At 37.4% G+C, this 72089-nt stretch overlaps 1 protein-coding gene and 1 pseudogene across 1 annotated transcript; both read right to left on the bottom strand.

The window, feature by feature from the left end:
• Positions 1 to 28727: 28727 nt before the first annotated feature.
• LOC149236877 (putative 2' cyclic ADP-D-ribose synthase BdTIR) lies at positions 28728 to 29649 on the bottom strand. The gene is made up of 2 exons (XM_089369060.1): positions 29003 to 29649; positions 28728 to 28895 (listed from the first exon to the last, which is right to left on the bottom strand). Exons 1-2 carry the CDS (start codon positions 29647 to 29649, stop codon positions 28811 to 28813), a joined length of 732 nt encoding a protein of 243 aa, XP_089225186.1. The 3' UTR covers positions 28728 to 28810.
• An 11202-nt stretch (positions 29650 to 40851) lies between these two features.
• Positions 40852 to 53115, bottom strand: LOC149236876 (uncharacterized; annotated as a pseudogene).
• Between the last annotated feature and the right edge of the window lie 18974 nt (positions 53116 to 72089).

Below are 72089 nucleotides of genomic sequence, written 5' to 3'. Positions count from 1 at the left end.
TCGAAAAGTCTAAATATCGACCTTCTAATTTAAAAATGCAAAACAGTAAAAACCTCACGAAAAAAAAATTTAAATTATAATAAAAAACAAGAAAATGTGAAGAAAACGACCACTTCAAAAATTATCAAATTTACTAAATAATTATTTACATTTTATACATTAAAAAATTTAAAGCCAAAAAACAGGGCTTTTAAAAAAGGAGTGTGATGCAGAATGCTCACTTTTTTAAATCAGCATGAAAATCACTACCATTCTAAAACGTGATGTACATAAAAAAAACTAAAGTGCCAAAAACTATGCTCTAGAAAAAACATGTGCGTTCTGCATCACCCATTTTCAAAATCAGGTCACTTTTTAGCTATCTCTACGAAACGGGTAACAGTATCAGTTCCCGTTTCAAAGTTTACATTGTTAATTATACAAGTAAAATACAAATGAATGGTTGTCTCCATATTCAACTTCTGCGCTATGCTTTTTGTCCTCACTTGCAACAAATCTCCTCTTGCTTCTCACAAAAAAAGTTCCTTTGTGCTCTACCTTCACTTTCAAGGGTTCTTCATTGACTTCTCTCTAGCACTACCCTTGCCATTCTCCACACAACACACTCACTGCTCTTGCTGCACTATCAAACAAAGTCCTCTCAGGTGCTTCAACCTCTCAGTCACTATGTGCTTCACTCACAACTCAATACTCTCTCACATCTACTCAATTCCCCAATAGCTCATTGGAATTTATGAGTTGTGTTCTTGTGCTGCATTGAGCTCATTTTGTCTTTGTCACCATCCACGCTACCCGAGAGTGTACTCCTGGCATGAAACTGCATTATTATATTACATCACTCTTTACAAATTATGTTTCCGCATTAAAACATAAGAATTGGCTTCATTCACTTCATCATCTCACTGTTTGACTCTCCATGCTGATAATTTAATCTTCGTCCACCTGCATACTCCAATGAGACTCCCCATGCCTACTCATGGTGCACAAATCTTCACTGTACTTCCACATGACTTCTCCGTTTTTCCTTTATTTCTATAATATGTGCACAAGATATCATAGATGGTTTTCTTTCAACATCGATACAAGCCCAGGAGTTGTTTTGACAATCGCCATTACTGTTGTGACTAACTCCTCTGTTCCACTTTCAATCCTGCAGTTACTGAATCATATGCCTTTAACTTTTTGTATTACACTACCAGAAGCCAATTACAATAATTCTATATCAAAGCTTCTCCTTATCAAAAATTTATTCTTAAAAGACATTATGAAAATAACGAGTTCTTTTGTCCTTGGCCCTTTTTATTTAGCTCCTTTCTATTTTCCTCCATGGGACTGGGTACGGTGACAGAAGGCTTAACCTTAAGGTGCTAGGGCATTTTTTTCATGCCCAAGGGTCGTCTTTCCTTTATTAAGAGCTTAGCACCCTTGCTTCTATAAATCCTTCTTGACCATGTGCTAGCCCTAATATCAGAGCCCCCTTATCGACACCTTTTCAATTGCAAACTGTTATAAAGTGCTGACATCCTCAACCTCCGATATGATGACCTCTAATAGGACTTCATCACTCCATGTGGCACCTCTTGAGTGGTGACACATGTCACCCAAAATTGCCCTTCTTAGGCCCCTGAAAATTACAAAACTATCTGCCATGTGTCATGGTGTACCACCATGTCACGTTGACATCGGATGCCATTATAGCTTATCAGGACCAATTATATTCCACCACGTGTCTTGCTAGAGGAGAGAGAAAAGGGCTTGCCCACTTTTGGTTTTTCGATGAAATCCTTTGTTAATTATGTTTCTGCATTCTGGGTAACTTTTAACGCTATCGGCACTTCACCCATATCACAACATTTAAAAGGTTCACCACTTCAAAATTTTCAATATTGCAATCGCCAATATGCCTGACTGCGATGTTGCAATGTGTCGTTACCACTGGACCTTCGATATGCTATCGTCAATATTCCAATGTGCTGGTATGCCCAACCTTTTGATGTGTCGACTCCGATATCTGAGGACATCTGATGTTGCAATCCATTGATTTTCCTGACCTATGATATGTGAACACTGATATGCATACTTCACTGAATCTCCGATATGCGATCATCAATATCTCTGGACCTTCGATATTTGATCGCCAATATTCTTTCCTTCCTAAGGCTTTAATCCTTGAAACTTTAGTAGACCATACCTTTCTATCTAGGAGTCCAGTTTTGGACTTCCGCATATTGTTGGGAAGCTTATTTAGAGCAATTTCAAATGGGGAGGGCCTAATTTAGGCTTTTAGTCCTTCTACTACTTGGAAGGTGGCTATAAACTTATTTTTCCATTGACTCTTTGGAGTGTTCAATACCAACTACCATGATGATCATTTTATGGCTTCTTCAAAAAGCTTGCAAATACCATGGAGTTCCATCCAAAAACCCAATCATCATGTAAATGCTTGTTTGGCATCAATGCGAACACTTACAAAATGACCTATACACCATCAAATGTGCAACAATCATAGATATAGAAAATATATACATTTTGTTTTATGAAAAAACCAACTTCAGTTGGTTAGTTGAAATTCCATTGGAGCTAGAATTAGAGAAATTTTGAGATAAAAAATAGGCCTCTAAACAAAAATGTACAATCAAAATCAACTTTATAAGAACCAATAAGATTCAAGATGACGATTTCAACCATTTGAGATGATTCACCATTTTTAGAATAAAATAGTAAATGATTAATATATAAAAGAAATAATAAAAAAAAAACCATTTTTTCAACTTATCTCCCTACTGTTTTACTCTAATTTCAAGAGGGAGCACTCGTTGGATTCATAATTAAACTCCTCATCCAATGATCACTAATGTTGCATACTTTCGATGAACCCCGCTACAAAAAAAATGAGAAATCCATGAAAAAACATTATTGCAATCAAGTTTTTCTTACGTTTCTCATTTTTCATGTAGTGAGTTCATTGAAAGTATACAACGTGGGTAATCCTTGGATGGGGAATTAAATTCCACATCCAAAGAGTGCTCCATCTCAAAATTTTAGTAAAATGGTAGGGAGATAAGTTGAAAATGTATTTTTTCTTTTTTCCCACTAAAATTTGATGATGTAATCTAATATCATTTTATTATTTCCACTATTCTTTTATAATATTCCTTAGGAGGCCCTCAAAATTTATCTAATGTTAGTACTCCTTTGAGAAAGACATCTTGTAGAGAACCTTCTCACATAGTTTCTCTGAAATCTCCACTACCTCCCTCTGAGATAAGATTATTTTAGGTGGGTGTATATATACAGTCTTATTCACTATTTTTGGTCATCCATAGTTTTTAGTGCATATGTTTCATCATCATCCATGTACACCCAAACAATTGTCATGGTGGCATAAAACATTTCGATCGGAAAATTTTATTCAAAGAACTAGGTGTACAGTGACATGGGGATTGTGAATGTGATAATGTGCAAATAGGTAAGAATAATGGAAAATTAATTACCAATGGCATGCAATCTTCTTGAACACAAGTCCATTGAAATTTGTGTATTCAATTAGAATTCAAAAGATTTGGAATTTTTAAATCTACTAGCATCATGTCAATAGTTGTTAAGTGATAGTACTCGGATAACCTTTCTTATATTAGGAAACATCATGCATAATGACATGAACACCTCTTTCTCTTTTTATCTTTGTTTACGCTCTGCTATCAAGTTTTTTGAACACCAAGACACCACAGAGGACCTACCATACCTTCATAGGAGAAGATCGAGGAAAATTTTCTCTTGGAACCACTAACAATATCCGTAATTATGATATTACACTCTACATTTGCAAGATTCTAGTCTTGAACAATGCTGCTAGGCTTTCTATCTTCTTGCAAAACCTAGAAGTGTCATGATATGTAGCTGGAGAAAAAATTTCATCCCTACAAAAGTTCCATAAAGCTCATTCTTCTAGACTAAATGATGGCTCCAAACTAGATTGATATTATGATAATCGTCACTGACAATCTAAATACAAGTCTAAATCCATTTTTATTGTCACACCAAATCTCTCCAACCAAGGAAATCCTATGCTTTCACCTGATTGAGAGAATAGAGCCTCATAAAAATCATCCAACCTACACAAAGGTGAAGAAACAATTAATATATTTATGATCATCTTCATTTATTCCTCTTTAATTGACATCAAAGTCACTCATAAATAGAGGCATCACTGAGATCCCATTGACATAATCCACCAAGAAGGTGTGTTTTTCACCCTCATGATTCTATGACCAAGTAGAAATGGACAACAATAGAAACCAATAGACAAAAGTGATCATTCTTCCACCTTAAGTACCATGATTGTCATGATCTAACAGTGAAGCAACGGTTCTTTCACTTCGACACGGTGCTTCCATCACCATTTAACGACTTAAAATATATTTTTATAGATTGTAACAGGAAATACGACAACCCTAAGTGAAATTGTAGTTGTTGATGAGCTTATATGACAAAGAGTATTTGGCTATCAATTAATCCATTCTATTCATTTATAAAAAAAATAAAATTTCCACAAGGCCACATGTAGAACTTGAAATAGGTATGCCTATTAGCATAATTACAAGGGAAAGTATCCCTATGGTGGGAAGAAGTGTGAAAAGTTCATAACTTGGAGGGAAAAGAACTTAATTGCAAGGAATTCTAATGATTATCTCGATAAACATATTTAACATAATGATACTTTGATGATAGTACAAAGGAGTTTCACAATTTGAAACTAGGACAAATGCCAATGGATGAATTGATAACTAAATTTACACATTTGTTACATTATGTTCCTTACATAAAGGATGATAAAGAAAATTCAACAATTCTTAAGCTATCTTCCTCTCATTCAAGGAGAGGATTGAAGGTGATAACCCCAAGACAATGGATGAGGTTATTCCAAAGGTGAGGATTTTCTATAAACAAGCCAAATAGAATAATTACAGCACAAAATTCTCGCTTAATAAAAATAAAAAATAATCAATCCAAAGTAGTAAAGGGAGACATAATCACAATTTCAATAAGAATAATGGATAGTCCTAGAAATCACAAGTGCAAAGCCAAATTAGTTCCAAGTATATTGAACCCAGTAAAGGACCTAACGGGAAAGACAGGGAACCACTAAAATACTGGGTTTCTGTTCAACCCCATCACTTAGAAAATTGTCCTTACAATACAAAATCATTTTAGCACATCCAAAATGTCTAAGAGGCCTCCACTAGCAATGACACAACCTGGTATATTCCCCGGATTAGCGTAACCTTGTAAGAGTGTTAGACAAACAACAATCAAGTATGGTGGAAGTAGAAGGCTATATTATGTCAGTGCTAAAATGGTATAAAAATGTAAATTAGTTGCTGAAAAATATAAAAATCCCTCGTTGGTTCACCTAGATTCAGGTGCAAAAAGAGAAGTCACTAGATGGATTAAAGCTTCCCCAATTGTATTAGATGGAAAACATAATCTAGTAAATTTAAATATAATACCATTACACTCTTATGGTGTCCTAATAGGCGTGGACTACCTAGAAAGTCATATAGCACCTGTCACACTATCTTGAGAAAACAGTTACATGTATGTATGACATTGGTGAAACTCAAGTTATCAAGCATATTCTGAGACTGATTGCCTGATGTCAAATATTAGCATTACAATTAATGAAAGAAGATAGAAAAGGTAACCAACTCTTTTCAATTAAGATGGAAAATTAGCCTCAGCATAAGATAATAATATTAGAGGAATTGGAAGTAGTGAAATATTTTCAAGATGTATTTCTAGATGAGATCTTGGGATTGCCCCACAAGAGAGAGAGAGATTTCTCCATAGAGCTCATACCTGGAGCTGCATTGATATCCAAATCTCCTTACCGAATGATAGTCCGAGAACTCATGGAATTGAAAATCCAGTTGCAAGAATTGTTGTAAAAAGGGCATATTAGGCTCAGTGTGTGTCCATGGGGTGCACTAGTCCTGTTCATTAAGAAGAAGGATGGAATAGTTCAGCTGTGTATAGACTGACATCAACTTAATAAGTTGACATTCAAAAATAAATACTCTTCACATCATATTGATGATGATTTTGACCAAGTTAAGGGGGTAGTTATATTAACCAAACTAGATCTTAGATTCGGGTATCATCAGATAAGGATTACAGAAGAAGATACACAAAAAACATTGTTCAAAACCTTGCATGGAAACTATGAGTTCATTGTGTTACCCTTCGGGCTCATGAATGCACCAACCACTTTCATGTGCTTAGTGAATGTTATATTCAACACATTTTTATACAAATTTGTATTAGTTTTCAATGATGACAAACTAGTATACTCGAAGACCATGGAAGAAAACAAGAAACATCTAGAGTTAGTTCTGTGAACCCTACCAGAAAACCAGTTATATGAAATTTCAGTAAATGTGAAATATTTCAAGATAAGATACAATATTTGGGCCATGAGATTTCAAAATAAGGGATAGTCATGGATGTCGAGAAGGTGAAGGCCATTCTTCATTAATCGATACCAAAGGAGGTGGTTGATATAATATCCTTTATGGGGATCACTAGTTATTATCGTAGGTTTATAGAGGGATTCTCTAAGTTGGCACATCTTATACACTCCCTATAGGAAAAATGAGTAAATTTTTTATGGACACAATAATGTCAAGGGAGCTTTGAAAAGCTCAAAATAATTGCTTACATTTTCTTCAGTACTCAAAATAACAGATATGGAAAAAGACTTCTAGGTATGCACAAATTCATTCCTATAAGACACAGGGGGCTTTATTACGCAGGAAAGGCATGTTGTCGCCTATGAGTCATGGAAACTGAAAAAACATTTGAAGAAGTATGTAATCTAGGATTTGGAGTTGGCAGGTGTAATTGATGCCATCAAAATGTGGAGGCTTTATGTAATTTGAATAATATTTACTCTAATCACAGACCACATGAGTTTGAAATACCTTTTCATCTAGCCCAATTTAAACACTAGGAAAATTTGGTGGATGGCTTTCTTGTGCGAATATGACTTCAACATTAGTCATATAAAAAGGAAAGGAAATATGGTAGCCGATGCCCTAAGTCGGAGTTTAAAATAAACACATGAAATTTCTATTAGTCAAAGTGAAACAGATTTGTTGGAACAGGTCAAAGAACCATCCGTAACAGATAATAAATATATTCAGATATATAACAATATGCAAACTTAAATTTATCTACAAAAATGGATTGATTATGGTATCAACAATAATGGGTTGTTAATTTACAAAAAAAAAATTGTATATACCTGATCATGAGAAAATTAAATAATTAATTATGAATGAATGATTGTCATAAGAAACCCTTTGCACACCATCTAATATACCAGAATATGGTTACAACCTTAACAAAATATTTTTTTTGGCCTAGACATCATTGTACAATGGTGCCTTGGCTCCTCAAATGACCCAAAAAATCATATTCTTTAGCAGTATGAATTCTGAGTACTAAATCGACATGTTTAGATGAGCTTGAAGTTGTGGTTCTCCATGGGCTTTCTCAACCTGTCAAACAAACAGATCTGTTTCTTTCTCCAGCCTATCGATAAAGTTGGAAATACAATGTACGGATATAAAACAATTGATAAATCTTGACTACCTCAATATTTCTTAGGAAATTCGTTCTCCATTGAATCTCTACGGTTAAATCTGAGTGATTTCACTCTCAGACTAGGGGTTATCGTTGCAACACCAAAGTATGTTATGGCCACTAGGGCTCCAAAGCCCTCAGCTTCCTCTTCAAACTCTCTCCAAGAGTTCTCTCTTCAAACTCACACAATGTCTGAATGCAAGGAGGTGGATTGTCTTTTCATCTTCACTTTACATTTTGTCTTGTCCTCTTCACCTTTCCCTTTTTTCCTTCTTTATTTATTTTTTCCTTTTCCTTTTTATTAAATTGACTTTTATAAATTCACTTTATGACACTTTCACTTTATAAAGTTAAAGTGACATCCAACTTGTCTATGAAATATTTTCCTTTCTCCTTCTTTATTAAAGTCTCCTTAGGAAAATTTAAGTCCCCATATTAATTATTTCATTGCTTTAGCCTACATGAACAACTTTAGGCTAGCAAACTTTGTCATAAGCTTCCTATGGGCATGGGGACATTACATTTTATTACTAGACTTTCCCATACATTGAAACAACATGATTATATAATGGTAGTAGTTGATAAGGTAACAAATGGTAGTAGTTGATAAGGTAACAAAGGGTTCCCATTTCATCCCAATGTATATGTATAAATTTATAAAAGGTTGATATCTTTATGAGGGAAATTTTTAAGTTACATGGAATACCTAAAGTGGTTATATCGGATACAGATCCAAAATTTACTTCAAACTTTTGGGAGTCATTATTTATCGGGTTAGGCACACAACTAAATTTCAGTTATGTATATCACGCACAACTGAATGGGCAAACTGAGAGAGTTAATTAAGATCTAGAGGATATGTTGAAAATGTATGTAATGAACAAACTTGCTAAATGTGCTAAATGTGAGTATTACCTACCCCTGGTAGAATTTTCATACTACAATGGCTATCAGGCATCACTGAAAATGAAACCCTTTGAGGCATTATATGAGAGAAAATTCCAAGTACCCTTAAGTTAGATCAGGTGGTACTTAAGTTAGATCAGGTCAGAGGACAGATTCGTATTGGGACCATACCTATTACAAGAAATGGAGCACACGGTAAGGAAAATTAGGCAAAATTTAAAAGAGTCGCATGATAGGAAAGCTACGCTAATATAAGAACCCTATAAGGTTTCAAGTAGGGGATCATGTCTACTTGAAAATCCGGCCAAAGAAAATCTCACTAAAAGTAGGGAGTTATTTTAATCTCACTAAAATTAGGGAGTTATTTTAAATTGGCTCCTCGATATTGCAGGCCATTTGAGATACTAGCAAGACTTGGTCTAGTAGGATGGTCTACTAGGATGTCAAACTATTAGTTTTACAATCTCATATTAAAATTCATAATATATTTCATGCATCATTGTTCTCATATTAAAATTCACAGTATATTTCATGCATCATTGTTAAAGAAATATATAAGATCTTAATCATATAATTAATTGGAATGGATTAATTGGAATGTTGTACCGGTCGAACTAGAAGGAGAATTCCAGGTGGAATGTGTACATATTTTGGATCGGATGGAAACTACTCTGTGAAATAGAACCATTTCCCAGGTCAAGGTGAAGGTGCAATGGCGGCACTCTAAACAGCCCAGCTGGGAATTGGAAAAATATATGATAGAAGCTACAATATATTTCATGCATCATTGTTAAAGAAATATATAAGATCTTAATCATATAATTAATTGGAATGGATTAATTGGAATGTTGTACCGGTCGAACTAGAAGGAGAATTCCAGGTGGAATGTGTACATATTTTGGATCGGATGGAAACTACTCTGTGAAATAGAACCATTTCCCAGGTCAAGGTGAAGGTGCAATAGCGACACTCTAAACAACCCAGCTGGGAATTGGAAAAATATATGATAGAAGCTTTCCCTATGTTGTTCGAAAGAATAATGGAATCTATAAACACCGAGGATGATGTCTTTTTAGGGAAAATGAGATGTACCACCCCTTGTTAAATGGTTAATACTTTTATGTATTTTAATACTTTTATGTATTTTATTATGACTGGAAAATTGAAATTCTAGGACAACACTATTGAATGTAAATATTCATTATTTTGATGTAAATATTCACATTTTTGTAATATATATTATGACTGGAAAATTGAAATTCCAGGACAACACTATTGAATGTAAATATTCATTATTTTGATGTAAATATTCACATTTTTGTAATATATAAAAAATGAGATGCAATACCCCTTGTTAAATGGCTAATACTTTTATTTCTTTCATTATGACTGGAAAATTGAAATTCTAGGACAACACTGTTGAATGTGAATATTCATTACTTTGAATAATGAATATTCACATTTTTGTAATATATAAAATAAAAGTTATGTTTGTTGTTAACATTCTTGAGAATATATTTATATTTTTCATGTGGAACTTAGCTCGTAACGGTTAAGAAATTAGTTGGAATTAGTTATGCCCAAGAAAGGGGAAAAAATAAAACAAAGAAATTTTCTCCATTTTTGTATTATCCTTGAGAGAATAAGCCAGGGAGATCACCATTTTTGTATTATTCTTGAGAGAACAAATAAAACAAGAAATTTTCTCCATTTTTGTATTATTCTTGAGAGAATAAATAAAACAAGAAATTTTCTCCATTTTTGTATTATTCTTGAGAGAATAAGCCAGGGAGATCAAAAGAAGAAAAAAATCAGAGGTATAGACTCCTGTTACTGCACAATAATATAGCACATTTCCCCACAATAATATAGTACATTTCCCCTGAGTCTAGACATCATAATATGCATATATATGTGAGAATAGAGTTAATATAAAAAAAAATTACCAATGTCAGTTACCTCAGAGAGGGCACCAAGGTCGACATCCTTCCTCTTAATGCGGTAACAGTCCCAAGTTCTTAAATCAACAAGTCACAGAAAGGGGAATCAGGTCCCTTGCAGGTGCCGCCTAGGTCCCCTGGACTATACTTGGATAGTGGTAATCTATATGTTTTTATGAGCGGTATATAAAGGCATACCTGAATCCTAGTATAAATGAATGTTATGGTATATAGAAAATTCTTTGTAGGAGACTCCATAAAGAGAAATAAAGAAAGAATAGATTGTTTTTCCAATAATTTTTTATACATAGACGATAATCATTCTCGTAACATAATTTTTTTTTAGTAAATAGGTAACACTGGAAAGGAATGAAAAGAATAAAAATGAATATGTTGGTTGCCAAAGAGAAACTTAAGTATCGTAAATACCCTGTGCAAAAACATTCTTATGTTTTTGGGAGTACATATTCATAAATCGACAAAGAGAATTCCCAAATGGGGATGAAAGCAATAATTTTATAAAATCAGTCTTGTAATGCTAATGCAATCAAATGGACAAGAAGTAAATAATAATCATGCGTTACAAAGAGGCGATCTTTGTTGAACTCCATCATAAATATATAAGCAAAAACCAAATTATTTATAAGAGTAAACTTATAAAAGACAAGGACTGCATGCAGCGATACTCCCTGCGGGGAAGTTGGATAAAACACCTTCGGAAGTCTGATAAAAAAACTCTCGTGTTTGCATTAGTGTCATCAATTCCACGTTTCTGTAACACACCATTGCAGCCCTGATGTAAAGAAAAACGACAAAACTTTTTACCCTGATGTTAAAAACCAACAAAACTTTTTACTTTTGGTTCTCCATCAGTGGACAAAGGATTTCACAGCTTTCCGCGGAGCGGGCCAATTCAACAAAAACAAAAACAGAGGTTTGGTTCTACATGAGTCGACCAAGGATTTCGCAGCTTTCAGCTTGTTAAATCTGCCAAAGCAGAACATCTAAAATCCCCAGAATGTTTACTTGAAAACATTACAACTGAATTGAGAAAGCCATTTTTAATTACTGTATATGCAAAAAAACTGGATTTCGCAGCTTTCAGCTTGTTAAATCTGCCAAACCAGAACAAGAGATCGCTCTGGATGTGGCAGACGGGCTCAGCTATATTCACAATTACAACTTGTCGCGTTAAGTCCACAAGGACATCAAGGGCAACAATGTTCTCCTCGATGGCAATTTCTGAGCCAAGATAGGCAATTTTGGCATGGCGAAATCTGTAGAAGAGGGCATGAAGGGATACATGGCACCATAATATTGGCTCTGACTCAAAGTAGTAATCCCACAACCACAACTGGCACGCAACTAGCTGCTAGAAGCTATGCAACTCTCTCAACTAGGTCGGTTCGGCTCTTATCTTTCCCGGCTCTAAAATCAATTAGGTCGGTTCGGCTCTTATCTTTCCCGGCTCTAAAATCAATTGCAAAACGAATTGCAACTGGCTGCAGTACAGTAATCCCACAACCACAACTGGCCCGCAACTAGCTGCTGGAAGCTATGCAACTCGCTGCTGGAAGCTATGCAACTGGCCAGTTCGGCTGTTATCTTTCTCGGCTCTGATACGAACTGGCTCAGTTCGGCTGTTATCTTTCCCGACTCTGATACGAATTGCAATTGGCTCAAAGCAGTAATCCCACACCACAACTGGTCCGCAAACCAAACCCACAACCACAACTGGACCGCAACTAGCTGCTGGAAACTATGCAACTGGCTCAACTCGCTCGGTTAGGCTCTTATCTTTCCGTGCTCTGATACCGGCTCTGATACGAATTGCAATTGGCTCAAAGCAGTAATCCCACAGCCACAACTGGTCCGCAATCCCACAACCACAACTGGACCGCAACTAGCTGCCGGAAACTATGGAACTGGCTCAACTTGCTCGGTTAGGATCTTATCTTTCCGTGCTTTGATACGAATTGAACGGACCTCAGCCTACATATTTAAATTTGTTGATAATTCACAGACGACCACCACCTACAGGGCAGGGCCGGAGTAGTTCCCTGATATTATTTAGGGTCTGCTGCATGCAAGCCATAGGTGGACGCCTCGTGAACACCTCTATCGATGTGTCTACCACAGGTGGGCGGCGTTTATCAATGTCTGCATGCAAAAACATACAGGTGGCTTAAAAATAAAACGTAACACACACATCTGGCTTAAAACTAAAACCTAGGAAATTTAGGATATGATCTCTGAAAATGTATATAACTAGCATTTGCACTTTATGTTGCAAAGGAAATGCTGTAAGGCATAGAGTGGTGAAGAATAGCATAGAGTGGGGAAGGATAGGGACATGTGAAAGAACATTGTTGAAAGCAAGGGTGGATGATAATGAGTTACAATTGCAATTGTTAGTTATGTGTATTCTGGGCATAGAGTGGTGAAGAATAGCATAGAGTGGGGAAGGATAGGGACATGCTAATGAACATTGTTGAAAGCAAGGGTGGATGATAATGAGTTACAATTGCAATAGTTAGTTATGTGTATTCTGAAAATGGATATTTTGTAAATAATAATAGTTTGTGAATGGATAGCGACATGTGAATGGACATTGTTGAAAGAAAGGGTGGATGATAATGAGTTAGAGTTGAAATTATTAGTTATGTGTATTTTGAATATGGATATTTTGTAAATAATAGTAGTGTGTGGAAAAATAGCAACATGTGAATGGACGTTGTTGAAAGCTAGGGTGGATGATAATGAGTTATACTTGAAATGATTAGTTATGTGTATTCGAATATGGTTATTTGGTAAGTAATAGTAAAGTGAGGTTATTCATTATCCATGTAGTTGTTTTTGTTTATGTGAACATGGTTTTGTACATTTCAATTTTTTTTTTTTGTTCGAGATGTAATTTTTCCATATGCTACCTATTTATGGTGTTATTAGAAAATACTATTATATTGTAATGGAAGAGGTGAAAGAAACAATACGACATTGTGAACAATATCATGGTCCTCGTTCCATATTTGAAAATGCATGAAAAATTGTTGGAGCCATCATGATAATAATAAAAATTCCAGCATGCTTTTGAAAAAATTTAGCTAAATTTATTGAAAAAGTGGATTATAGTTGTCAAGTTTTAGAATTTTGAGTGCCTTAATTTTGCACAAAAAATGATAGAAATTACAGCGTAATTTTGAAAAAATCCAGCTAATTTTTTTGAAAATGTCAATTACAGCGGTCAAGCTTCAGTATTTTGGGTACCCAAGCATTCATGATGGATGCTAAATCCATTTCTGCCATCCAAAAACAATTTAAACACTCCCACAGTCAAATTTCGGGATTTGCCGTTCAGACAAAATTGTGACCTCTCTTTCGATAAGACTGGAAAAAATGGTCTACCTTTGTGTGGGAAACATGATTGAACATCAAAGTTTCAAATGAATGCGTACATGCATAGAGGATTATTATGGAAGATTCCTTCTTCAGGGAATCATAATATAAGCCATGAGGATATTAAATGTCCTTAAAAACTAAAGCACAGAACTTGGGAGCTTCAAGACCCAGGAATGGAATTTGGTATTTGGTAACATTTTACAAGGGAAACATGATTGAACATCAAAGTTTCAAATGAATGCGTACATGCATAGAGGATTATTATGGAAGATTCTTTCTTCAGGGAATAGTAATATAAGCCATGAGGATATTAAATTTCCTTAAAAACTACAACACAGAACTTGGGAGCTTCAAGACCCAGGAATGGAATTTGGTAACATTTTTAAATGGAGTTTCCAATACAAACTGACAGGAATCACCCACAAGCTTTCAAGTTCATGGCCCCTAAATTTTTGCATTCTTGATAATGTTTTCTCACTGTTTCAATGTCAATTTCATGATGCTTCCAAAAAAAATTACAAAACAATTTTATAAGTTTTAATTTCTATCTATAAAATAGCTACTCCATCATGAAGAACAGAGATTATTGCTACTCCATCATGAAGAATAGAGAACTTGCGAGCTTCGAGACCCAGGAATGGAATTTGGTAACATTTTAAATCGAGTTTCCAATACAAGCTTTCTCAATCTGACAGAATCACCTACAAGCTTTCAAGTTCATGGGCCCTAAATTTTTGCATTCTTGATGATGTTTTCTCACTGTTTCAATGTCAATTTCATGATGCTTCCAAAAAACTATAAAACAGTTTTAAAGTGTTAGTATTTATCTATAAATTAGCTATTTCATCATGGAGAATACACATTTGTTAGGTATTATTTGGCATTTCACATCATGTTGTATTATGAGTCATTGTGTAAGTAAAGCAACATTGTGAATCTAGTGTGAGGAGGACCAAGGTGTATTTAGTAGTCACAATTGATTGAGGGATGAGGCACATTGAAGAGTCATAGATAAGAGAGATGCATTGAAGAGCATTTTGGTAGTACATCATGAGAAATTGTGTGAGGCATTTTGCCACCATTTGGTCATCTCAACATATTTGTTACTTTCTGAAACAAGCATTTGCCAGGTATGCTTGTCCACTAAAGTTTGTTATGTGATTCATTGTAGTGTTGTAAGTTACACTGCATGGTTTCTTAAATTCTGTTGTGGTTTTACTAATTGCCTATATGGTCTGCTAAAGCCAAAATATTATAGCTTATGACATGACGTGTGAAGTTTACTTTCCAGGCCTTAGATATAGAAGAGTTTTGTTACTTGTTAACTATTGAATAGTTGGGTATACTAACATGTGAAGTTTACTTTCCAGGCTTTAGTTATAGAAAATAGTAGCTGAGTTTTGTTACTTGTAACTTGTTGAATAGTTGAGTATACTAACATAGTAAACTCTGATATACTATAGTATATACCATATTGCATTTCCAACAGATAGGAGGCATTTGATTGAAATAAAATTTAAATACTAAAATCTAAAGCATTCCTAGGAGACAAAATAGTTAAGAAATAGCCCACATTTTGATTGAAATAATAAGTAGAGTATACACATTTATAAGAAGCATAACATTCCAATATTGGCATTACATTTCAGTCAGTTTTGAATTTAACCAAATATACATGGATTATATTCATCTATCATGAATGTATCTGAACATTGGTAAGTAATACTTTCAAACAACGGATGAATGTAATCTGAACATTGGTGAGTAATACCTTCAAACAGTGTATGAATGTAATCTGAACATTGGTAAGTAATACCTTCAAACATTTTATAAATTGAAATATGATATATATCAATGCACCACTCACTATAAGATGTATTGTGATTTAGAATATTTTTTCATAATTATTTAATTTATAGTATTGCCACTACCAATCTGACGTTTCTTGTAAATTTGGAAGGAACTTCGCTGTTCTAAACCCTCATATCCACATTCCCAATGTTCCTGCATTCTAGATACTTGTATTCTAGATACTTGTGCAATGTGAAGAAACTTTGATGTTATAAACAATCATATCCACCTTCCCAATGTTCCGACATTCTAGATGCTTGTGCAATGTAGCTATTATTTTATAACAACAATATTTCAAAGTACCATTTGGCACTACCAAGAGTGTCTAAGAGTACAAAAATAAAAAGGCCATCACATTCCCCTTGCAAGAATGTCTAAAGAGTACAAAAATTAAAAAGCTATCGCAGCCCATACAGTGCACAAAATATTAAGCAAACGTATGACAAATTTAGATGAATATATTACTGTAAGTGCTAGTATGTGGTTGGGCACATCATCATTTAGAAAGAAGAAACAAACGACACAGCAAAAAGAGTCAACATCCGTCTTAGTTCCCAAGGTTGAAGTTCAACAAATTAGATGTGTAGCCAGCTCATTGAAATAGGATTTAAGTTTGGAACTCATAATTTTAAGCCAAGTTCCCCAATTTGAAATAAGCAGCCACCTTCAACATGCACATAAATTCTATGGTGGGCTGGGCAAGATTACAAGAAAAATGTGTATGTATTAAGAATAATTGATGATATAGTCGTGGGTTGTTCTCAATGGTGATAGTCAGCAACATTTCATTGTATTATTCCCATACAAGGGGAGGCCACACTTGCTGCCGAGTTAATAAAAAATTTGCTGGTATAATCACCTTACTTACAATGACAATAACCACTCTTACACTAGTAGCACATCAAATCATATCTAAACACCAGTACTGTTGTGGGGAAAAGTGCCTATTCAGGACAACCCTATCCACCTAAGGTGTGACAGTGCCTTAGCAACAAACAGAGAAAACTATTTTGTATTCTTCTTTATGAATTACAAATGAAGAGAAATGAGATGAACCAACCTGTGTCTTGCGCTAGTCCTTTGATCCGGTTTCTCTCCTCTTTGACAGCTTCCAGCTACCTGCTCTCTTACTTGCCCAGCTTCACCAAGTTCTTGCAAGATCACAGAAGAGGAAAACTACACAAAGACATGGATTCATATTCATAAATAGCTTAGGATCAGATTTAAGCTAAACATACTAATGCAACAAACATCAATGATACACAAGCATGTAGGAGAAACTCAAATAGTTTTATTGATATAACAAGAAGATCCAGGAGGAGATACAACCAAGTGAGTCCCGATCCAGCATCAACCTCCCAGCAAAGGAATCCCTTCTTCACCTCCAACAAAGAATAAATCACCCAATACCCTAATCTCAATCCAAAAACCAACAGCAATTCTCTGCAAAGTACAAAATTCCAGCCCCTGGATCTCTGGGATGAGGGATCCATATATAGATGTAGAGAAAGAGGATGAGTCATCCTCTACTGTGACTAGTGTCCTTCTCTCTGTCAGTTCTTGCTTCCACTTGGAGGCTGAGAGCCTCTTACTCATCCTTGGTCGAACTCAGTGAGGCAAGTGTCATGGAGGAAGATTCTGGAAGCTTCCATTGTCTGTCCACCTCGCGGAATGTCATTGCCATTTGTCATTTCCTGCTCAGCGCACCTTGGTAGTGCATTTAGGTGCGTTGCAACGCACCTAGCTAGTGTACTTGGGTGCTATGCAACGCAGGTAGCTAGTGGAGCAGCTGAAATGATCCTGATTTGACTGGTTCTGAGCAGTTTCTGGTGGAGAACTTCCGGGAGAAGCTGTAATTTGTTGACCTTGTTCCTTTAGGGGTAGGAACAACACTTTTAGGGACTTTGGATCCCTTGGTTTATGGACATTTCATGCTTAGAGCTGTAAGGCACAAAAATGTCTATAACAGTTGCCCCCTAAAGTATGAGGCCGTTTATCGGGTGAAATGCTTTATTAGGAGGATCCGAAGTTCTTTCAATGCTGGGAGGAGACCTGTAATAAGATACAATACAATACATTATCTTCATACCGTTTTCATGATCTAGCTGAGGCGGGCATTCCCATGCTCAGCTTTATAAATTCATTTTTATGTACACAGGACAGACAATCGTTTGATGGTAGACTGATGATTTTGATGAAGTCATCATCCTTTTGGTAGGATGATTATCTGTGCTGTAATGTTGTACATGTCAATGTCTTTATTTTTCCTGAATACATATCGCAGCCCGGATGGATGAAAACTAGATCTGGGGTCTTCAATCTCGTCTGATCTTCACTCGAAGTACAAGTCGATCCATGTGAAAAATGTTTTGAAGTCGAACACGGAAAGACATCGCTTGATTACCAGTCAATGATGTAAACTGTTAACAAGCGCGAGAGGAATCACCGATAAGGATGATGACCGTCAAGGTACTGCAGTACAATTCACGAGGTGTGAATAAAGGACTTGGCGTCGAACACCATGCAAAATCTTTCGGTCGAAGGTCATTGATGTATACCTGTCGCCGGAAGTGAGAAACTTGCCATTGAGGCATGCAAGCTTCAAAGTACTGAATTGGGTGTTCCTAGATCAACTTCTTGGATAATGAGCTGATGTCAACAAGAAGCGATCCGTCAAAGGAGGGCCTTGATGAATCCCACATCAATGACACGGAACGGAGCAAATGATTTTGATGGAGGTGAAAACGATTTGATGATATATGGTTCAGGATGGCGGTCATGAAAGAATGAAGTGTAATGTATGGTAGTGGATGGGACACATGTGACTTCTCTGAATGACTTCTCTTGAACATGTCGGCGACACTTATGTGATGGATTGGTAGCATTTACCCCAAATGTGGATGGTATGGCGTGACCATGGTGATGTGACCGGTGAATGAAACAACCCAACCCGACTTAGGCAAGGAGCGGAAGTGTCATGTTCAAGAGCGACTTGCTACCAATAAAGATTCTTTGAGTTTCTTCCCAATTTTTCCCCAGTCATTGCTGACCAGTACCTCTTTATTTTTGTCAAGCTTGAGGAGGATAACATATGCTTGTTCTATAATTTTCCCTTCGGGCAAACCCATCGCTATGTTTTAACGAGCCTAGCGATAGTGAAACTCTTTCTCGTCTAAAGACAAGTTTGTCGCTATTAATCTTTTTAACGAGTTTAACGACAAAGATAACTCGGTCCTTTTCATTTTTAGAGAGTCTGAAAAGGTACGTAAAGGTAACTCCAAAATTCCTTTTTCGTCATCTAATCCCTTAAGCCCGAAAAAGTATAAAACAATACAGAAGGGATGAATTTTCAATAGTTTTAACGAGCTGAACAAAACAAGCGCTCGATCTTTTTGTGCAATAATCCCTCAGGTCCAAAAAGATTAAAATCTAGAGGAGGGATAGCACTTCCGGTCGCTTTAACGAGCCGGAAGGCCAAAACTCGGCAATCTTTTCATATTTTACGAGTCAGTTGAAAAGAGCTTAAAGAAGACTCGTCTTTTGAGGAACGAGTGATAAAATGGGTAGCAGCTAATTCCAGGTAAGGGTTGGAATTTTCCAATCACGGCAGTGTCACAAGGATGGCTAGTGAAATCACTCTTCGCAGCTGTTCCTCAAAATGGGTAAACAATCAAATGGAGGTGAATGATCGGCCAATGAAAAAGTGGAGGTGATGGTGCAAACACTACCAAGGCTTTAATGGTTGAAATGCTTCATTCACGGTGGTTATTTACCGGGGAATAGTTCATTTTTTAACGAGCTTAAACGCGGGTGGAAACACTTGCTCATGTCTTATGTTTATTTTTTAACGAGCTTGAACTATGTGCTAAAACTGCTCGATTAATCCAGTCATATGATAAGAATGTCTCATATAAAAACAACAACTTTTAGATTTTTTCCCCACATCCTTTCTTTATGCAAGTTAGGTGATGACTAATCCTACGAGTTTAAAGGGTTAGCCTACAGGTTTAAAGGGAGGACCTAAAAATTTAAAAAATAAATAGTCGCCCTTTGCTTGCACTCCAAAAGGTTTGCATGCCCCCAGGTATAAAACAGAGTTTCGAGGTCTCCCTCTATTCGAGCTGACAAAACATTCGTTTTGTCAAGAAGGGTCACCCTTTATTCGAGCTGACAAAACATTCGTTTTATCAGAAAGGGTACTACCTCTTACAGGTTACCCAAAGATTGTTCTATTTACGGTGTAAACAAAACACTTCTTCGGCGATGTCTACCGAAATAAACAAAGGCGAGTGACTTAGCTCTGCCAACTCACATAACTTTGACAAAAGAATCTTATTCTAGAATAACCCCTCTTCCAATCACGGACGGGGTACAGACTAGTCATATTCTCCCGCGAAAACCTACCCTATACCCAAAGTTTTCCTGCCGAAGCAGACCAGGACGCATGCCCCCTGGGTTCTAGTCATATCCTTCCGAATCACTCGCGCTCATCGGGAGGAAGGACCGTGGGTTGAGACATTTCTTGCGTGAAGAGACCATTTAGGGATGGTATATGACTATTTGTGATGCGTGATCCGGGAAATGAAAGCTGGTCCATGAGCTTGACCACTCTTCCTTCATGCGGAAAACACATTACTCTAAAGAGTGAGGAGACGATGGCTCCCATGCAATAAATATAGTCTCGTCCAAGGAGTAGGTTATAATCCAAGGGTCCTTGAACTACCATTACGTTCATTTGAACTGTCTTCCCTCTCAATGTTATGGGCACATTGGGAAGGATCCCTAAAGGTCGACTGGTTCCTTTATCAAAGCCTGTTAGATTTCTCATCTCAGGCAGAAGCGATGGCGAACCAAGTGCTTTCCAAGGAATAGAGGAAAGGATACTCACAGAAGCCCCCTCATCTATGATGGTACCAGCCATGACCATTCTATATATTTGGACGATAATTCTGAATGGTATGCTTGCTGGTAAACGGGGTCTGCCTAGTTGATTCTAGTCAAAGGAGACAACTAGGTTGCTTGGAGGTGGGACCGAGTAGACGGCCGGGTATGGCTCTGACGAACTTCCTTCCTGCAGTAAAGGAATGGGTAGATTGCCCCCATGTTCGTCGGAGTCTGTGTTGATGAAGAGAATTTGGATAGTGTCATCCTTGTTCTCTTCAGTGACTGTATCATTCGAAGATAAAACCTCTGAAGGCAAGACCGGGTCAACTGCCGCCTCGACCTTTTGACTTTCATCTGGTATCGATTCAGATGGTTTATCTTCAATGATAGACGCTTCAGCCGACCACTTGAGCGGGCCAGCTGGATTCTCAACTAACGATGGACTCGGCAAGAGTTTTTTATATCCAGGAGGAAGTCGTAACAGTGAAACCGGACGATCATCCCAAACTCTTTTGGCTTCGTCTAAGAAGGGACAACGGTGGATGGCGTGATTGCCTTCGCACAGTTTACAGGGAGATCTAGCTCTTCCTTTTTGTCTTGGGGCTTCACTTTCGCTAGTTGACGGTGTGCTTTCAACATGATTATCAGAGGTTGATGACACTGGATTGTGCAAACGAGGAGACCAGTCCCTTAGTATCCGAGGGATGCAAGGACAATCTCCGTGAAAGTGGTCTCCCTTGCAAATGACACATGGTGATTTAGGCCTGGTCGGTGCAGTGTGTGGATTTTCGCTAGACAACACTCGTTTGCCCCCATTCGCTTTTGGCTCCTTCTTCTTCTTCTCTTTCTTCTTCTTTTCCTTCTTCTCCTTAGGAACTTGACTTTTGGCTTTGCCAGCCCCATCAAGCGAAGAGGAAGGAGGAGAGGAAGAATTAGAGGAAGTAGAAGGTTGGTGGGTAACTCTGGACTGGTCTAACTGCTGATTCGATTGTTCAGGAATAGTGGTGTTCTGAACGACATTGGTTGAGAAGAGCCAGACTGGCAAGCCAATTGTCAATCCTGGAAGCGACAATGTGGCCATATGGGGTGCACCAACATCTCCCCAATAGGAGAAGGGACTAGGATTTCCACCAAGGGGAATTCCTTGGTTGGTAGACTCCATTTTCTCAACCTAAGATCAACGTAGGAAAAGGGTATGAATATTCCGTTTAAAATAAATTTTACGACGCTTGGACACAACTTGTTTTTTCAGTTTTAAAGAGTCGAGAAAAAACAAAAGATGACTCTAGTCTCCTTCGATTTTTAATGAGCCTGAAGTGACAAGTGCTCAGATGGACCTTTTCTGTTAAGGAGTCTGAAAAGGAACGAAAGGGACTGCTCTGGAGATCTAGGTAGAGGGAGTACCAAACCAATCACAAAACTGCAGAATATGTTTTACGGTATGGCAGTCAATCTTCCCGAATGCTGTGTTCGGTGCATTGCGATCAGTAGGGCGGCCGACACGGCTTCCTATGGATAAAAGGTTTTAAGCCTATAGGGGTCTCCCAATATATACTCGACGGTACGTGGGAGAACAAGTCCGTACTGGCACTTATCGTCTCACAGCGGAGGAATCACCCAACCATCAGTGAGGACAATAGTTACCAGGTTTTACGACGCCGGAACACGTCTCTAGCCTAGACCTCTATGTTGTGCGTTAAGTTCCAATGCGTTGTTAGATTCATTCAATTTATTTTAAGTTGATCTTTCTTAGAAGTTTGCCTTTTGGTATCACCACGAGATGTAGATGTAATTCCTAAAATGCAATCTAAAGATGATAAGCAAGCTTTTATCTCTTTTCAGCAATGAAAATCCTAGCTACAAGGGGAAAAGAAAGACACAATCTTTTCTCAAAGAGCAAAGAGCACACTGTAGATGCACTTTTCCTAAATCAAGCCATACAAACTATCAATATGCAAATGCGCATATGCATGTATTTGTTTTCACTTTCTTAATATTGATGCCTAAAAAGAAAGTTAATGTACAAATCTGAATTTGCTTTCAAGTGAAAAACAAAAACAAGCTTCTTTTCGAAATCAAAAAGGCAGAGGAGATTACGACACTTTATGATTTTGAAATAAATACTCATTTCGACACTAGAAAGAGACAAATTCAAACCAAAGGCAAAAGTAAACAGTATAATCAACTGTCAACAACAAACAAACTTTCTCCTAAGATCAAAATCGACACTTATGACAGATCTAAATCTAAGGACGACAGTATGACTATTCTACTTTTCAATGGAAAACTGTAAATGATGTAACAAACACACAAAGAACATCTACAGTATTTTTGTACAAAGGAGGCGGAATTAAGGCAAAGAAAAGGAGTTTTCAGATAGGTACACACACTGATAACAGGCTGCAAAAATCAGAGATAAAACTGGACAAAATGAAGCGAAGAACCTTAGCTGCACAGGGCAAGGCTGATCAGCGCACCTGTTGCACAGAGAAACTGAATTGCAGCGCAGGTAGCCCTCTCGGGACCTGCGTTGAAATGCAAAACCTCTTCACAGAGCCTGCGCTGGGGCAGAAATGAGACTTCTATCCAGGTTCTGGGTCACGGTTTGTAGTTTAATCTATGGTTTTTGGCCAAGTAAAAGCAATCAGTAAGGTATAATCAGAGGGATGATTTAAAGGAGGACTAAGAGCTATCACAAAGGGCAATCAGATCATTTGTGAATCCACTATTCAAATCATAAACAAATCCAGTGAGTGGATTGAAGTAGCAGGTGTCTACTTTGCATTTGATAATGGCAAATGCAGTTCGATTGCTACTTCTGTGTTTATGAAACAAACAACAAGAGAAACACAAATAAACTAACTAGACAATCGTCCCCAGTGTAGTTGCCATTTTGTTGTGGGGAAAAGTGCCTATTCAGGACAACCCTATCCACCTAAGGTGTGACGGTGCCTTAGCAACAAACAAAGAAAACTATTTTGTATTCTTCTTTATGAATTACAAATGAAGAGAAATGAGATGAACCAACCTGTGTCTTGCGCTAGTCCTGTGATCCGGTTTCTCTCCTCTTTGACAGCTTCCAGCTACTTGCTCTCTTACTTGCCCAGCTTCACCAAGTTTTTGCAAGATCACAGAAGAGGAAAACTACACAAAGACATGGATTCATATTCATAAATAGCTTAGGATCAGATTTAAGCTAAACATACTAATGCAACAAACATCAATGATACACAAGCATGTAGGAGAAACTCAAATAGTTTTATTGATATAACAAGAAGATACAGGAGGAGATACAACCAAGTGAGTCCCGATCCAGCATCAACCTCCCAGCAAAGGAATCCCTTCTTCACCTCCAACAAAGCATAAATCACCCAATACCCTAATCTCAATCCAAAAACCAACAGCAATTCTCTGCAAAGTACAAAATTCCAGCCCCTGGATCTCTGGGATGAGGGATCCATATATAGATGTAGAGAAAGAGGATGAGTCATCCTCTGCTGTGACTAGTGTCCTTCTCTCTGTCAGTTCTTGCTTCCACTTGGAGGCTGAGAGCCTCTTACTCATCCTTGGTCGAACTCAGTGAGGCAAGTGTCATGGAGGAAGATTCTGGAAGCTTCCATTGTCTGTCCACCTCCCGGAATGTCACTGCCATTTGTCATTTCCCGCTCAGCGCACCTTGGTAGTGCATTTAGGTGCGTTGCAACGCACCTAGCTAGTGTACTTGGGTGCTATGCAACGTAGGTAGCTAGTGGAGCAGCTGAAATGATCCTGATTTGACTGGTTCTGAGCAGTTTCTGGTGGAGAACTTCCGGGAGAAGCTGTAATTTGTTGACCTTGTTCCTTTAGGGGCAGGAACAACACTTTTAGGGACTTTGGATCCCTTGGTTTATGGACATTTCATGCTTAGAGCTGTAAGGCACAAAAATGTCTATAACAAGTACACAAGAAGTTTATTATATCAGAGTAAATGTAACCCGCATGTCTAATTCAATTAGATGTGTAGCCAGCTCATTGAAATAGGATTTAAGTTTGGAACTCATAATTTTAAGCCAAGTTCCCCAATTTGAAATAAGCAGCCACCTTCAACATGCACATAAATTCTATGGTGGGCTGGGCAAGATTACAAGAAAAATGTGTATGTATTAAGAATAATTGATGATATAGCCATGGGTTGTTCTCAATGGTGATAGTCAGCAACATTTCATTGTATTATTCCCATACAAGGGGAGGCCACACTTGTTGCCGAGTTAATAAAAAATTTGCTGATATAATCACCTTACTTACAATGACAATAACCACTCTTACACTAGTAGCACATCAAATCATATCTAAACACCAGTACACACGAAGTTTATTATATCAGAGTAAATGTAACCCACATGTCTAATTCAATTCCATTACTAGTAGTTCATTCTATCAATTTGTGATGCTTATATGACATATATTGTCTAAAATGACTCAAGCATAAAAGTTCAATGCAGTACTGCAAGCCTCCTAGTCTGGTTGAACTCATTCTGTCAATTTGTGATTCTTATATAACATATAGTCTTTAAGGAAGTAATCAAGAAAACTTTAGTACAGTCCCGTAAGCCTCCTGCTTTAATTGACATTCCATTCATTTACATTCCAAGGAAAATTGTAAAGTTATAACTAAAATTGTAAGTTGGTTTGGATGGCCTAAGACCCGACATATCAAATCAGCGAAGGTAATTACTAAAATTCAGGTTATAAAGTCCCAAAGCCGTTGGCATTGCTCCACTATGAAAATTATTGATCTTAGTGAAACCGCATATTTATGATACAAAGAAAGTGTAGATACAATATGATCTTTGGATGATAAGCCTTCAGCTAAAGGCTAAAGTGTCAACACATCCTTAGCCTCAGATATCTCTAAATAGAATAGACACAATAAGCTTTAGAACATGACATTCACTAAACTCGTACTTTGAAACCAATTTCAAAGTATTCTTAGTTATTAACTTGCATATCTACAACCATACAGTGCAACATGCTAAGTATAAACAGGGCAGGCCACAGTAGAAAAGGTCTGAAGTTGATGCAGCTTCTCCTGGTTATAGAGCCTCTCTTCACTTTTTCTGCTGTATGATAAGTACATCTAGAAAAGCTAGCAAACTGATCAATTGGAAGTCGAATAGTTCTGCTCGCGCATCCTGGCACCCCAAGATGATGCTTGACCCGCATCTCTAACATTAGCTCTCTTCTTTAAATTGTAGAGCTGGTCTTCCCATCTTGATCTCCATTCTTCTTTTGCAAGTTCCTTCCAGAGGACAAGTAAAATAGTCAAAACAAAATAGCAAGCAAATGAGAAGAGTGAGACAGATCGATGTAATCCAAGTTTATTAAGTACCCAAAGGAATCTGGCAGTGACTTTAGATTTGGGCAACTTGTTAACTCCAATCGTTTCAATGACACCAAATGACAAAATTCATCCGACAAAGTTTTAAGATTAATCTTATGGAGGACAATCAGTTCGAGGTGCTTAAGGTGCCCTATTGATTTTGGTAACTTTGAAAGGGGAGAATAAATAACTAACTGTCGCAACGACAAAGGTGCCTGCAAAATGTTCCAGGGTTTTAATCGTAAGAAAGAATTCGACGATTAGCTTCTGCAAAACCATTTAAATTCATTGCAGATCCTACTTTGCGAAATCAATAACGAATAAACACATACTTTAAATCGCCAAAATTTTATTTACCTGATATCCAGATTGCCACAATGATTTCAATTTCTTCCCCCGCACTTCTAAAACCCTAAGGTTCTTCATAGGTATCCAAGAAGGCAGAGAAAACCAGGGGCATTCATTCCAGCGAAGCCATATAAGGTTTGGTAATCGCGAGATAGTCAAACCCTGGAAGTGGATAGGGCTGGCTAAAGGCATGCAAGAAAAAGAGTTCTTGGGACCATTGTGCATCAAGGCCTGTTAATTTATAAATTGATGTGTTTTGAACTCCTGAATCTGTGAGAACAGTTTTGTCTTTAGATGTAATCGAAATTAAGCTATCTGCCCTGAGTACACTTTGAACCGACAAAAATGCATCCAGCTGATTTGCCTGATCTATGTCATCAAAAACTGTGAAAGCATTAGAACATGAGAGATTTCTTTTAAGAATCTATATGCCTTCATAGATTTTGTCTATATGAATATCAAAGTGAGTCAAGCCGTTGAGAAGTTCACTCTGCAAATGATGTAATGAACCTTTATTTGAATTTTCCCTGATATCACATAAAAAGTAAGATTTACTGTAATCTGACCTCTTCCTGTTGAAGAGTTCTTTCACCAGGGTTGTCTTTCCAACCTCGCCCAACCCAACAATCCCCACGACCTAAACCTTTCCACTCTCCTGCTACTGCTGCAACAGGACTCTATTTTCAAAATCCTTCACCTTTTCCTCCAAAGCAGTTCAATATTTGGCGACATTGAATATCGATTTTTTCACCTGTTTCAACACGCATTCAACCACTTGATCTAGAAACTCCCCTTCGTGTCTGGTTATTCACAAGAAAATAAATACAGCTAATGAGAAACATTAACCTATGTATATCTAGATTCTATATATTCAATGTTTGCAACCGGCAATTCAATACTCTCAACTCAGTCAACTGAGTCAACAGTCGAATAGTCACCGGAAAATGTTTCAATTCACTGCAATTCTCGAGTCTCAATTCCTTTAAGATCTTCAAGTGACCAAGTGAAAGTGGTAGACTGTCCAGCGAAGGGCTCCCTATTTCCAGAACTTCTAAATCGCCCAAGTCTCCAATTTCATTTGGAAATTCTTTTATGTTTGTACCCCTAAGATCTAATTTTTTTAGGTACTTTTGATATGCTATTTGCGGAGGTAATATTTCAATGTTCTTACAATAAGAAACATCTAAACATTCAAGTGTGCTGATGTTTCCCAGTGTTTCGCTAGAGATGGTTAAATTATAGCACCAACTCAAATCAAGATATTTAAGACGAATTAAATTACCAAAAGAACCTGGAAGCATCTGCAACTGTAGGGAGTGAGACAGACCTATGTATTTCAGGTTTATTAAATTACCGAAAGACTTTGGAAGCACTTACAAATGAGAAGTGTGAGACAGATCAATGTAATCCAAGTTTATTAAGTGCCCAAAGTAATCTGGAAGTGACTTTAGATTTGGGCAACTTGTTAACTCCAATCATTTCAACGACACCAAATGACAAAATTCATCCAGCAAAGTTTTAAGATTAATCTTATGGAGGACAATCAGTTCGAGGTGCTTAAGGTGCCCTATTGATTTTGGTAACTTTGAAAGGGGAGAATAAATAACTAACTGTCGCAACAACAAAGGTGCCTGCAAAATGTTCCAGGGTTTTAATCGTAAGAAAGAATTCGACGATTAGCTTCTGCAAAACCATTTAAATTCATTGCAGATCCTACTGTGCGAAATCAATAACGAATAAACACATACTTTAAATCACCAAAATTTTATTCACCTGATATCCGAATTGCCACAATGATTTCAATTTCTTCCCCCGCACTTCTAAAACCCTAAGGTTCTTCATAGGTATCCAAGAAGGCAGAGAAAACCAGGGGCATTCATTCCAGCGAAGCCATATAAGGTTTGGTAATCGCGAGATAGTCAAACCCTGGAAGTGGATAGGGCTAGCTAAAGGCATGCAAGCAAAAGAGTTCCTGGGACTGTTGTGCATCAAGGCCTGTTAATTTATAAATTGATGTGTTTTGAACTCCTGAATCTGTGAGAACAGTTTTGTCTCTAGATGTAATCAAAATTAAGCTATCTGCTCTGAGTACACTTTGAACCGACAAAAATGCATCCCGCTGATTTGCCTGATCTATGTCATCAAAAACTGTGAAAGCATTAGAACATGAGAGATTTCTTTTAAGAATCTATATGCCTTCATAGATGCTGTCTATATGAATATCAAAGTGAGTCAAGCCATTGAGAAGTTCACTCTGCAAATGATGTAATGAACCTTTATTTGCATTTTCCCTGATATCACATAAAAAGTAAGATTTACTGTAATTTGACCTCTTCCTGTTGAAGAGTTCTTTCGCCAGGGTTGTCTTTCCAACCCCACCCAACCCAACAATCCCCACGACCTAAACCTTTCCACTCTCCTGCTGCTGCTGCAACAGGACTCTATTTTCAAAATCCTTCACCTTTTCCTCCAAAGCAGTTCAATATTTGGCGACATTGAATATCAATTTTTTCACCTGTTTCAACACGCATTCAACCACTTGATCTAGCAACTCCCCTTCGTCTCTGGTTATTCACAAGAAAATAAATACAGCTAATGAGAAACTTTAACCTATGTATATCTAATCAGCGTGAAGTATTACAATACTGAGAGGGGAGGGTTGAGATCTCACCCATTATATGCGTCCAGATCGAAACCCCTTATTTCTGCAACACGAGAAAGGGCATCTCTCCAGGTTTGAATGCTGGTGGAGTCGTATCGCGGTTTCCCTTCACCCGTTTGCGTGATTTCTAAGTTGCATAGATCTTGAGCATACACTCCATCTTTGCCCTGCGACAAACAAAGATCATCTGGTTTTACACCGTAAAACACCGGAATAATAGGAGCCTTCGACTCCAACATCAGGAAGAGCTCATTCAAACACGAAGTCGATGTTGCATATGTACGAGAGAAAATAGCCACATGGACTGAGGCGGTTCTAATGGCAGCTTCTATTTCCGAAGAAAAATTTCCCCCCTCATACAATTCTGGCCTGTCCAAAAAGACTCGGATTCCGTGTAAACGAAGGCGATGGTAGAGATGTCTAGCCAAGGTTTTCTTAACATCCGACCCTCTATGATTGATAAATACATCACAATAGAAGTTTCGATTGCTGTGGGAATTACATGAGGTGGAGGCTGTCGTTGCAGCCGCGGAGGACCAGGCGTCAATCGCTGAAACTGCAGGACGAAGATTGTGAGAACGAGGCGAACTTTCAATTTCTATCCAGATTTCAGTTTCAAGAGGGTTTTGGGGGCATGAGGATACAGGGGATGCCATTGCCAATGTCGATTTGACTATACAAATAGAAATTGGAGCCCGTAAACTAAAATAGCCATTAACTCCATGAAACCGTATACAGAAATAGCCATAAACTCCACAAACTCTCCCGGAAGCTCGATGCACAGATGTCAAGTGGAAAGTGAACTATCGGCCTAAGTAACTAATAACTAATACGACTAGAAATTGTCCCAAAAGGTACAAAGAGAGGCCGATAGACTGATTGAGAAAATCAAATCATGAAACTCTTGAAGAAACTCCATTTCTAATTTTTCATTTTTCAATTCTGGTAGTGACATGTAGCATATTTCCTTCAGGTTGGCATCTCCTCACATATGACCTTAAGAGGGGATTGAGAGAGTCTGAAGTTCAACAATTGTTTTTGTGGAATTCTGAATTAGGCTCTTAAATATATTAAAGTAATTTTTATAAACCACTGCCATTGTACATAATTGAATTAAATGTAAACTTTATGAACCACATACATGTTATTAGTAAGTAATCTTAAAAGTAACATGTTAAGAGTGATATGGTTCATAGAATGACTTAATGTAATGTAATAACAAATTATTAATGTTTAAAATATTGGTGGATCCATATCAAAATTTAAATCTGACATCTCGCAACTTATACACATACAGACATCAACCGGATTTAGCCCACGTGGTTGGCATAAATGTTGTTAACTTGTTGTCGCCCCCAAATAGGTTCAATCCCTACATGTGATGTATTGAGTTCATAATGAGTATTTCTTGTAATGGCTTTGAGCCTTGATGTCTGAGCACTCCCCCAAGGATTAAGGCACATTGTTATTCAATTGTCTTGTGAGCACGAGTTGGCGACACAAGGCAGTGGAGAACACAAATTTGTGTTTGTGTGTGTGAACTTGTGAGAGGTTCAGCATACAAAGAGAGGCTTGTGCGCAGATTTATAGGAGAATTTCCTTGGGACTTGCGCAAGGAAATAGGGAAGCAGGGATCAAAGTCTTGCAAGGAGTGCTTCAGCTTAGTACAAGAATAGAAAACCAAATTGGTTCCTATTGAAACAAGATTGTTTTTGTAAGATATCTATTGCTCATTCTTCTATCAATAAAATTCTCAATCAAGCAAAGGGTTTTCCCAGTTGGGTTCCCTAGAAAAACAAGTGTTTTTATATTCTGCATCTCGAGTTACAAGTTAGGTTCAGATTTGTTCATTCAAGCAGATCAGAATTTTCGTGGAATTTCTACACATATGACAGTGACTTTTCTCTCATTTTATTTTATTAACCTTATACAAGTGATGTGACACACATTCAATGTCCTCTGCACCCCTGGCTGTAGAGTGCACCTCACTTCTCTCAGGGCAAATGGCAAAAATCAAATATCCCAAACCAATAAGGAAACACATTTTCACAAAAGCAATCCGCTTAATTGATGAGATGAATGGATTCATATCTAGGTGCAACAATCTAAATTTATGTCGACTATCTCAAATAGCTAGTTGCAGAACCTACAATTGTTTGGGCAGAAGAGTCTTCGAATGAAGAAGAGCTCCAATTAAATAAGAATGGAACATGTTCCTACAAAATGGTTCACTACAGAGAAGTTGTGCATGATTTACCATGCGATGTACAAGAAGAGATGTTTTGATCCAAAGACCCACCCCCAAACTTCACCCCACAACACCCGGTACTCTTTCTTCCTGAACATTGAATATTTTTACTCTGGGAGCGATGTCCATTTGCAAAACTATAATTTAGAAATCACTGTCAATGGCCAGGGTTTTATAATAATACAGGAAAGGTCAACTCTAAAATTCTAGAAACAACGAAAAATTGACTTTCCAACATATGTCCTACAATATGGAATTCACTAACTGTTATAATTGTTAGACAATAGCTAAGTACAACAATAGTTACATCTCTAAGGTATCCAGCAAAGACATTTAGTAAAAAGTCTTGACTTCAAGATCCCGAGTTAGCAATTCAAAAAATCTTTAAAACACAAATTTCTTACATATAGGATGGGCATCTTTTCAAAGTCCATTGTCAAAGGTAGAAATAGTGAGTTACCATCAAACCTGTATGCCATATGTTATTATGCAATCCATGACACTACCACATTTATCCTCCTCGTATAGGTTATTTTTAATTCATCCTTGGATATCTCATGTGAATCTTACTTTGCAAAATGCTCTATGCAATGAAATGAATGCACATTTGCTATAACAAACAGGCAAATACAGAAAAAAGAAGAAGTAGAATTAGAGATACAATGCACCACAATTTATGCCCTTGCCTCATGGGCCACCCAATATCAATAGAAACAGAGATGAAAGTTTGCTGCATTCGTTCTTAGCAATCACAAAATATAAACATAAAATCAAGACTTTGTGAACAATCTAAAGTGTCCAAACTTCCCCTGTAGATTATTCATCCCCAACCTGAATATTTTAGTGGTTTGCATTCATAAATACCGCAATTGTTTGCAGGAACAGAGCATCACGTAATTCTTCACTAAATCTCTTCTGCTGTAAACTTCTTTGCAGGTTTTGAGATTGGAAATCTTCATTTGATCCCTCTGCTAAAGCTTGCACAGCCTATTCTCTATGCTTTCCAGATCACGGGAAGCATTCTTTGACATTTATGTTAGGTTTAAATGGGTGGTGTAAGTCTACCCCTGTGGAAACCTGAGGACCAGAGTGTTGTGCAGATTGGAGGTGTCTGCATCAAAACATAAAGGCATACTTTTCTCGTAGAAGAACACTGTTAAAAGTTCCATATGTGAGCATAATGCATACTTCGCACATGCAAAATATGAATATATCTTGCTGTGATATGCTTTGTACACACTAGCTTAAGCACTCTAGTATTGTTCACAGCAAATGAGAAGATCCACTGATCTCCATTGTCTTTCACAAAATACACTACTTATTGAATAACAATGAACTTAAAAATGCTTATGAAGGTTATAAATTTTCAACATAAACACATCAAAATAGTCACTAAATACACCACAATGGCAACCCCAACAACACAGAGATGTTTGAGCCTGGCCAAAAACAACCATCCATACATTGCAATCAAGATAGCTAATACATACAATTACACCAATCAATGTGATGAAGTATATTCCATGAAATCGCAATGTTTGAGACACACATACAATGTCCTCTGCACCCCTGGCTGTAGAGTGCACCTCACTTCTCTCAGGGCAAATGGAAAAAATCAAATATCCCAAACCAATAAGGAAACACATTTTCACAAAAGAAATCCGCTTAATTGATGAGATGAATGGATTCATATCTAGGTGCAACAATCTAAATTTATGTCGACTATCTCAAATAGCTAGTTGCAGAACCTACAATTGTTTGGGCAGAAGAGTCTTCGAATAAAGAAGAGCTACAATTAAATAAGAATGGACCATGTTCCTACAAAATGGTTCACTACAGAGAATATGAGCGTGATTTACCATGCGATGTACAAGAAGAGATGTTTTGATTCGAAGACCGACCCCCAAACTTCACCCCACAACACACCGTACTATTTCTTCCTGAACATTGAATATTTTTACTCTAGGAGCGATGTCCATTTGCAAAACTATAATTTAGAAATCACTGTCAATGGCCAGGGTTTTATAATAATACAGGAAAGGTCAACTCTAAAATTCTAGAAACAACGAAAAATTGACTTTCCAACATATGTCCTACAATATGGAATTCACTAACTGTTATAATTGTTAGACAATAGCTAAGTACAACAATAGTTACATCTCTAAGGTATCCAGCAAAGACATTTAGTAAAAAGTCTTGACTTCAAGATCCCGAGTTAGCAATTCAAAAAATCTTTAAAACAAAAATTTCTTACATATAGGATGGGCATCTTTTCAAAGTCCATTGTCAAAGGTAGAAATAGTGAGTTACGATCAAACCTGTATGCCATATGTTATTATGCAATCCATGACACTACCACATTTATCCTCCTCGTATAGGTTATTTTCAATTCATCCTTGGATATCTTATGTGAATCTTACTTTGCAAAATGCTCTATGCAATGAAATGAATGCACATTTGCTATAACAAACAGGCAAATACAGAAAAAAAGAAGAAGTAGAAGTAGAGATACAATGCACCACAATTTATGCCCTTGCCTCATGGGCCACCCAATATCAGTAGAAACAGAGATGAAAGTTTGCTGCATTCGTTCTTAGCAATCACAACATATAAACATAAAATCAAGACTTTGTGAACAATCTAAAGTGTCCAAACTTCGCCTGTAGATTATTCATCCCCAACCTGAATATTTTAGTGGTTTGCATTCATAAATACCGCAACTGTTTGCAGGAACAGAGCATCACGTAATTCTTCACTAAATCTCTTCTGCTGTAAACTTGTTTGCAGGTTTTCAGATTGGAAATCTTCATTTGATCCCTCTGCTAAAGCTTGCACAACCTATTCTCTACTATAGTTACTAACCCCTTTTCAGATCATGGGAAGCGTTCTTTGACATTTATGTTAGGTTTAAATGGGTGGTGTAAGTCTACCCCTGTGGAAACCTGAGGACCAGAGTGCTGTGCAGATTGGAGGTGTCTGCATCAAAACATAAAGGCATACTTTTCTCGTAGAAAGACACTGTTAAAAATTCCATATGTGAGCATAATGCATACTTCACACATGGAAAATATGAATATATCTTGCTGTGATATGCATTGTACACACTAGCTTGAGCACTCTAGTATTGTTCACAGCAAATGAGAAGATCCATTGATCTCCATTGTCTTTCACAAAATACACTACTTATTGAATAACAGTGAACTTAAAAATGCTTATGAAGGTTATAAATTTTCACCATAAACACATCAAAATAGTCACTAAATACACCACAATGGCAACCCCAACAACACAGAGATGTTTGTGCCTGGCCGAAAACAACTATCCATACATTGCAATCAAGATAGCTAATAAATACAATTATACCAATCGATGTGATGAAGTATATTCCATGAAATCGCAATGTTTGAGACACACATACAATGTCCTCTGCACCCCTGGCTGTAGAGTGCACCTCACTGCTCTCAGGGCAAATGGCAAAAATAAAATATCCCAAACTAATAATGAAACACATTTTCACAAAAGCAATCTGCTTAATTGATGAGATGAATGGATTCATATCTAGGTGCAACAATCTAAATTTATGTCGACTATCTCAAATAGCTAGTTGCAGAACCTACAATTGTTTGGGCAGAAGAGTCTTCGAATGAAGAAGAGCTCCATTTACATAAGAATGGAACATGTTCCTACAAAATGGTTCACTATAGAGAAGTTGAGCATGATTTACCATGCGATGTACAAGAAGAGATGTTTTGATCCGAGGACCCACCCGCAAACTTCACCCCACAACACCCGGTACTCTTTCTTCCTGAACATTGAATATTTTTACTCTAGGAGCGATGTCCATTTGCAAAAATATAATTTAGAAATCACTGTCAATGTCCAGGGTTTTATAATAATACAGGAAAGGTCAACTCTAAAATTCTAGAAACAACGAAAAATTGACTTTCCAACATATGTCCTACAATATGGAATTCACTAACTGTTATAATTGTTAGACAATAGCTAAGTACAACAATAGTTACAGCTCTAAGGTATCCGGCAAAGACATTTAGTAAAAAGTCTTGACTTCAAGATCCCGAGTTAGCAATTCAAAAAATCTTTAAAACATAAATTTCTTACATATAGGATGGGCATCTTTTCAAAGTCCATTGTCAAAGGTAGAAATAGTGAGTTACCATCAAACCTGTATGCCATATGTTATTATGCAATCCATGACACTACCACATTTATCCTCCTCGTATAGGTTATTTTCAATTCATCCTTGGATATCTTATGTGAATCTTACTTAGCAAAATGCTCTATGCAATGAAATGAATGCACATTTGCTATAACAAACAGGCAAATACAGAAAAAAAGAAGAAGTAGAAGTAGAGATACAATGCACCACAATTTATGCCCTTGCCTCATGGGCCACCCAATATCAGTAGAAACAGAGATGAAAGTTTGCTGCTTTCGTTCTTAGCAATCACAACATAATAACATAAAATCAATACTTTGTGAACAATCTAAAGTGTCCAAACTTCCCCTGTAGATTATTCATCCCCAACCTGAATATTTTAGTGGTTTGCATTCATAAATACCGCAATTGTTTGCAGGAACAGCGCATCCTGTAATTCTTCACTAAATCTCTTCTACTGTAAACTTGTTTGCAGGTTTTCAGATTGGAAATCTTCATTTGATCCCTCTGCTAAAGCTTGCACAGCCTATTCTCTACTATAGTTACTAACCCCTTTTCAGATCACGGGAAGCGTTCTTTGACATTTATGTTAGGTTTAAATGGGTGGTGTAAGTCTACCCCTGTGGAAACCTGAGGACCAGAGTGCTGTGCAGATTGGAGGTGTCTGCATCAAAACATAAAGGCATACTTTTCTCGTAGAAAGACATTGTTAAAAATTCCATATGTGAGCATAATGCATACTTCGCACATGCAAAATATGAATATATCTTGCTGTGATATGCATTGTACACACTAGCTTGAGCACTCTAGTATTGTTCACAGCAAATGAGAAGATCCATTGATCTCCATTGTCTTTCACAAAATACACTACTTATTGAATAACAGTGAACTTAAAAATGCTTATGAAGGTTATAAATTTTCACCATAAACACATCAAAATAGTCACTAAATACACCACAATGGCAACCCCAACAACACAGAGATGTTTGAGCCTGGCCGAAAACAACCATCCATACATTGCAATCAAGATAGCTAATAAGTACAATTATACCAATCGATGTGATGAAGTATATTCCATGAAATCGCAATGTTTGAGACACACATACAATGTCCTCTGCACCCCTGGCTGTAGAGTGCATCTCACTTCTCTCAGGGCAAATGGCAAAAATCAAATATCCCAAACCAATAAGGAAACACATTTTCACAAAAGCAATCCGCTTAATTGATGAGATGAATGGATTCATATCTAGGTGCAACAATCTAAATTTATGTCGACTATCTCAAATAGCTAGTTGTAGAACCTACAATTGTTTGGGCAGAAGAGTCTTCGAATGAAGAAGAGCTCCAATTAAATAAGAATGGAACATGTTCCTACAAAATTGTTCACTACAGAGAAGTTGAGCATGATTTACCATGCGATGTACAAGAAGAGATGTTTTGATCCGAAGACCCACCCGCAAACTTCACCCCACAACACCCGGTACTCTTTCTTCCTGAACATTGAATATTTTTATTCTCAGAGCGATGTCCATTTGCAAAACTATAATTTAGAATCACTGTCAATGGCCAGGGTTTTATAAAAATACAGGAAATGTCAACTCTAAAATTCTAGAAACAATGAAAAATTGACTTTCCAACATATGTCCTACAATATGGAATTCACTAACTGTTATAATTGTTAGACAATAGCTAAGTACAACAATAGTTATAGCTCTAAGGTATCCAGCAAAGACATTTAGTAAAAAGTCTTGACTTCAAGATCCCGAGTTAGCAATTCAAAAAATCTTTAAAACACAAATTTCTTACATATAGGATGCGCATCTTTTCAAAGTCCATTGTCAAAGGTAGAAATAGTGAGTTACCATCAAACTTGTATGCCATATGTTATTATGCAATCCATGACACTACCACATGTATCCTCCTCGTATAGGTTATTTTCAATTCATCCTTGGATATCTTATGTGAATCTTACTTTGCAAAATGCTCTATGCAATGAAATGAATGCACGTTTGCTATAACAAACAGGCAAATGCAGAAAAAAGAAGAAGTATAAGTAGAGATAGAATGCACCACAATTTATGCCCTTGCCTCATGGGCCACCCAATATCAGTAGAAGCAGAGATGAAAGTTTGCCGCATTCGTTCTTAGCAATCACAACATATAAACATAAAATCAAGACTTTGTGAACAATATAAAGTGTCCAAACTTCCCCTGTAGATTATTCATCCCCAACCTGAATATTTTAGTGGTTTGCATTCATAAATACCGCAATTGTTTGCAGGATCAGTGCATCCTGTAATTCTTCACTAAATCTCTTCTGCTGTAAACTTGTTTGCAGGTTTTCAGATTGGAAATCTTCATTTGATCCCTCTGCTAAAGCTTGCACAGCCTATTCTCTATTATAGTTACTAACCCCTTTTCAGATCACGGGAAGCGTTCTTTGACATCTATGTTAGGTTTAAATGGGTGGTGTAAGTCTACCCCTGTGGAAACCTGAGGACCAGAGTGCTGTGTAGATTGGAGGTCTCTGCATCAAAACATAAAGGCATACTTTTCTCTTAGAAGAACACTGTTAAAAATTCCATATGTGAGCATAATGCATACTTCACACATGCAAAATATGAATATATGTTGCTATGATATGCTTTATACACACTAGCTTGAGTACTCTAGTATTGTTCACAGCAAATGAGAAGATCCATTGATCTCCATTGTCTTTCACAAAATACACTACTTATTGAATAACAGTGAACTTAAAAATGCTTATGAAGGTTATAAATTTTCAACATGAACACATCAAAATAGTCACTAAATACACCACAATGGCAACTCCAACAACACAGAGATGTTTGAGCCTGGCCGAAAACAACCATCCATACATTGCAATCAAGATAGCTAATAAATACAATTATACCAATCGATGTGATGAAGTATATTCCATGAAATCGCAATGTTTGAGACACATATACAATGTCCTCTGCACCCCTGGCTGTAGAGTGCACCTCACTTCTCTCAGGGCAAATGGCAAAAATCAAATATCCCAAACCAATAAGGAAACACATTTTCACAAAAGCAATCCGCTTAATTGATGAGATGAATGGATTCATATCTAGGTGCAACAATCTAAATTTATGTCGACTATCTCAAATAGCTAGTTGCAGAACCTACAATTGTTTGGGCAGAAGAGTCTTCGAATGAAGAAGAGCTCCAATTAAATAAGAATGGAACATGTTCCTACAAAATGGTTCACTACAGAGAAGTTGAGCATGATTTACCATGCGATGTACAAGAAGAGATGTTTTGATCCGAAGACCCACCCCCAAACTTCACCCCACAACACCCAGTACTCTTTCTTCCTGAACATTGAATATTTTTACTCTGGGAGCGATGTCCATTTGCAAAACTATAATTTAGAAATGACTGTCAATGGCCAGGTTTTTATAATAATACAGGAAAGGTCAACTCTAAAATTCTAGAAACAACGAAAAATTGACTTTCCAACATATGTCCTACAATATGGAATTCACTAACTGTTATAATTGTTAGACAATAGCTAAGTACAACAATAGTTACAGCTCTAAGGTATCCAGCAAAGACATTTAGTAAAAAGTCTTGACTTCAAGATCCCGAGTTAGCAATTCAAAAAATCTTTAAAACACAAATTTCTTACATATAGGATGGACATCTTTTCAAAGTCCATTGTCAAAGGTAGAAATAGTGAGTTACCATCAAACCTGTATGCCATATGTTATTATGCAATCCATGACACTACCACATTTATCCTCCTCGTATAGGTTATTTTTAATTCATCCTTGGATATCTTATGTGAATCTTACTTTGCAAAATGCTCTATGCAATGAAATGAATGCACATTTGCTATAACAAATAGGCAAATACAGAAAAAAAAAAGAAGTTGAAGTAGAGATACAATGCACCACAATTTATGCCCTTGCCTCTTGGGCCACCCAATATCAGTAGAAACAGAGATGAAAGTTTGTTGCATTCGTTCTTAGCAATCACAACATATAAACATAAAATCAAGACTTTGTGAACAATCTAAAGTGTCCAAACTTCCCCTGTAGATTATTCATCCCCAACCTGAATATTTTAGTGGTTTGCATTCATAAATACCGCAATTGTTTGCAGGAACAGAGCATCACGTAATTCTTCACTAAATCTCTTCTGCTGTAAACTTGTTTGCAGGTTTTGAGATTGGAAATATTCATTTGATCCCTCTGCTAAAGCTTGCACAGCCTATTCTCTATTATAGTTACTAACCCCTTTTCAGATCACGGGAAGCGTTCTTTGACATTTATGTTAGGTTTAAATGGGTGGTGTAAGTCTACCCCTGTGGAAACCTGAGGACCAGAGTGCTGTGCAGATTGGAGGTGTCTGCATCAAAACATAAAGGCATACTTTTCTCGTAGAAAGACACTGTTAAAAATTCCATATGTGAGCATAATGCATACTTCACACATGCAAAATATGAATATATCTTGTTGTTATATGCTTTGTACACACTAGCTTGAGCACTCTAGTATTGTTCACAGCAAATGAGAAGATCCATTGATCTCCATTGTCTTTCACAAAATACACTACTTATTGAATAACAGTGAACTTAAAAATGCTTATGAAGGTTATAAATTTTCAACATAAACACATCAAAATAGTCACTAAATACACCACAATGGCAACCCCAACAACACAGAGATGTTTGTGCCTGGCCGAAAACAACCATCCATACATTGCAATCAAGATAGCTAATAAATAGAATTAATACAATTATACCAATCGATGTGATGAAGTATATTCCATGAAATCGCAATGTTTGAGATAACTTCATTTAAGATACAAAAAAAATGCCACAATAATATTTTTGTCCAGATAGAGTACAAACCCTTCACACAATTCTTTCAGGAAAAAGAATGATATTGAAGAATGTAGCTAAATTAAAGGCATATTTGACCATACCATAGGTGAATAACCTAAAATAACCATCCATATACAATTACACCAATTGATATGATGAAGCATATTCCATGAAATTGCAATGTCTGAGATAACTACATTGGAGAAAAAAATTTGTCACAATGACATTATTGTCCAGATAGGGTACAAACCCTTCATACCAGTCTTTCAGGAAAAAGGATGAGAATGAAGAATGTAGCTATTTCTTAGCTGCTATAAAGTAAAGGTGCTTTTACTATACCATGGGCGAATAGTATATTAAGAAATAAGTTAACTTCCAGTTCAAAATTTATGCAGAAAACTACAATTTCTCTCTAATGTTTAGAGATAAAAATAGAATCGAATAAAAATAATTAGGCTATATCCTGCACAGTTCCTCCAAAACATATTCCTATTTTGCACTCTCACAAGATCCGGCAGGGTATTTCAAAGCAATTCCTTTCTGCTCCGCAATCCCTTGTTCAACTAGGCATCAAAAGGAGGTTCTTTCACACCATTCCCACCCTCTGTTAGAAACCTCTCTTGCAGATAAAACAACAGTAATTTCTGCAGAGCAGAGATCTCTCTAACCTTGCCTTCCAACTCACCTACTCTGGTTTCAAGCTCTCCTGCTCTTTCATTCATTCTTGTATCCAACAGCCTTATGAGCTCATCTTGAATCACCTTCTGTATCATCTGGGACCTCTTATACTCATCCACTTCCTGAAGCCACAGATCTGCGAATTGGCAATCTTTCCAGGCCTCGAACCAAGGGCCTCCCATTGTATAATGTATAGCTTTGGGAAGTTCCTTGTCATCAATCTCATTGTGACCAACAAGGAAATTCCAGGTGTAGGGAATGGGTCCAATATCATCGTCATCAAGCCAAGTGAATCTATGCAAAAATGCCCCAGATTGGGAATTCACAATAGAGGGTGTCCAAACTCTGTTCTTAGGGTGCCCGCAATTATACAAAACCATAGATGACTAGTTCTTTCTAGGGTAAGTAGTCTGCACAACCCCATTCATTTTTGTAGCACTCTTGGGCTTGTAATCGTGTTTGACACACATTATAGCATACTTATCATCAATGAGCTCAGCTAATTCCCTAATGTCAACAGTATAGAGAAAATCACAGTCTACAAACATAGCCCAACCATAGAACCCAGTTAGGAAAGGAGTCAAGAACCTGGAAAACGAGAACTGGGTGCTCTCAGTGGGATCCCTTGTGCGCCAGTAAAGCCCAGCCTTGCGGAGATCCGCTTGTTTGATGGGGATTACTTCAACTGGAAATGTGGCATGTTTCAGTATCGAATGCCTGCAGACCTCGTAGGCAAGATCCTCACGGGGATCGTAACCCACAAAGATCTTGAGCTTTGGAAGCACTTTTCCACTCTTGATAATAGCATGTCCTCCCATGATGCCTGCTCGAGGCTGTGGTGAGACTGGATCTCGCGACTTCTGGTCCTCCTGCATCTTCAGCTTCGGTTCTGGAGACTCAGCCAAACTTGGGGGAGATACTGCGAATGCCAGCCCGATGCCCAGTCCCAGTCCCAGTCCCGATACTAGCATGTCTCTAGAATTCCCATATGCATTCGAATGTGAATGCCCATTTCCGCTACTGAAAAATCTCTGCGGAGGAATTGACTGCGAGGGTGAGCGAACCTTGGCACTGATAACCTCTCAACCCGCTCACCGTTAATCAAATTGGTGGTCCAAGCATTAAACGAATCAAATGCCTTGCAAAAGCACAAACAGCTGCAAGCTAATAACGTTTTTTAATGTTTTAAAACATTTTTTATTAAATTAGACGGATTAGACAGCTGATTTTTGTTCAATCGTCTAACAAAAGATCTAACGGCTATGATTAGGACAGAAAAGAATTTGGGGAAGTTTATTTCAGAGGGAAATGCCTTACAGCGTAATAAGTTATATTATGAGTTTAAATATAAATTTATATGACGAGTTTAAATATTTATAATTAAGGATAGGTTCAAACTTTGGATAAAAAGGTGGATGGTTTTTGCAAACTTTCCATAAAACTTCCAACTTTGCATAAAAAGGTGGATGGTTTTTTCAAGCTTTCCATAAAACTTTCCATGGTAATTTCAAAGTTTGGATAAAACATTTTTGTGCCGGAGCAAAACTGGCAGCTAGGCAATAAGACCTCAAAATCATCAAAACATTGGATAAAAGTATTTTAAACGCTATAGTCCCTGCACTGCTGTAGGCAGTGACTAATAATAGTGCGAAAATTGATTTTAAACGATTAAAAACCCCAAGCAAAAATTTTCGGCAAAACTTAGAGTGTTCTTTAATAACAAAAATGTTGTGTTCGCTAGGCATAAACAATTATAAGTAGAGCTTTGGCGTAAATCACATAGAGAAAGACCTTTGTCGACACGTTTCGAACCAACTAGTGTGGTTCATCGTCAAGACAAGTTGAAGAAACAGATCCAGCTTAGCATGTTAAATAGTCTGAGCAGAGTCTCCAACAGTTAAATGGACTAACGGCTAATTTTGACCCTAAGACCCAGGTCAAATTATTATTTATTAATTTAATATTATTATTATTTTAATATTATTTTTCTCTTATTATTTATGGAGATAAGTTAAATTAGGTAAAATTAATAAAATAATTTTAATGGTTGGTTTAAAAAGGAATTTATTAATTTATTTAAATTAATTATTAATATATATATAAATATATATACATATACATACATATATATATATATATATATATATATATATATAATTTAATTAAAGTTATAATATTAGGTTATTAAGATAAAAGTTAGGATTAATAAATAGAATAATTTCAATGGTTAGTTTAAAAAGATATATTTATTTATCTAAATTATTTAATAGTTATTATATATATATATTTTAATCATAATATTAGGTTGTTAAGTGACGAGTATTTTCATTCAATAATAATTTTAATGGTTAGTTTAATATTATTATTTAAGGAATACATATATCTATATATATATATATATATATATATATATATATATATATATATATATATATATAAATGATTTAAATGGATGGTTAAAGAAGTAATTTACTTATTTATTTAAATTGTTTATTGATAAATGATATATATATCTATTTTAATTAAAACCGTAATATTAGGTCGAGAGTTTTCATTTATTAATTTAATAATAATTTGTAAAAAATAAATAAAATTTAATAATTTATTTACTAATAGCCAAATATATATATATATATATATATATATATATATATATATATATAAAAAATAATAAAATGGTTAGTTTAAAAAAGGTAAATTTATTTATTTAATTAAATTATTTATTAAATATTGTTAATAATATATATACACATATATATACTAACTAAAATTATAATATTAGGTGGTTAAGTTAAAAAAATAAATAAATAAAAAGGAAAGAGTCCAGAGAAAGAAGGATAAACCCTAGGGGACAGGAAGGTTCCAAGGGGAACGACGAAAGCGAAAAAGATGAAGGGGGGGGGAACTAAGATGAAAGGGCAGGGATGCAACATCTACTGATCTTCCAGCCGTCATCTCTATTGAGATTGTTAGGCCTTCTTTCGATCCCAATCACTTCCCTAAGTTTACGATGATGGAACTGGGCAACTTTGGCAACAACCTTAGCCTCCTCAATACATACCTGATGCTTGGTCCTATCCACATGTTCCGCTAACGCTGAAGACTTGGTTCTCCCATGTCTTAGGTCAGTTGCATGTTCGCTGATCCTCTGATGGATGGAGCGCCCTGTTTCCTCGATATAGGGGGTCCCACAAGAACAAGGGATCAAGTAGACACCCTTCATGTCCTTAGGGTTAATGGGATCTTTCACCGATCAAAGGGAATTACGAATGGTGTTGAGGGGTCTAAATGAAGAGGGAATATCATACCTCTTAAGGATCCGAGCAATCTTGTCCGTGGTTCCTTGGACATAGGGAAGATGGACACCTAATCGGCACTCCTTAGGTTCTTTCCTAATAACCGCATTTCTAGAGGCTTTAAGGAAAGCCTTCTAACCTAGGCGCCTACTATATCCATTCTCCACAAAGAAATCAAGGAGATGGGATCTCTCTTTATCAAAGCTCTCATTATCAGAAATCCTAAGGGCACGAGTAGCGAGGGTGTTAAGGACACCCATCTTCTGAGCAGGGAAATGATGGGAATCGGCATGAAGATACTGCTCAGTATGCGTTTTCTTCCGGAACACAGAGTGGGAGAGATAGTCGTCCTTATTCCTAGAAATAAGAATATCTAGGAAAGGGAGGCAACCATTGACCTCTTTTTCCATGGTGAACTTAATGGCAGAGGACTGACCGTTGAGGTGATTGAAGAAGTGATCCAGCTCCTCTTGGCCATGGGACCAGATGACATTAGTGTCATCTACATACCTTTTCCAAAGCTTGGGAAGGAGACGAGCCGAGGCTAAAGCTTTGGCTTCGAAATCTTCCATAAAAAGATTCACAACAATCGAGGAAAGGGGGGAGCCCATGGCAACACCACAAGATTGTTCAAAGAACTCACCCTCGAAACAGAAGAAAGTGGAAGTGAGACAAATCTCAACCAGATGCACGGTATCAGGATCCGTTAGGCGATAAATCACTTCCAAGGCCTCCTTTATAGGGATGCAAGTATAAAGAGAGACCACATCAAAGCTGACGAGAATGTCCTCAGGGTCAAGCCTAATATCCTTAAGCTCCTTAATGAAGGAAGTAGAGTCTTTCACGAAGGACTCAGTGCGGCCGACCAAGGGCTTAAGCTTAAGGGCTAGGAACTTAGCAAGAAGGTACGTTGGACCACCAATGGTGTTGACGATAGGCCTCAGAGGGGCCCCTTCCTTGTGGATCTTAGGTAACCCATAGATCCTAGGAGTAGTGGGACTGCTCTCAATGATTTTGTGGCACAGGGAACTCACCGAGCTACTAGACTTGATGGCGAGAGCCACTGTCCTAGAAATCTTCTTCAGAGGGTTCTTGGGCAGTTTTTTATAACTGCCACTAATGTGAAGATGATCTAACATCTTCTTACAGTAATCATCCTTGTTAAGGATGACCGTGGCCCCTCCTTTGTCAGCCTTCAGAATGAAAATATCTTCGTTCTGATTCAAGGATTTTAAGGCAGAGAATTCCTCATTGCTGAGGTTCTTCCGAGGGGCCTTAGCCTTTCTAAGGACGACAACACAATCCTGCCTAATAGTTTTCTTGATATTATCCGGAAAATCTCTAATCCCGTATTCAACGTCGCAAATAATGTCATCCATCGGGATGCTTCTAGGGGCAAGGGCAAAGTTTAAACCCTTACTTAAAAGGCTAAAAATAGAAGGGGAGAAAGAAAAACTAGATAGGTTAACAACCTTATTGTTCCGGGAAGAAGGGGGAGGAATAACCGGGTCCACCTTCAAAACCTCATTGTTATGAAAACCAATATCAAAATCCTTATTATTGTTAAGAAATTCCTTATCATCATGGAATAAAATATTATTATTAGTATCACTTAAACTGTTATCAGAACAAATATTATTCATACTATTATTATTATTCTCATGCATAACATTATAAATATTGTAATTATTACTAATATTATTATTCTAATTGTTATTATTATATGAATAATTAATAATATTATTATTGTTATTCATACTATTACCCTCGTGTATAATATTACAGGTACTATTAATAATATTATTATAATTATTATTGGTATCCATAATATTACAATTATATAACTCATTACTATTATTATATAAACCGTTAATATTATAGTTATCGTTGTTATTATATGACTTATTTATATTAATATCCTTACTACTGTTATTATTAAGATTCTCATTGTTCATATCCGAACAAATATCATCCGTAATATTAGTCTTATTTACGATATTACTATTATATAAATAATTATTATTAATAATATTACTATTATAAACAAGGAGCCACTGTTGTGGCGCTAGTCCCTGCCGGTAAACTGTTCGCCGGTTAACAGAACAGTTTGGTCAGTTATTATTATGAGATTTAATTTGCGTTATCATGAGAGCTGGTTTCCATTAGTAGTGTGTTGTAGGCATGCTTACTTGTATTAAGATTTAATGAATTGGATGGCCAATTGTTGTATGAACTTTTTGACTTTATGCGAAGAGTGAAATATAATGAACTTTGCCTTTGTTAAGTAAGAATTGTCATAAATGTCATTGAACTGATAAATGCTTGTTACAATTTTACTATATCTCAAATTTTTTGTTTCATATTACAAATCTATCCATCTATTTAAAATAATAATTTAATTTGTATCTTAATACATTAACATATATATTTAAAATATCTTTTAAAAGTATAAAGTAAAATTACCTTATCACTTGTCTTATTATTTTCAATTATAAAGTAATTTTTAAAAGACATTGGTCCTATATTTTCTTATTATGATTAAAAATAATTTTCAAAAGACACTTGTCATATATCTTCTTATAATGTTGAGTTTGTATTTCTTAAAATAAGATTAGTTTTAGATATAATTTTCCAATGTCTCATGATTTAAAAAATGCTTAGATTAATAATTAAAATATAATAAAATTTAACAGTGAATCATAGAAAACTTGAGGGAAAAAAACTATAAAAGGTAATAATAATGCATTATAATGTATGAAGAATTAGAGAGTGTTAAAGTAAGTTATGTATTTTAATAAGCACGGGGTATAAAATATGTTGAAATGCATAATAATGAATTATAATGTACGAAGAATTGGAAAGTGTTAAAGTGAGTTATGTATTGTAATAACCATGGTGCACAAAACATATTAAAATAATAGGAAGGTGTTAAAGTAAGTTATGTATTTTAATACCCATGGTGCACAAAACATAGAATTTTCTTATTTTTTTACATTTGAATATTATGGAAAGATTCATAAAATGATAATGACCAAATAAACATTATTATGAATATAAATTTGTTGATTAAATTCGTGGTGGAGAGTGTTCAATATTTACATAGATCATTCTCGAAGGTCAAAGGAGAACTTAAGCATTTAAAAATTATAGTTATGGAGTCTTGAACCCATGATTGAAAGATTACATATCTAGTAACATGTTTGCACATAAATGATACCATTGAGGTTAATCTCAATGATTGAGGAATTATTCCATGGTCAAAAGAACAAAAGATATATTTATTTAAAAATATTGTTTATCATAACTTTAGTGTGAACTTTAAATTTGTCCAATTACTAATTAGCAAAGAAAATAAACCCTGCATCTAATTTCTAATTAGTAATTTGTTGCATTTAATTAATAATTTGTTGTGATGCAAAAGGACATGACTTTTGGCCTTTTTTATAGTTTTGGGTTAGTAAATATAGTATCTAAGTACAATAATAAAATATTTTTGATAAGTTTATTTTATAAATTAAAAATTAAAATAAACAAATTAAAATTAAAAAAACATTTAAACTTTACGAGTTGAAATGTAAATTGATCATGATCTCCAAGAAAAAATCGATTATCTTTTGGTGTTCTATACTCTTGCTTTCTGCCATATCATAGTATTCGAATTAAAAAATATAATTTATAATTTAAACTGATAAGTTAATACATTGTGTAATAATATATTGAATATATATAAAAATATATATTTTTTACACAGAGAACATTGGTTTTGGAGCGTAAGCAGTGGCAGTAGAATCCAAATTCAAAATATAATGCATTTCATGTTTATCAAAATCGTTCTGTCATTTTTGTTGCAAAATAAATTTATGTCAAGTCAAAGAAATGGCACTTTATAGGCTGGATAAAGAAGTATTGTGCCAGTACAATGTCAAATTTTGTGCTGTAACATTTTGTCATTTTCTCAGTACAATGTCATTTTGTCAGCAATGACAACACTTCATTCCAAGTCTCCATGTTTCAAAAATTTCAGTTGAAGGGGATCCCATGGAATTTGCAGAAATTTGTGCTTCTTTATACGAGTTTAGCTGCTGAATTTTAACAACATCATTTCCAGATTTTCCTAGAATGGCTGCAACTGTGCGTTCAGATATTACAACTTCAACTGTAGTTTTTGTGATAAGCTCTCCAGCTGCTCTGAGGGAAATCAAGAACTGCATACAAAATGGGTACACTTGTTTGCTGTGGAGTGCCTGAAATTTCAACCAGTGTTTCAGATGTTCCTGGTGTAACTTCAAGAAGATTAACTTTGGCATGAGAAATCTGACCATACAAAGAAAACATGATCAGTAAATAAAGGGTCTTCATAACAAGGTATGAACAATTGAGCTTGAATCAGTAGCGATTTAACACATTGTTATTTCTTGTGCTAAATTTATGGTTAATCTCATACTGGTGCCATGTTATCTCATTGCGGCGAAATGTGGCAACAGTTTTAAATATACAGAACAGGTCCCGTCAAAAATTGATCCAATACAAATACCACAGCAGAAATAATGTCGAATAGTTGATAACAGTCGTCAAAGACAAAAAACCTTGTTTTAATTAACAGTGGATGAAAATAAATAAGAATGTTTAAACAAAGCTGAGCTTTGATGACCATGGTGCTGGTGAAGACTGCATAGTCGGATAGCTTGATGATGAATGGGATTGATCAATAAAGGATCTTCATAGCAAGGTATCAACAATCGAGCTTCAATCACTAGCCATTTAACACATTGTTATTTGCTCTAGCATTGAAGCCAAATTTATCGGTAATCTGATACTGCTGCAATGTTATTTCATTGGGGCAAAAGAATATTCAAAATAGAAAACTCATAAGGTATACAGGAACTAGTATGTGGCAACAGTTTTAAATATATAGAACAGGTCTTGTCAAAAATTGATCCACTGCAAAATTCTGAAAATGACAGAAACTGTCATTTGCTAAAATTCTGAAATTGAAACATGATACATTGAACCAAGCGATTATAACCTAAGCCGAACCAAAGTTTTGACGAGATCTCTTTTGATTTGCAAAAACAATTTATTAGAAAGTGAGTATTGTATATACCTGAACCAACTGATCAGTTTCGAAAGCAGACCGAGGAAGGTCTTCTCTTTGTAATATTCTAATATTCGCAGCTGTTGTGTGCCTCATATCAGAAGTCATTGCAGCAGCCCTGCCAATTAGACAACACAATTTCAAAATAAGATCAAGCTGCTGAAAGGTACTTTATCATATGCAATCCTATTACTGGTTACAGAACTGTATCTGCCATCAAACTTCAGATTCACGCTAACTAGCTAAACATGACAAAGCAGAAGGAGAGATCAAAACCGTGAGGCTACAAAGTCATAATACTTGTATTGCAGTAAGAGCATAATATGAAGAAACATATTCATATTACTTTTGCATTTGTTCTGGACGTGAAGGCCAGCATGTTCCTGCATTTTGTAATCTGTATAACAAATAGTTAGTTAGAATAAAATGATAACATTGTAAATTGAAGAGAGGACATATTTGAGACAAAACGCTTGTTTAACATTAAAAACAGTATTTGATTGACTAAAGTTGTATAAGAGTAAAACAGATCTCTAACATGGCTTGTTGCAGCTTTCCAATCTTGACGAGATCTCTTTTAATTTGCAAAAACAATTTATTAGAAACTGAGTATTGTATATACCTCAACCAAGTGATCAGTTTCGAAAGCACACTGAGGAAGGTCTTCTCTTGGTAATATTCTAATATTGGCAGCTGTTGTGTGCATCATTTCAGAAGTCACTGCAGCAGCGCTGCTAATTAGATAACAAAATTTCAAAATAAGATGAAGCTGTTCAAAGGTACTTTATCACATGCAATCCTATTACTGGTTACAGAACTGTATGTGTCATCAAACTTCAGATTCACGCTAACTAGCTAAACATGACAATGCACAAGGAGAGATCAAAACCATGAGGCTACAAAGTCATAAACTTCTGAAATAAGGCTTGGAGTGCCTGCTTTTCAACGAGATCTAATACAAACATTGGCTCAAAATATTCCAGAGTGCTCAGGACGGCATGTACTGTGGTGGTCTTATCGGCGGACAACTGTCCCTCCTCGAGATCCTGGAAAGTTACTCGGCTTGGGTTTTACCCTGTTCGCGGCCTTTGGGTTATTATTGTTACTTGGTTGTTTAGCTCTGCAGTCTCTGCGATTTTTCCTTTGTATTTGTTGTATTGTCTGTGGTGAAAACAGAATGCGGTTCCTGCCTGCTCGGTTAACTGTATAGCAAATGTTTGGTTGCGGTTCTGTTGTTCTCCCTCAAGAGTCCATGGTTATTTGAGCATTATAAGTTAATGGCATTCTGGTTAAATACTGAGGGTTTCTCTTACCTGCATGGGTTTTATGGAAATTTCTGTAAATGTCGGTTTCGAGCACCATGTCATTGCCATTGTCTTAGTATACAACAAAGGGGCAAAATGGTGCAAGAAAATGCAAACAGCCAACTAGAAATTCTAGGCACGGGTTTCATAAAAACCTTTAAGTCCCCTTGCCGAAGAACTCCAAAGGTAGTTTCTTGATAGGAGCCTAAATGCGGAAGACGAGGTCTGTTTAATGAATTTGGAGGAAAAGAAAAAAAAGACTTGCTGGTGTGGAAAGAAATACCAACCAACAGTTAGGGAATGTGGAAAGAGAGATCGATCAGGCGATCTGTAACACACAATGCAGCTTCCACGAGTGGGGATATGGAACCGCTTCATTAGGATGTGCCAAGGAGAGCATAGAGGAAAGGGTTCTATACCTCCAGAGCTATAAATCCCCATAGAATACAAGATTAGGAGTTCAGGGTGGGGATAACCTAGTATCCAAAATGACTCTGCTCCACTGACACCTTTGGCCATCATAGGGTTAGAAATTACAGGTCTTCATCTTTCATAAATGAAATTATTGTTATACATATTTCTTAGATGAAATTATTGTTATAAAGGATGACATTTACCCATGTAAATTATATAATGGAGCACTTAAGCATTGAAAGCTTAACCGCAGAAGAGAAAGTAGTAACCATGGAAACAGAAACAACATGAAGGTGACATATATTATATTCTCAACTTATTAAAACTTATTTAAGCAAATGTCTATCGTCTTAATTCAATTTATTTTACTCTGTTTCTCAAAAAAGATTGATGAGTCATAATTTACACAGTAAGCAATGATCAATCATAATTTGAGCAGTAGGTAAATTTGATCAGTAAGCAATGCTCCAATTAGAGACAAGTTAGCAATAGCAATAAACATAAACTCTACCAGGTCATTCACAAAGCATTAGTGCCCGTTTTTATTGCATAGGACTTGGATATCCTGGTGAGCAAGTATGCATTCCAATAGATTTCCATCCGTCCCAGTTGAGAATTTATGTTGTTTAGCCCAAAAATACAAATAAGACTGGAACTGATATCTAATGGTTGAGTGATGCAAAGATTGCACCTTCTCCTGAAATAGAGAGCTACGTATTATGAATCTTAGTAATTTTATGTATAATGTTATGTACAAATTTCTAGTGGGAGACACCCACAACTGCAGAGCCAAACACCGACCTTCGGGTTAAATCTATCTCCCTAATTCATTCATTTTTCTTATAGAAAGAAGAATATTATTCATGATTCCTGTGAAAATTTATATTATTCATTATTTCTGTGTGAAAGATAAAAATAATTGAGATTTCGTGGAAACCTTTCTTTTAGAAGAAAGTTGTTAATGCCATTGCATCATTTTGGAGTTATTAATGCATCAGACTGTATTGACATCGCATTGAAGGATATGGTTGTCTACTATATCATCATCCATAACCTCCCCTGTTTCGTAAGTATTTATGTATAATAATGGCTGAAGTTTCGTAAGTATTTGTGTATAATAATAACTGAGAGAATTTAAGCATTTCTGGGTAACAATCATTGAAAGATAAATGGACCTCTTGAATGGTTGCCCGTGCCTTTTAGATGCATGGATGTTAAAAGCCACAACAAAAGATACAAATCAGTAAAATAAGCATAGGCCTGCTTATCAACTAAAATTTAATATGATGACATAAAAAAAATACTTGCCTCCTTAGGATCTGTAAGCATCCCAACAATTGCTGCATCAATGGCATCTTGATTCTCTGTTCTGGATGCTCTTGCAACCATCAAGACAACAGCATCCTTGTCATATCCTTTCATGAAAACCTATTCATGACAACAATTAGTAATTGATACTTGTTTGAAGGAAGCTAACAGTACTGGATCATCCAATATTACCACGAACCCTAACTAGCCAATTTGGTACAACTGCAGTATCACCAAAAATTATGTATTTATGAAATAAGAGAAAGCACAAAAAAAAGAATCAGAAGTCCAGAATAAATACCAACCTTTTGGAAGTGGCCAACTTGGTTTGTACTATTGACAATATGTGCTAGTTTACCAAAAAAGGTATGGATCCCAGTAACAATGACAACACATTCAAGTTCACCCTGTTTGCAAGTAGAGCCAGAATAAATCCCATTGCTAGGACGCTTTGTTACTGGTAATGACTGACCACTGAGGGCAGACTACACACATTCAAAAATATTGTCATAAAGCGTGGCTCAGGAAAAGTACCAAAATAGTTGAAGTTAATCCCAGAAACGATATAAAAGCATACCGAAAATTCGAGCACTTGTAATCAGAAATAAGAAGTAAAGAAAAGGATTGGATTAAGACCTGATCAATCTTTAAAGGATCTCCTTCAAGAAGACGTGCATCTGCAGGAACAATATCTCTAAGTTTGATGCTGATTATGTCACCAAGAACAAGCATTGCTGCATCTTCTTCATTCCATTGTCCATCTCTGAGAACTTGTTAAGTTCAAAGTCTTAAGTCATTGACCAAGGAATTTAAAACTGCAGCACCCATGATCTTAAGAGGATTCTGAACATCCAATTGCATGCTTCCCCTCAAAAACCAGGATAGAAAACTGAAAATATTGGGGCTGCCACTCATACAAAAGATAGTGAACAGACCTTGCTCTTTGGAGCCAGCCAAGTCATCAGTGCTGCAGCAACATTGCCAGCATTGTTTTCCTCTATGAAACTTATGTTTAGATGAGATTTTCATTCCTTGTACAGGTAACAGAAACATAGGTAAAATAAAACAAAAACTTTCGAGCCCAAAACTTTCATTCAACTTAGGTTATAATGCTATTATAATGAAAAATCATGTCGGTCAACCAACGGTCAGCAATTGATCAATTGCATATAGTCCCAGGGAAGGACTAATAATACCAAATGCATTATGCCATAATTCCATTTTCAAACAACATATATTCATTTTAAAGTCCATATAGTTTGGTGCTATTTATAAAGTCTAGCTTCAAGCATGTTGCAGAATGCATTCGATCTCAAATACAGGACAGAAACAGAAACAGTACAAACAGACATGTATAAAGACTTTCTAGCCCTGTCTCCTGAATCGTTACCTATAGTATGCAAGAAACAAAAACCAACATAGCATTCAGCCATAACATAGGAAGAGACATAAATGACTAGCCGATTCAATATACAATTTGTCATTTAACTTGAGTAGATAATAAGTGCCATGTTTAATCAATCTATGGAATCTTTGGTGTTTGCATTCAGCAGCTGTAGATACAAAATTATTGCTGATCTGATGTTGCATTTGTTGTATTCAATGATATAAAGCATGATGCAGAATGCGTTCCATTCGAGATAGAGAACAGAAACAGAAATAGTACAAACACAGATGCATAAAGACTTTCTAGCCTTTTTTCATCAACCGTTGCGTTACATATTCTTTGTAAATGAGTCAAAATTGCAAGTCAAATACTAGTATTATAGTAAGAGCATAATATGAAGAAACATATTCATATTGCTTTTGCATTTGTTGTGGATGTGAAGGCTGCCATGTCCCTGGATTTTGTAATCTGTATAACAAATGGTTAGTTAGAACAAAATGATAACATTGTAAATTGAAGAGAGGACATATTTGAGAGAAAACATGTTAAGGCATATGTTCATGTACCTTCCATTTGTTAGTTGACATGTAATAGCTCACTATCTTCATTGAGTGTGAACTTGCTCTGAATTTTGAAGTCACGTAAGATGTAAACAGTGGTAGCTTTATGTTGCAAATATGTTTCATATGACATTGATTTTAAATCAGGAAGCAAGTCATGTAATAAGGGCTCCCTGATAATGCACTGGGCAAAGTTATTTGTAATGGATTCTATCACAACATTTATACAATGCTTGTAGAGGAAAGGGCAATTATCATTGCATTGTGAACAAAAAATTGTTGCATTGGCTATTGCTATGGATGAATTCACTGGGGAGTTACAAATTGCACAAACAGGTTCGAAAGGAGTTGAATATGGATTTGTTGCGATCAGAATACCTTCGACCTGTTTATAAAACATTCAAGTGTTAATTTACATTATTACATGGCAAATGCAAAGGCAGCAAAAACATTATTATTGCTATACTTACAGCATAGGTAGATGTAGTTAGTTTTCTGAGATTGTTGAGTGCATCTGTGTTAAGTTCAGTCATGAACGTTGACTTCGATGCTCTGAATATTGTTTCTTTTGTGTTTACCTTTTTTGTTAAATTTTTGAAAAGGATGAGCGGAAAGTGTCCTTTTTGCAATTGTTTTTCCATTGAAAGGAAAAATTGTTCATATGTGTCAAAGAGTTGCAACTGCAAAACAAAAATTGTTATGTATTGAAAAATACAAAAAGTAATATGCAAATACATTGTTCGTATGCATTGAAAAATTGCAATTGCACTAGACAAATTACAAAAACTATAGACAAATTACAACAACTATGTATTGAAGTGATGCATGTTATCTACTGAAAATTAGGAATAAGTAACATCTGAATACATACAGTTGCATTGTCATTTTCAGAATCTCCATCTTTGATATGAAGTATGTAATGCAATCCAACTCGTTTGGCAAGTGTAACGGCGGCAGCGATTGTGCCAATTGGGTACATTTCTTTTTTGTTTGCAAATTGCCTAATGGTTGTATTGGGAATGAAGCAATATTCTTTGCAAACTTCAGGTACAGTTTCTATGATACTTGATTCATTAAGCAATATTATTTTGTCACAGTCACCGCGATCATAAACAGTTTTAGGCAATATCCTGAAATTTGTAATTGAGATGCTGTTGCCTTGCAAAATTTTGTGTTCATGTCGCTCCACCAAATGTGCAGGTACACTCAACGTTATAGTCATCATTCCTTGAGCATCTGTCAAATCAGCTCGCAATACTTGACGTGATTTGTTTGCTTTATCAAGGAATGCAGTATAGACAACCATTATGTCTCCAACAAATAGCTGCCCAATTTTACGACTATTGAGATCTTCAATTGATACTTTAATTGGCAGTATCTGTTTTTTCCTATTAAAAGTGCTTAGTTAGAAATTGCTATAAACATTTGTAGAATAGTATGTTTCTCCTAAAGACTGAATAAGTAGAAATAGATTAGAGTGTTGTGTTTCATATGCATACCTTTTTGATGTATCATTTTGTACATTTGTTGAATGAAGTTTGGCTGCGATTGTTTCAGTTGGACTAACACAGGCAAATGCATGGTTCAATATGATGTGGATATTATCACGTGTATTTTCTGATAAGCAATCAATAAAGAAATTGTGATATGTAACCTGTACATGTCTTCTTCCTGCATTGTTTGGGGGGACTTACTACTAGTGCTTTCTTCACTCGTCCAAGATTTTCTAATTTATATACATTTAAATATAGATATGTAAAAAGAGAAGATATATATAGTAAACATTAATCTGATATATATACATTTAAATATAGATATAAAAAGAGAAGATATATATAGTAAACATTAATATTTTAAATAGAAAGTTGCATATTTGTATAGTTGTCATACATACCTTTTCAAAGCAAGTGGTTGGTTTGCCTTTTCTAATTGAGTTATGGGCTCTATTTCTTCAGTTGTTTGTTTTCCTTTTTCAGGATTTATGCTATGTTATAGAATAGCAACATATATTTAGTTCAATTTGAAAGAGCATATAGAAGTAAACAGTTAACAAGGAACATTAAAACCATAGAACCATACATATGTAAAGATAGAATGCATATATAGTAAACATTAATATTCTAAATACAAACTGGCATATTTGTATAGTTGTCATAGACATACCTTAGTGAACATTATTATTCTAAATACAAATTAGCATATTTGTATAGTTGTCATAGACATACCTTTGCAAAACAAGTGGTTGGCTTTCCCTTTCTAATTGGGTTATGCATTCTATTTCTTCAATTGTTTCTTTTCGTCTTTGAAGATTTAGGCTATGTTATAGAATAGTAACATATATTTAGTGCAAATTAGAAGTAAAAAGTGAACAAGAACATTAAAACCATAGAACCATACATATGTAAAAATAAAAATAGAATGCATACATAGTAAACATTAATATTCTAAATACAAATTAGCATATTTGTGTAGTTCTCATAGACATACCTTTGCAAAACAAGTGGTTGGGTTGCGCTTTCTAATTGGCTTATGCATTCTATTTCTTCAATTGTTTCATTTCCTTTTTCAAGATTTATGCTATGTTATACAATAGTAAGACATATTTAGTGCAAGTCAAAAGAACATATAAAAGTAAAACTTGAACAAGAACAGAAGATCCATAGGAAAGGAAAGGCAAAAAGAATATACTCTGTTTGTTTATGTTGCATGTTGTTGTTCTTTTTTCTTGGTCGTTCTGTTCAATTGAAAACGGTTTTACTAGCAGAATCTGCATCCATAAATAGATGAGGTCATATCTGCAAACCGATGGACTGTCAAAAGCTAGATTACACTTGGTAGCACGAGCTTGGATCATTCAAGAGAAAGTGGAAGGGCAGCTCATGGAATGTCTTGACACACTTTTGATATAATCATGGGACTGTTTAAATGTGAATATCTATATGTATATTTTTTTATGGCACTGTTTATGAACATATCTAGGAGCTAATTTTTTATGAGACAAAACTGGTTTCAAACCTGCAATATATGTCAGAATGACCATGATAGGGCTCTCATATTGACATTTTTGAAAACTGTTTATGAAGCAAGATATCTTCTCAGCCATACTTTTATCACTTCCTATGCTTAAGGATATCTCTATATGTATATTTTTTTATGGGACTGTTTATGGACATATCTAGGAACTAATTTCTTATGAGACAAAACTGGCTTCAAAGCTCTGATATATGTTAGAATGACTATGATAGGGCTGTCATATTGACATTTTTGAAAACTGTTTATGAAGCAAGATATGTTGTCAGCAATACTTTTATCACTTCCTATGCTTAAGGATATCTGTGAAATGCACAAACATATATAGTAAATGTAATTTTGTTTTCATAATAAAATTATTTTTTCTCTCTGAGGAGAATAAGGTGGTAAACATCATATCAGAACCAATCTGGTTATAACTAGCTAACATGAGATTTTAATCTAAGGTTTAAATAGACAAAATGTCTTGATACATCATTATACGGAGCTAGTTGGATGCATTACCCAACTTCTACTTGTTGGGATCATCTCAAATAATATTATTGTTATGATTATAATAATTAATAATATTAATATTAATATTAATGTAAACACAGAATAAACAACGACGATTCCAGATTTGAATTGCAATATAATTGAATGAGACAAAAAATATAAATGAGCCAATACAGCTTAAATATCTATATTTTTTAAAACAATCACAGAGTAACTCGACTATAAACCTAGAGTAACTGGACCATAAACCTACACAATGCAAAAATTAAAATCCTAACAAATTGACAAAAAGCAATTAGTAGAATAACACCGTACCTGCAACGAAGCCAAGGGTTCGAATTCCTTCTCGTCTAGACCATATTCATGCAGAACACAGCCTGTACGAGTACCATGAGAAAACATGCAAATGACGAAATTGGTTAACGAAGTCTCCAGAAGCCCCTGGAAAAATACTTGCAGGTCTTTATTCCTCTCTCCAAACCATAATACATTCCATTAATAAAAAGGCAATATGCAGCACATACATAAATACTTGCAGGTCTTTATTTCTTTCTCCAAACCACAATACATTCCATTAAAAACCCAATATGCGCCACAAACAGTTCAAACAGTTCAAAAACCCCAGTTTATTTAGATCTTCATGTGCAAAAACACTTCAAACTACAAAAGACTACCGCTCAATCTGTACCAAGAATCACAGCTTCACCCAGGTCGTCTCGGCCCAAATGACAAGGAAGTCACATGGTGGTCGAAACTCACATTTACAGAGATTTCCATAAAACCCATGCAGCTAAGAGAAACCCTTAGTATCACGGAAGAGCTTATAATTTTCGCAAAGGAAACATTTCATCCAATATATAAACAACAACAAACGAAGAACATCTAGTTCCAGTATAGCAAACTTTCAATTCAGTAGTTCTTAACAAAGCAAATGAGCTTAACAGTAACTAAATTAACTTAATAGAGTTCTTAACAAAGCAACCTTCCGCTCTAGGAGTAATGTCAGAGTCGAATATTCATACATCCATAACAGAATTACAAACTTAAAAAAACATTATGCACCAAAGTAAGCATACAGATAAATTATACAAGCGAAAAACCTTGAATACACGCCTAAGATAGGAAACCGTGCAATTACAAAACAGACTGTAATCTTAAATATTTTAACATTTCGGGCAAGCAGAACAACAAAACCTAGCGACATGAAGAGCAGTCTGCTCAAGCCTGACAACTCGTGAAACAAGACCCTTGAATTTAACAGAGGAGTACCAGGCAAACAACGCTCCTTTCTCCAAACCATAACACATTCCATTAATAACAATACATTCCATTAATAAAAAAAAAGGCAATATGCGGCACATACATACATAAATACTTGCAGGTCTTTATTTCTTTCTCCAAACCACAATACATTCCATTAAAAACCCAATATGCGGCACAAACAGTTCAAACAGTTCAAAAACCCCAATTTATTTAGATCTTCATGTGCAAAAACAGTTCAAACTACAAAAGACTGCCGCTCAATCTGTACCAAGAATCACAGCTTCACCCAGGTCGTCTCGGCCCAAATGATAAGGAAGTCACATGGTGGTCGAAACCGACATTTACGGAAATTTCCATAAAACCCATGCAGGTAAGAGAAACCCTCAGTATCACGGAAAAGCTTATAACTTTCGCAAAGGAAACATTTCATCCAATATATAAACAACAGCAAACTAAGCTAATTCAATTGGTAAGCTCTCGTTCTCTGTCCTTCTCAGAAACCATGCCAACCTTCTTCCTATCTCCGCCCTGTTAACCAGAATGCCATTAACTTATAATGCTCAAATAACCATGGACTCTTGAGGGAAACAAACAGACAATACTGTGACAAACATCAACGCCAATGGAAAACGCCAAACGACAGAGGAACAAACATATAAACAATACAGTAGCTGAACTTACCAAAGCGACACCAGACAGTCGAGGCACACAAGCCGGACCTGGAACAACAAAACCGCAACCAAACGTTTGCTATACAGTTAACCGAGCAGGCAGGATCCGCATTGTGTTTTCGCCGCAGACAATACAACAAATACAAAGGAAAAATTGTAGACACTGCAGAGCTAAACAACCAAGTAACAATAATAACCCAAAGGGCGCGAACAGGGTAAAACCCAAGCCGAGTAACTTTCCAGGATCTCGAGGAGGGACAGTTGTCCGCCGATAAGACCACCACAGTACATGCCGTCCGCATGGGAGTCGCGGGACCACGTGCCCTTCACCTCGAACGATGCGAAGCCCGCAATAAGACCCCAAAACCTTTCCACCCCCAAAACCTTAGTTCGACTTAGGTTATATTGTTAATATATCGAAAAATCACCTCGGTCAACGAAGGGTCAGCGATCGATCGATCGCATATAGTCCCCGGCAGGGACCACGGAGTAACTGGACTATAAACCTACAGTAACTGGACCATAAACCTACACAATGCAAAAATTAAAAGCCTAACAAATTGACAAAAAGCAATTAATAGAAAAATTGACAAAAAGCAATTAGTAGAATAACGCGGTACCTGCAACGAAGCTGAGGGTTCGAATTCCTTCTCGTCTAGACCATGTTCATGCACAACCCAGCACCAGACCCTTGAATTTAACAGAGGAGTACCTATTTCTTTCTCCAAACCACAATACATTCCATCAAAAACCTAATATGCGGCACAAACAGTTCAAACAGTTCAAAATCCCCAATTTGTTTAGATCTTCAAGCGCAAAAACACTTCAAACTACAAAAGACTGCCGCTCAATCTGTACCAAGAATCACAGCTTCACCCAGGTCGTCTCGGCCCAAATGACAAGGAAGTCACATGGTGGTCGAAACCGACATTTACGGAAATTTCCATAAAACCCATGCAGGTAAGAGAAACCCTCAGTATTTAACCAGAATGCCATTAACTTATAATGCTCAAATAACCATGGACTCTTGACGAAATCGAATAGACAATACTGTGACAAACATCAACGCCACTGGAAAATGCCAAACGGCAGAGGAACAAACATCTAAACAATATAGTAGCCGAACTTACCAAAGCGACACCAGACAGTCGAGGCATACAAGCCGGACCTGGAACAACAGAACCGCAACCAAACGTTTGCTATACAGCTAACCGAGCAGGCAGGAACCGCATTGTGTTTTCACCGCAGACAATAGAACAAATACAAAGGAAAAATCGCAGAGACTGCAGAGCTAAACAACCAAGTAACAATAATAACCCAAAGGGCGCGAACAGGGTAAAACCCAAGCCGACTAACTTTCCAGGATCTCGAGCAGGGAGACCACCACAGTACATGCCGTCCGCTTGGGAGTCGCGGGACGACGTGCCGCTCAATCTGTAGCAAGAATCACAGCTTCACCCAGGTCGTCTCGGCCCAAATGATAAGGAACTCACATGGTGGTCGAAACCGACATTTACGAAAATTTCCATAAAACCCATGCAGGTAAGAGAAACCCTCAGTATTTAACCAGAATGCCAATACTGTGACAAACATCAACGCCACTGGAAAATGCCAAACGACAGAGGAACAAACATCTAAACAATACAGTAGCCGAACTTACCAAAGCGACACCAGACAGTCGAGGCAATCAAGCCGGACTTGGAACAACAGAACCGCAACCAAACGTTTGCTATACAGTTAACCGAGCAGGCAGGAACCGCATTCTGTTTTCACCGCAGACAATACAACAAATACAAAGGAAAAATCGCAGAGACTACAGAGCTAAACAACCAAGTAACAATAATAACCCAAAGGGCGCGAACAGGGTAAAACCCAAGCCGAGTAACTTTCTAGGATCTCGAGGAGGGACATCTGTCCGCCGATAAGACCACCACAGTACATGCTGTCCGCATGGGAGTCGCGGGACCACGTGGCCTTCACCTTGAACGACGCGAAGCCCGCAATAAGACCCCAAAACCTTTCCATCCCCAAAACCTTAGTTCGACTTAGGTTATATTCTTAATATATCGAAAAATCACCTCGGTCAACGAAGGGTCAGCGATCGATCGATCGCATATAGTCCCCGGCAGGGACTAATAATATTATTACACCTATATAACTTATTAATATTAACAATACTCTTATCGTTATCGTTATGGCTATAATTAATAAACAAAGGATTATTACAATCAACGGAAGGATCGACCTTGCTGACAGACGGCCTCTTGCACGCAGAATGAAGAAATCGACCACGCTTGTTCAAAGGCGAACTTTCACTCCGGTTAGCAACGCCACTGCACCGGTTATTCGGGCCCCTGTTGACAGATAGCCTCATGCACGCGGATTGATGAAATCGATCAGGCTTATTCGGAGGCGAACCACCACTCCGGTTAGCAACGCCACTGCACCGGTTACTCGAGCATTGAGGCGGATCATAATCAAGCGACGACGAAACAGAACCATCCCGCCGGTCAGCCACGCCACCATGCCGGGAAATTGAGCAATGAAGCAGATCCAGCGAAGGCAAAACTGAAAATTCTCTTCGGTCAGCTATTATTAATACAAATGTATATGCTATTGCAGCTGAAATTGTTCTAGAAACTCGTTTGGCATCCTGCCTTAGAGGAGGCTGAACTAAATCAGTTAGAGGAAGCCTTTTTTTTGGAACCCGAATGAATGCATGAAAACCAGGAAAAGGGTCGTGGCCTCATCGTCGAAAACCTGGTCAAAGACAAGAAATTCGTAACCTGGAAGTTGTTATTTGAAGGACTCTATCCTCAGAAGAACCCATTTCCAAGAAAGTTGTAATAGTGTTGCTTCCTCTAAATGGATTGGAGCCGAACCTGTGAGGATAGGAGGAGTCCATTTAGAGCCGAACCTGTCAGGACAGGAGGAGAAAGAATTTAAGTGAGGAAACTTGAAAAATTAAGAACACTCTAAAATAATTACACAAAAGGAGGACTACTATAAACAAGTTAGGTGTGGTTCTAGTATAGACGCCGAGATTACCTGAACATAAGAAAGACTCCAACTTATGTCGCTCCATACCTGTAAGCCCGCACAGAAAATTCAAAACCACAACGAAGGATTAAATGACGCTAATGGAAGCCAGGTGGAAACTAGACTAAAGCTTAGGCCTACCTGAAGGCATTGGCCAATAATAAAACCTTGACGACCATTAATAAAAGTAATTTCATCAGGAGGAACCCTTGGTTCTGTGCAGACCCAATAGTATTTCATTTGTGACCACGAGGAAACTATAGGAGCAAGAATACTTAGTATAATGAGAAATAACATCAAAGAAAAATAGAAATTTAACAGCATGCAAAGTTCCAGTTCAAAACCTTGAAGAAAATAAATAACAAGTCTCATTTGTAAGAGAAATGGTTGGAGACGCCTTAGTGTTGCCAAGTACACGGCTTCAAAAATATTTGACAAGACCAGTAATCAAGTAGAAACCAGAGCCACAAGGTTGGAGTTGAGAAAAAAAGGGTTATGGTAGATTCTATAGCTGCAATACTCATTTCATACAAGTAGAGGAGAAAATCGGATTGACAAGGTGGGACTAGGGTGGGTAGTTACATCCAAAACTACTCCAACTCTTCCCATCCATTGATACAAACCCCAGAGAGAGCGCACCATGGATATGCAGACACGTCCAGTGTACCCTAAACCCCTGTCAAATTTCTATAGGTTTCCACGTGGATTCTACATGGGCTACAACTTGCATGAATTCCAGACCATTCCAATCATAGAAACACAATAGTGTTAGTAACTCCAAAGTGATGATAACATTATCAAACAATAATAGAAATATGTCAAACGTTCGGCACTATGGTGGAATAAAAGAGAACCATCCAAGTAATTCCCATGCTATAAATTCACATAAATAATATGTATGAAGAGGTTGATCATAAAATCAATCAAGTTTGCCTTCCTATTGTGGTTATGATGATAATATGTAGGTTATATTGACATATTACCATGGTTTGAACATCATATTATATGTTGCGAATAAGAGAAACCTAAATTAGCATGACTATAAGGAAGATCATTATATTGTTATAGTGTTTATTAGAACATGACGGTACAAAAGAAGAACCGCATAATTATATTCATAAAAAGAAAAATTATGATTTAAGGGTGAAGTACGAGGATTCAAAATCCTACCAGGACATCAAGTTAATCAAAATCCTCTTTAGTAAGAAATGAGTAATGCTCATATATTGAGTGCAAAGTGAAAACGTGAGTTTTATGTAAACTAATCCAAAATGGTTGTATGATTGTGTTTGATGTCATTTATCGTTATTGTAAAACAAAATTTGCTTGTATGATGCAGTTATTCAGTTTGTTATAAAACTAAATAAATAAATCATTTCATGGTATCCTAACACGTTAATAAATTGTCTTTGCTATGAGGGATGTTACATTTCCGGGTGAGGCTATCTTCGTTTCTATCCTTGAGGTTTTCATAGTCTCGTTTCGTTGTGTTGTTTGATTTTCTTTTTGGTTTCAGTTAGTGTACTCTAAAGCATTCCTCTCTTTTTTCGATTTCTTCTATAGCTTGTATCCCAATGCCTCGGAAAAATCCTAGCTTCCATAAAGGAGAAAGTGACAGAGGATATTTTGAATAATCTTAAGCCCATACCAAGGCCCAATCTTCTACTAGAATGTATCACCTTTAAACCCCCAAAAATATTCAAGAGGAAATTTAGGCAACCAAGGAGGAAATTATTCCTGCTGGAGGACATCATTACAATTCTGAAATACTGGCCACTCTTGATGATTGGCTCCTAATACAACAAACACTCCGGGGAAGGAAAGACTAATATCTTCATACTATTGATGATGCAGGAGAATCAACCTACAAAAAATGTATTTTCTCCAGACCCAACAGGGGTCGTGAAATCTTCAAAAGGGAAAGGGATTTATCGGATAAACAAATTGTACAAAATTAGGAAATTTTATTGGGAATCTAGGTTGTTAATATAGCCATGTGTCTCATTGAAATAATTCCTATCAGTGGTTGAGGTGTTGGTTTGTTTTAGTTGTTGGCCAATTGGGACATTGTCAATGTAACAAGTGTAGAGTTAGGAATGTGGTAGTGACAAATGTCTCATTTTTTTATTGTTCTGTTGAGATATTTTCTAGCCAATGATGTTGTATATATAAAGTGTGTGTGGAATAGTGTCAAGCAGTCTCCGGTCGATTAGAGGTTGAGTAATATGGAGAGGTGGTTAAGTCTCCTGTAGATATAGGAGCTCGTGAGAAGAATTGATGGAGAGTCTTTGTAAAATTAAAAGAGCTCGTGAGAAGAATTGACGGAGAGTCTTTGTAAAATTTCTCATGTAAAAATTGTGTTCTAAATATTAATAGAATCATTCTTGGTTCCTCTTTCTGTTTGAATTGGCATATATGTTTCTATTCAAGACAATGTGAAACTCCCTGAGTTATTTTAAGTTAAGGTTGTATATGAGTTACTCTGGAATTAAACAGAAAGCCGAAACGAAAATCTCTGGTCCAGGCACAGAGATAGCTCAAGGGTTAAAGTCTCAGGAGAGGTCGAGCACTAATCAAAGCAATTAGAGGAGCATCCAGTCATTTCGATAGTGTGCTGAGATGAGCGCATGAGGATTAATCATCAGAAAGAGAGTCCCTTACGATATTTCAAGAGTATCCCTATTATTATTCTGTTGGGAATAGAGGAATGCGACTTTTTGTTGTGTGCATGATCACATTCGAGTGAAATCGAAGGACGAAATTCAAAGGCGTGTGGACTAAGCAAGATTTGTGCCTTCAGCAAAGTATATTCTGTTCAACGTAGATTCCTAAATTATCGAATATCAATAAATTTCATTTGTAATCAATCGATCACCGTAGCTTGAGGGATGATTTAAGTACGTTGAAAGCATTAGATGGGCTTTTTGGTTTAACATAATGAATAATTGCGGAGGGGAAAAGGGGTTGACCCCGAATAGACTGTTCCCTCAGAAAGGAGTTGATTGGGGACAACAGTCAATGCGACACAAAAAAGAATTCAACGTCATGATTAGCCCCAACCCTGACCTCGGGTGGGACCCAGTTAGCCTGGTTGGTCCCCAAAGAAGTCACGGCCCATGGGTTGAAAAGACATGGAGGAAAAAGAAACAAAAAAATACCCGACTCACTGCGCATCATCAATCCTGAAAGGAAATTTGAGTGGTTGGTTTTATAGAATAGCCAAAGTTTGTTACATCTCTCACCACGTGGAAATCGCATTCTCGACCAAGGATACGTGGTGTATATTTAAGGTCAAAACCTAGTGGGAGGATGGATTAAGCGTCGAGTGGGAGTAATTACCAAAGATGTAGAGTCATTGACCTCTATCATTTTATCATGATTACGAGGGTTGTTGTAAGGTCCTCGGGTGCGCGGGCGAACTGGGCACGGGCGTGCGGGCGTGCTCGGTGAGTTGGGCTGCACGACCCAGGCGCGCGCGGGCAGAACGGCGAGTCAGGCTGCACGATGACTTGCGACGAAACCTTACGACATAATGAATATGCGATGGAGTGTTTATACCTGGATGAGAGCGTGGAGCGTTTAGCTTGAGGCCGACTTGCGATGGCGGGCAGGCCGACTTAAAGTTGGGCGCTGAACGTTGGATAAGGGGGTGTAAACGATGGCTGGGCGGTCAGCTGGGCAAGCCCCGCCCACACATTACAAAGGATATATATGCGATGCGTTGAACAGCATTTGACAACACAATTTGATCACATCTTCGCTCATGTAGAAGTGCGCAGTTCTAAGTGTGCAAGTCTAAGGGAGAAGGCACAGATTTAAGGATGCGCCTGTTCTTGGGCGATCGTGCACAGTGAAGCGTGGTTGGGCGAAGGTGCGGGCGAAGGTGCGCCCGGTGGTCGGGTGAGGCGTGCACGGTGAACGTGTGGCGCCCGTTTGTGCTAAGTCTTGGCATGGTTGTCTTGGTGGCTCGGGTGAGCGCCTGCCCATCGTGCAAGTGTGCACGAAGGTGAACGAAGGTTGGAACCAGATGTCGTAGAGTTGGGCAAGCGGTACTACGTGCTGTTCACACGATTTGGGCATTTGTCAAAGGTTGGCGAGTGGGACTGCGTGTGGGCAGGTGTACACGGTTTGGGCGTTTGCAACCAAACGAAGAGCGAACCGGCGAAGATGTGCGACGAGGTGAACGACGGGTTGGAGAGTCGTGCGGCGACCGTGCGGAGGTGCCGACGAGCTGGGCAACCGAGTTTGCCGAAGTTGGAAATTTGGCTAAGTATAATTTGGGGTTTCCCAAGGACTTAGCCTATACTTTGTAAAAGTGGAAAATTATACATATATTGATATTCGGGCAGACTCATATTGCAGGGAGTTGCCCCTCCCTTTATACTATTGTGCATTTCTCTTGTTTAATGCTATTGATAATGAATGTGTATGGGTGTTCATTGGTATAAAGGCACATTAATAATACTTGGTAACAAAAATAAAACTAAGTATGGAATGTTAAGGCGTAGTCCACGAACATAAGTATTGGTGAAAAGAAAGTGTTCGATGGTGCCGCACCTCGCTATAAGCGGTTGAAAGACTACCGCAGGTGTAGGGGCGTGACAGGTGGTATCAGAGCTCGGTTGGAGGTGGTATCAGAGCTGGTACGTGACGAAGTGCAGGTGTGGATGCACTTGACAGTTGATGATAGTGGAAGCAGGTACTTGCAGGTGAAGGAAGCTAATTTCACATACAAGTGGAACAAGGGCCGGTTCATGGTTGCAGGGAACTTGGTGAAGTTGGTGAATGGTGAAACAGGTTTGGCAGAGGTGAAGTTTAGTACTTAGGCCAAGCTAAATGACAAGGCATGGCAAGTTTGGAAGAATGCGAAGGGAAGCTCTTGCTTACCTTATACAGGTTGAAGAGGTTGAAAGAAGAGAACCCCCGCATTCGAGAGGAACTTGAAGTCTTGGAAAAGAATGTTGAAGACGAACTTCTTTAACTTGGTTGGACAATGGAGCAAGATAAAGTTGCAAATTGTGTTACAAGGAAGAGGAAGCCGTGATAGTTGAAGATGTTACAGACATGACAACGATGGAGGATGAACTTGAGATTGATCAAGTTGGACGAGGATCGTACAGTTTGCAGACATGGATGGATGAGGATACTCATATGGAGGAACCTCATGATGATGATGTAAGTACTATTGATACTTGTGTTTCATTTGAGCATTTGGTAGATGGACCGAATGCAGGGAAGGGCAAAATCAAGTTGTCGATGCTATGGAGGATCTTGCCATGGATGACTATGATGAGACCTTGTATGGAGAAGAAAGGATTATTGATTGTTGCAGGACTTGTTGGGGTTGTCTATGACCTTATGGTAGAAGGTTCAAAGGCCCGTGACAAGGGAGGCAGATGATGATCATTGTGGAGGATTGGGTCATGCTTTAGCCACTTTGGCTAAGTGCCCGGCATGGCTCATGGACAGATTGAAGGGCACACTCTTGAGGTACGATGATGCTTGGGTGGACTTCTCATGGCCGAGACCAAGAGCAACTCTTGGTGGAACCTTCAGTGGAGGAGCCATGATGGAAGGGACTCGTGATGTGATGATGATGATATGGTTGGGTGACCGAGTTCACTAGACCGAAGATTATAGACTTGGATGAGGATGACCGATTGTTGTGATGAGTCTACTTGGTTGGACTACATTGGCAACTTAGTCATGGACATTAGGTTGGAGACATGGAGCATAGCAGTCTTATGCAGGGACATGATGCAGGAGCACTTGTAGAGGTGTCACTTATGGGCATCCAATGAGGAGTGCCAAGGCAGGGATGTTGTGTAGATGGATTTACTGGTGTGACATGGAGACTTATTACTTATGAGCCGATGGAGAGATTGTGCACTCTTGTACAACAAGGCCATGGACTTGGATGGAGTTGTGAGCAAACTATGGTGCATTTCTACTACATGGAGAGCTGAGGCATCTTGCAGAGACCTTTGGGCCGAGACTTGTCTACTTGCTGAGATGTTGGTTGGAGATGAAGCAAGGAGCTCATGATGACATGAGATTTTTGTGACTTTTGGCGACCTCATATATGGTGGAATTGGGGACACTTTGGAGCAATGGAGTTACAATGATGATGATGCCTCGGTGGCAACACTTGGGCATGGGTTGAGCTGAGACTCAACTACTTTTGACACGTAGGGGCTGATTGATCTATGATCATGGGCAGCACATGGATAGATGAGACAGGTGTATACTTGTTTCTATGGCAAACTTGAGGGATGACACATTGCAGATATGATGGAGGTTGCTTCATGGACCTGGATGTGGCACACCGAGAGTTGGAGATTGATGAGATGATCTCTTCATATGGAGGAGATACACATATGGATGATGATGTTGGGATAGATGTGGCTGATTTCATGTAGCACATTGACACCAAACATCATGGACAGCATGTTGCAGATGAGATGAGGACTACTTCATGGACCTGAGCATGGCTTACTTGTATGGAGATGGACTCTTGATCGAGTTGAGGATGTGACAAGATTTTTTGAGAAACAACTCACGGTGGCATGAGGATGTTCACTCTCATGATTTGAACGTGACAGTTGGACTGATCACCCGACTAGTTCGAACATGGGGACGCGTAGTGTACAGAGATGTGTTAGCATTATGTTAGAGTATCATGGCAGCAGTTCACATGATGACACATGATGAGGTCGACACAAGATGTTGCAGTGGGCATGTAGCTTGGATGGAGGGACCAGCCTTCCATGATGGGGAGCAGCATGTGGAGATTGTGACAGGGCGGTCGATGATCATGGATTGAGATGGTCTCTGATGTATGACATAACGATGAGGTGTATACCTTGGTATGGTGATCTTGGTGACAGATGGTTACCAAGGCGAGACATGGTGGAGAGGGTGATTCTACATATGTTGCAGGGATGTTCGCAGTATGTGGAGGAGTTGACATCATGAATATTGATGATCTTGGTGGATGGCTACTAGGATGATATGTTGTCGAGGACGACAACGATTTCAGGTGGAGGAGGATGTAAGGTCCTCGGGTGCGCGGGCGAACCGGGCACGGGCACGCGGGTGTGCACGGCGAGTTGGGCTGCACGACCCGGCGCGCGCGGGCAGAATGATGATCAGGCTGCATGATGACTTGTGACGAAACCTTACGACATAATGAATATGCGATGGAGTGTTTATACCTGGATGAGAGCGTGGAGCATTTAGCTTGAGGCCGACTTGCGATGGCGGGCAGGCCGACTTAAAGTTGGGCGCTGAACGTTGGATAAGGGGGTGTAAACGATGGCTGGGCGGTCCGCTGGGCAAGCCCCGCCCACACATTACAAAGGATATATATGCGATGCGTTGAAGAGCATTTGACAACACAATTCGATCACATCTTCGCTCATGTAGAAGTGCGCAGTTCTAAGTGCGCAAGTCTAAGGGAGAAGGCGCAGATTTAAGGATGTGCCCGTTCTTGGGTGATCGTGCACGGTGAAGCGTGGTTGGGCGAAGGTGCGAGCGAAGGTGCGCCTGGTGGTCGGGTGAGGTGTGCACGGTGAACGTGTGGCGCCCGTTTGTGCTAAGTCTTGGCGTGGGTGTCTTGGTGGCTCGGGTGAGCACCCACCCATCGTGCAAGTGTGCACGAAGGTGAACGAAGGTTGGAACCGGATGTCATAGAGTTGGGCAGGCGGTACTACGTGCTGTTCACACGATTTGGGCATTTGTCAAAGGTTGGCAAGTGGGACTGCGTGTGGGCAGGTGTACACGGTTTGGGCGTTTGCGACCAAACGAAGAGCGAACTGGCGAAGACGTGCGACGAGGTGAACGACGGGTTGGAGAGTCGTGCGGCGACCGTGCGGAGGTGCCGACAAGCTGGGCAACTGAGTTTGCCGAAGTTGGAAATTTGGCTAAATATAATTTGGGGTTTCCCAAGGACTTAGCTTGTACTTTGTAAAAGTGGAAAATTATACATATATTGATATTCGGGCAAACTCATATTGCAGGGAGTTGCCCCTCCCTTTATACTGTTGTGCGTTTCTCTTGTTTAATCTTGTTGATAATGAATGTGTATGGGTGTTCATTGGTATAAAGGCACATTAATAATACTTGGTAACAAAAATAAAACTAAGTATGGAATGTTAAGGCGTAGTCCACGAACATAAGTATTGGTGAAAAGAAAGTGTTCGGTGGTGCCACACTTTGCTATAAGCGGTTGAAAGACTACCGCAGGTGTAGGGGCATGATAGTTGTGGCCGAGTATAAGGAACGAACCCGAAAGAAAGAACCACAAATTCAACCCAGTGTCTAATGCTTGACCATATCATCAAATGTGCTTGTAGCTTAGAAGATAACAATTGAGAAATCATTGTTATGTTTTTCATCTGGATGGTAGGAAAGTAATACAGAAAGGAGAAAAAATAGACAGGTTCGATCGCGTCAAATCAGTTTGGATTTTGTGTATGAGTGGGGGTCGTTGTATGTTTTTTGTTAACTAGGGATTAAGATAAAAACAATCTTCCACCTCCGCTTTGTCACGTGGCATCAGAGCGCAAAAGCTATTTTCAAGCATTGACATATACAGGGAGATTGCAACTACCAACCAAGAATTGTTGAAGATAGACAAGAATGGAGGATTTGAAGCAAACACAAGGGACCATAACACAAAGGTAGAAAAGGCTACCCAAGAAGGAAAGAGAAGAATCAAGAATAGGGAAATCAGAATAGAACAAAAGAGGAGAATATCATCCAAAGGCGGGATTGAGATTGTGGCATCTCATGGGGAAAGAGGCCGATAAGTAATTGGTTTTATGTTTTACAAGTGACTAAGAAATTTGTGAGTGTATCTATTAATAGATAGCACCAAATATGTTGTGCAAGAGGAAGATAAGCATGTGAATTTTTTCTCATAATATGGAGGTGATATAGATCGAGGAAAACATAAATGTGGAAGAGAATCTTGTAGTAGATAATCTGCATCAAAAGAATTTCAGCTGAAGTCAAAAAATGGGACAAAGGGAGTCCTCAAGGAGAAGAGAATCAGAGAAGTTCTAAGTAGGTGAGAAGAAGGTGCAATAGCCAAAGAGGATAAAAGAGTGCTCAAGAGATTCTAAATGAGGGAACCAAGAAGGACACCAATAGAAAAGCAGAGGTGAAGTGTTGAGGTAGCAAGTAAGGTGAAGCTTGGGTTGTAGCTCACAATAAGCATGGAGAAATCATGAAAAAGGGGAAGGAGATAACCATTGCTAG

Source organism: Pinus tabuliformis, chromosome 8 (assembly GCF_031772625.1).
Source record: "Pinus tabuliformis cultivar Carrire ecotype Pingquan chromosome 8, CPIR1, whole genome shotgun sequence".
Lineage (NCBI taxonomy): Eukaryota > Viridiplantae > Streptophyta > Pinopsida > Pinales > Pinaceae > Pinus > Pinus tabuliformis.
The sequence above is the reverse complement of the archived record's forward strand: the minus strand, read 5'-3'. Positions and strand labels throughout refer to the sequence as shown.

Coding starts and splice junctions, on each gene's coding strand:
- LOC149236877 (XM_089369060.1), bottom strand. CDS start 29,649: ATGGCATCCCCTGTATCCTCATGCCCCCAAAACCCTCTTGAAACTGAA. Junction 28,896..29,002: donor GATCTGGACGCATATAATGG/GTGAGATCTCAA, acceptor GTGAATAACCAG/AGACGAAGGGGAGTTGCTAG.